At 44.6% G+C, this 60,948-nt stretch overlaps 1 long non-coding RNA gene across 1 annotated transcript; it reads left to right on the top strand.

Annotated features, from left to right (window-relative positions):
* Positions 1-1,149: 1,149 nt before the first annotated feature.
* On the top strand, positions 1,150-31,725 carry LOC308195204. Its single transcript, XR_013951324.1, has 3 exons — positions 1,150-8,784; positions 17,515-19,329; positions 27,070-31,725. It is a non-coding gene; the product is annotated as an uncharacterized lncRNA (long non-coding RNA).
* Positions 31,726-60,948: the final 29,223 nt, after the last annotated feature.

The raw sequence follows: 60,948 nt of genomic DNA, 5'->3' as shown, positions 1-60,948 counted from the left end.
GGTCCCACAAAGAGTTCTCTGTCGAGCCAGGAAGCGTTTGTGCTTCACGGTCTGTGTGCAGATGCCAAAGTTCTCAGCTGTGGAGCAGAATTCTCTACTCTGTCCTCCATTCCTTGGTTTCAAGTAAAAAAGGAAAAAAAAAATCCCCAAACAATACTATTTCTCCACATTCTTCTGGTTGCTGGAATCCCAGTACTCATCAAATGACTCCTCAGCCTTCACATTCCTTTGGATATCGTTCTCAGCAGCCATGCCCCACTCGATTCATCTGCTTTTCTCCACAGCCAGACAGTACAATCAGTTGTGTCTGCATTTCCTCCACTTTATCCCATTATCAGCTCCATTATATACTCTGTGCTTGCTCCCACATTGCTCTGAAGGTGTTTTTTTTTCCTCTGGAAATCCACTCCCAGGAGTCCTGGCACCAGTTTGCTTGGTTTCCCCATGGTTTGCCTGCTGACACACAGCTCTGGAGCGTCTCAGGCCCAGCCTCCGTCATCACGTTTCACAGATCACATGCTGATGTAACTTATGTTTTTTACACTGGAGGTTTTTATTTTGTTTTTCTTTAACCCAAAGAAAGAGTAAAAACTGTGGTAAGGACAAGGATTACAGCTGGGGTTATGTTTTGCCTTTCTGCATGTGTCGCAGGCCCAGCAGAACTCCTCCAAGTGGGGCTGCAGATCAGGCCTTGCACCAGGCCCTTCCCCACAGGTGGTGAACTCTCTGATGACAGAAAGGGAGCAATTTGGTCACCAGATGTGAACATCTTGTGCTGGTGAGACAACCTGTGGTGCCAGCAATGTCCTGAGCAACCTGCTCTGGCCTGGTTTGAGCAGGGGCCCTGGATGGGACATCTCCAGAAGTCCCTTACCACCACAGCCATGCTGTGACCCTGCCTTAAGCAGAGGTTAAGGCCTGTCCCTGGGTGTCTGCAGGTTAGGACTAAGCCTTGCCCAGGATTCAGGGGTCCAGCTGTGAGGAGATAGGGTCCTATGGCAGTGGGGAGATCTGGGCATGCACAGGGGGCTGTGGGGAGGACACTGGCAGAGCCCCCCCCTCCCCCCATCAGCTAATCACTACGCAAACCCATGTTATTGCAAATAGGGAATGTCTGTACTTACCTCTTTATTTCTGGGCAGACTCCACTTGGATTTTGCCTTAATTTTCTGTCTTAATCTACCTAAACTGACCCGATTTTGATTTTTTTTTGTCCTCTCTCTTTTTTTTTTTCTCTATACCTATTTTATTGACACTTCATCCTTTGGACTCTTCATGTCTTGGACTCTCTTCTTGACCTAACTCAAAACATAGGTCCATAATTGCCTGTCACCATTTCAATATCCTGCTAGCAACCCCTGAGTTCATTTTCTCCTCATTCTCTGCACTAGAAGCAATATTTTTACTCTGTTGGTGCAGCACCTGGTCTCATCAACTTCTCTTCCTCTATCTATCTACAACATTGTCATGGCAGAGAAGAACCTGTTGCCACACTGGTGACCCCTGATTTTGGTTTGTCTGCACTGCAGGGAGGGTACAGCTTTCAAGCCCTTGCATTGCGTGCCCCCAGCTCTCCTCCTTTCTTCCCTATCACTTGCTGGGTTTTGCTCTCAGCCTTCAAATATGTCATGTTTATGTGTGGATTTGGTCCCTTTCCCTGCCAGGTCTATGGCAGGACTCCTAGTCAGGCAATCCACAGGACCAGACTTTGTCAAAGCATGTTTTTGAGTTATTTATGGCACCTACTAAGCAGCCAAAAAGCATGGGGCCAGATCTTCACATGTTGTAACTATTGGGATTTCTTTGAAGAGGCAGAGATGTTTCCATTGCTGTAAGCCTATGTTGTGAATACAACTGGATGGTCTGGTCGAGGAAATTCACCAAGTGTCTGGGTACCAAGAGTACGAGAGGGCACAATGAGGACAAAGCAGGCAACATCCAGTGTCCACATGTGGAGTGACAACCACCAGCCAACAGAAGTACAGCTCCAGGACAGCCCATGATGCCTCTTGTCTATTTTACCTGGCCAGGTGTCCTGCTTTTAGCAGTGATAGAGTTAATTTTCTTCCTATGGCGCTGTGTTTTGGATTTTGGATGAGAACAATGCTGATAACACCCCGATGTTTTTGTTGTTGCAGAGCAGTGCTTACACTAAGTCAAGGATTTTTCAGTTTCTCATAGCATCCTGCCAGCAAGGAGGCTGGGAGGGGACAGAGTCAGGACAGCTGGCCCAGGCTGGCCCAAGGGATATTTTGTACTATAATTCTGAACAAAAACACTGGGGAGGGCACTGCTCAGGGCTGGGCTGGGCATTGGTCAGCAAGTGGTGAGCAATTGCATTGTGCATTTCTTGTTTTGTATATTCTTTTATCGTTATTATTATTTTCCATTCATTTTCTGTTCTATTACACTGTCTTTATGTCAACCCTCAAGTTTTATCTTTTTTTTTTTTTTTTTTCCAGTTCTCTCTCCCATCCCACGGTGGGGGAATGAGCGAACAGCTGTGTGGTGCTGAGCTGCCTGCTGGGTTAAACCACAACACCAGGACAGCAGAACCAGAGCTAACAGCTTATGGCTCAGCAGATTCCTTTTTTTTTGTTGTTTTGTTTTCTGTGCTTGAGCAGCAACTTCTTTTAAACCTTCACCTAGGGCTGAAACTCCATTTTCTGTTCCTCAGGGAATGCCATCATTTCCTCTCATCCTGTATTGCACCAAAATGTCGGGGCAGGTGATGAATGTGCCAGCAGCTACCAGGTGTTGGAGCTGCATGGAGCAGTGGTGGGGACAGACCAGCACAGAGGGGCAGCTCCCACGTTGTGGGAGGAGATAGCACTGATTCCTGGCTTCCCTTACAGCGTCAGGGGGATATCTGGGGAATGCACTTCATCCCAAGCACGTGGCATCTTGTTGGATCTTGATTTCTCTGTCCAGGAGTCTCTCAGTGTTGCAGAAAGCCCGAAGAAGCTACAATAAAATAATACTTATGATAAAAATAACAAAAACAATAACAACAACAACAACAATAAAAATAAGATAGTCCCCTCCAATGGACATGGGGAAGTTCCTGCGTATCAGGAGAGAAGGTTGTTTAGACAAGACAGGGCACAAGTGTCTGGCCAGCTTGGTGTCTCTGTGGTCAGTCTGGCTGGAGATCTGCCAGCTGAAGGGTGAAGGAGGCACCTGAGGTGAAAAATTTATGAAGAGATTGTAAATGCAAAATTCTTGTCAAGTCAGAGCACTGAAGTGAGGAGAGACGTTTGCTCTCATTGATTTTCTTTCTGGAAACCCACAGATTTTCTCTGGCTGCTCCTGAACCATTCTGTAGCACATTTGAAAGTAGAAAAAAACATTTCTTAGGGAATAACCAGTGTTGGGCAGCAAGGCCTTCAACTCTGAATGTATTTCCATTGACTTTCACATTTTTTCCCTCATATTTCTGTTGGCCCGTGCTATAATTTAGACACTTGCTTCTACACCTCTTTGGTTAAGGTTTAAACAAAACTAAAATCCCACGATGCTTTACTGTGCAGACTTGGGCCTGGCTTAACTTTCTAGGCTCTTTAGCTCTACTGACTATTTCTGTGTGCTGCATAGTAACGTTGGTTAAAAGCTCTTCTTTTGTAGTAAGTGAGAGCCTGCTTGTATTTATTGTGCTTCTTCTTGCAGAAATGCCAACAGAAGAGAGTTACCAGCACAGGTTTGCGTGGGTGGCATTTTTGTATATTGTCAATACTGCTTTCAGGAGAGGTAGGTAGGATGTGTATGCTCAAATAGCATAATTCCTGTGCCCCCTCCAATGCGTCACTGGTAAGTTGATAACAGTGTGGAAGTCTCAAAGGGAAGCCTTGATTTACACCACAGGTTGATCAGAGATCATAGTCACAGGGGACAGAGGTAGAATCGTAGACTCACAGAATCATTTAGGTTGGAAAAGACCTCAAAGATCCTCAAATCCAGCCGAAGCCTCGATTACTTTCAGATTTTATCCAAAGATCATCTAATTGGTAGATTTTGCTGATTTTGAGGACTCTGATGTGAATAGGTCACATTCAAAGCAGGGATTTTAGCCTCTTTGCTTCAATGAGAAATAAGTTCTCCAATGACACTGTATAAAGGTTCATTTCTGTGTTATCATGATTGAAAGTATCACCATCAATAAGCAAGGAATATGCTATAGTAACATAATCTGAGTACAAAATGTGGGTTACAAATCTACGTCAGTAATTCTCTGTGTGTTCTTTAACTAGTTAATATGATGTGATAGATAAACCAGAGAAAAACAATGCACTTTCTCCCTAATTCCTTATATATAAAAATGATGAGCTGGACATGAGTTCCCCCAAAACTATGAAAAGTTGGAGGTTGTGCCATTTGTCAGTGGAAAGGTCATTTCACTGACATTAATCCAAATTTGATTTAAAGAGCTATAATATCCTCAGACACCATTTCTGCTAAGCCCCCCTCCTGGTGCTAAAAGCCACTGTGGCCTTGCATCCTCACCCAGAACTTGGCACCACCTGTCCTTTGACACCTCTCTTGGAGAGAGGCTGTTTTTTGAAATCCTATGCACCAAGACAGGGTTGACTCCCATAATCATCTGAAACTTCTTTCCATGTGGCTCTTGGAGGAAGTTTGACTGCTGGTGGGGAATCCAGAGCCACCCAGCACTCCTCCTGAGGACTAGCCTTTCCCTTCTCATGTGTCACTGAGGATCACTGTTATACGGTCCTCGGGGACACTCCAGTCCCACCTGGATGCTTCCAACCAGCCATGAGGTTTCTACCAGAGAAGCAAAGCCAAACTCTGCACATACCTGTATATTATAAAACTGAAAGCAAGTTTTCCTATGCATGCATATCTAATGTACCAGAAAATACGTACTTCCATCCACTGCCATCAGCAGTGCTACAACCATTTACCCTGACTCACTACAGGGGAGAAGGCCTGGAGAGTTGTGGCTTGGCTGATTCAAGTGCACGAGCCTGTTCATACCCCTGTGTTATTATAGCTCCCCCTTAAAGGAGAAGATTAGCACTCCATTTAACAGCTCTTTATATGACAACACACCATAAATTAAGTTCAGCATAGAGGCAAGTGTGTGTGCACCTCCAGGCCTAGTCTCTGAGCCTTCCTATTAGGAGCAGAGCAATATCCCAAATCAAGATGCTGTCTTGTGGCTTTGCCACAGTTAAATCCTCTTCAGGTTTAAGCTGAGACTCAGGAAAGAATCCCCTGGAGCTTTCTACTCTCTCCTGAACAAAGCTCCAGAAAGAAGTGAGAGTAGGCTATAATGAGGAAACTTGCCAAAATGCTTATTTTCCAGGCAAATATTTCAAGCTGGATGAAGGTGTGAAGTGTCTGGGATGCATACAGGCAGGCATGAAGAACAGACCACATGTGGATGGGGGAAAGAGGGATTTAGAGAGGCGTTCTGGAGAGATCAGAGGGGGTGACTTTGGATGTTGCTGATGAGACCAGCTCCTGGCCTCAAGGCTGAGACTTCAGGCAGCCAAAGGCTGAAGTGGATGTGAGTGGGGTGCTTTGGGGACCTACACAGGATTTAATGGAAAGAAAGTAGAAACAGAGGGTTCTGTGAGATTAATTAAAACATTTTCCTAAGGGCTATCACAGCTTCTCTGTAATTGATTATATCCGAAACTCATGGAACACCAAGCCAATGCAAAATCTGAGATTCTGCATTGACTGATGAGAGTCGGGTGGTTTGACTGGTCTCCAGCTTGGTATGTACTCACTTTGGAGACTGGTGACCATAACCACCAAAAGGGGAAGCAAGCTACTGGCAGTGGGACAGATTGACAAGAGAATGGACAAGGAGGAGGGATTCTGCCCATCTTTACGCAGCTGCTGTCTTCAATGGTGGCTGGTGCAAGACAAGGCTCTGGGCCATGTATAACAGCAGCATGGGTGAGAGGGAATGTTTCAAGTCTTTTACATCTCTATTACAGTGTCATCTCCAAACTGAATCCCCTGTGATGGTGTCTGCAGTGGAGCTGGGAAAATAGGAATGGGAAAACTGCCAATCTCCCCCGATTCCTCTGTATGGGGTGAAGTATACCTTCCGCCTGCACCAAAACCATCAGCAAGAGGAGTGCGTGAGAATAGGAAGGCTTAAGCACTTGGGGCACTGTAATTATAATTTTGAGGCACTCAGTGACCTGGACCCAAGTGTGAGCACAGATGCATCTAGGCTCTGCTCTTTTGTGCATAAGAGACACGTCTCTGAGGCCCTTTTAGTTTTGGTCAAAGCAAAGATCAAAGAAAGGTCTTCCACAGACTGCACTCACTGCATCCAGCTTATCTCCTGAGTTGAAGCTACAGGTCCTCAGGTGCAGGGGCAGAGAGTGGAAGTCTCACCCCGGTGGTAACGAAGCAGCGCACGTATATGTATTCTGATACGTAGGGTTAGCAGTTTCACACACTTCATAGCTCTTTGCTCACTCAGGAATGTGGTCACTGCACACAGGCATTGAAACGCCAGTTATTTAACAGTGCAGTGTTGCTCAGCCAAGGAGAAATGGGAACAGAAGTGTATTTCTGCCTCTTATTAAAAGGGCACACTTTTGAATACAGGGCCTTATTCTGACCTCAGTCACTCAGAATGGCTCCATGTTAACAAAGGAGGTAGTGTCGATTATACTGTGATATAGAGATCAGGATCTGTCCTGTTAGTTGTCTTTATATTTTAATCAAAATTTCAAAAGCATTGAAAGGCTGGTTGATCTTTCAAATAACAGTTGCTCTCATTAAAAAAAAAAAAAAAAAAGTGTTTTAAATTGGGCTGTTAAAGGAATGTGTAAATTTTAGTCCATCCCAGATTCAGCTGCAATTAGCATCACCATTACTATGCTGATTTATTCCTGTATAGTCCCTTGTTACTCGGAGAGAGACAGAGTGAATGAGATCAAAGATGCGTGGTCCTGGCGCTTCAGCATCTCCTGGGAAATCTCTGCTCCCTCCTTCCAGGAGCACTGCTTTGGCTTTGCAGTTGTGGCTCCAGGACCTGGTGGTTGCTGCTCCTGGTACCTGAGACCACGGTGCATATAGCAGCTTCCTCCAAAGTGCTCAAACCATTTCCTCAGCAGTGGCAGGGGTTTTCATCCAAACTACCTATCGGGAGCACGGCTGCTGGTCCGGGTTGCCTTGTTGTGCCCCTGCATCATGTGGGTGGCCGTGGACAGCTATGGGATGGCACATGCACCATGTCTGGGTCTCTTGGTCCCGTCTAGGTTACTAATGTGGGTGTAACCACAAGGTACAATCTCTGTTCCAGAGAATTTCATCTAATGAGCACTGGTGGGGTCTAACTCAGCTGTCAGCAGCACAGCAGATCCTGCTTTCTGTGGAGGAGAGGAAGGAAGAGAAGACAAGGGGGAAATCTATGTGTTCCCCTGGGTTTACTGGTCCATGGCTCCTCTGACAACACAGCAAAACATAGATTTGTTGCAAAAAGAGGCAGGATAGGTTAGATTAGGACTAATCTGTGTGTGTGTCCAGCTCTTCCTCCTGCCATTCTGCGTACATCATGATGCAGATGTCCCCAGCTGCTGTCCTCAGTGGTGGCATGTAGCACTGGGGCCACACAGGGTTGTCCTCTTCTAAACACACCGCAGTGCTTTGGCCAACCCGTTTTTCAGGACTTAATTGTTTCCAGTTCGTTCTGGGAAAGACATTGCTCTAACCCATGCTCTCAGCACTGGCTCCTCTAAGCAGCTGAGTGCTGTCTCAAAGGCCAGCCTGGGGAGCTTAAAGTGCTGGGGCAGCAGGAAGGGTTTCCCCCTAGACCTGAAGACAGAGGGAAGTAGTTTTTTTTTTCTTTTTTTTTTCTTTTTTCTTTTTTTTTTCTCCTCTGTGATCATGGGGAATGCTCTGCTTGCTAGCAATGTCTCAGAGCTTTATTTTTCAGATTGCTTCCTATTGCAGAGAGCTGCAAGACGCTGTGCCCTGGGTTGCGCCTGCTCTCTTCCAGTGGCATGTTAGAGTGATTTCATATGGTTTTCTTCTATAGGATATAAACTTGCTCCTTAAATGCCCTTTGGAAGCCCTGCACAGCACCAGCTCTTGTCATGGTGTAACAGACTCTTGTTCTGCACTGGATGGATGTTTTTAGGGCACTGAACCCCACGACCCTCTTCATTTGCCTTTGGAGAAGTAGCAACGACCCTGCTGTTGGCCAGGAAATCAGAAGCAGCATCCACAGTGGTCCTGGCTCCGTCGCCATCTGTTCTTGTCACGCCGCCCAAGCTCCTTCCCCCCTTTTACATGATGGAAGCACCGTACACGGCTTGTACCCCTGCTGGCTGACAAGCTTCCTCCTCCAGATACATGCAGCACTACCTGGGAACAAGCTACCAGCAGATAACTTGTCTAGCTAGGACTATATCCTTTTTGCCTCTCACAGTACTACGCCTACCGTCCTGTTTTTATTACACTACACAAGCTGTATATGGCTGCATGTTACCTTTTCCAGCCCCAGAGGTGCTGTTCTGTCTGTCACCTTCTCTTTCTACCCTAACACGAGTAAATTATTTGTGACACTTTTTTTTTTTTTTTTTCCTCAGCTGCAGATGGAAGGAGGGGGTACATTTCCACGGGCAGAAGTGAACTGCACATGTGGGAGCGGGCTGTAGATGGTGCTGCTGGCCCAGGAAAGCGAAGCTGGGCTCTATTTGCCGATAATAAAAGCTCCAATAAAAGCGGTGCTACTTGAGCAAGTCAGCACTGAGAAAACCAAGGCAGCTCAGAGCTCTCGGAGCACCTTGACGGGTAAATCCTGAGCTCTGGTGCCAAAAGCTGATGTGCTGAAAATGGGATGCAGAGAGACAGCGCTGAGGGATCGAGGGCCACCGGGGTGTGCGGGGGGACAAAGTGATCTCCTTCGGCTGGCCTCTGCAGCCCCATCCCTGCCCGTGGTGGAGCAGGACAGAGCTGCACCCAGGCCAGGACTTTTTGGGCAAAGGGTAGATGCTCTGGCAAGAGATGTAAGAAGCCACAAGAGATTAGGAATAACTGAACATCAGAGGAATTTCTTCCTAATCCCCAGCCATTGGTTTAAGCCCTGAAGATTTTGATTTCCTCCAAACCTCTTGTTTTTTGTTTGTTTAATGCCGGCTATTATGACCAACTAATCTTGTTAGCCATAAATGCAAGCAATTCTCTTGTGGATTCCTACTAGATTTGTTGGCTAGAGGAAGAAAATCGCAGGCAATTGAATTATCATGGCTTAATGAATTACCACTTCTCCGCTGAGCCCTGGCCACTGGCGATTTACAAGCTCTTAGCCCTTTGCAGTTGCACACTGGAGCTCGGCAGCACTTTTAACTGAGATCTAATCTGCTTTTGCAGAGTGGTAGCATCTCCTACAACGCCAGGTACTGTTTCAACACCAGCCAACCTGCCAGGGAATAAGCCATGATCTGCTCATACCTGGAGTCATGCTGATGCCTTGCAGCAGTGAGTTTCACAGGTCAATTAGACAGTATTTACCAGCATTAGTACGTTAACAAATCTCCGCTGGCCAGGTGCCTCCAGCTTCCCTATAACTTTCTAGCCCAAGAAAGCAAAAGCCAAAGTGACAACACAAAGTGTTGGACTTGGCTGCTGTGACCTGCCAAGAGGTTTTCTGCCCCTAAATGCCTCCCTAATACACTCTCACCGCTTTTCTGTGATGCTTATGGAGCAGCTCTCTGAGCCCTTCGTCTGTCCTGTGCACGGTTCCAGTATTCATGCCACTACAGCAACAGTTTGGGGTGGTTCAGATTGGATATTTCTGTGTCACATGGCAGGAGGAGCACTAGGTAATGCTGAAACTTTGGGGCTGAGTCCTTATTTAAGGACTGGCAGGACTCCACAAGTCCTGAATAAACACCTTCATCGGTCCCTTCAAGTAAATCAAGAAAACCAGCCCTCCTTGACTCCATTTCAGGCTTGCAAAAACTTTTTCTTCCTTGCCTTCCCTCTCTTGGAGGAAGTTTATATCAGAATACTGCTGAAATTCAAGATCCCTCATCTGCCTCAAGCCCTAAAACAGAGGCACAAAAGAGGCATTAAAGACACCGAACATGCAAATAATCAAATGTTTTCATATGCAGAAGAACGGTTGCTTTTAGTAACTCATCCTAGAACACGACGGCATTAGAGGTTTTGGAATGAGGGCCTCCCAACAGCATCAATAAAGGGAAAAGGTCCAAAAAGTAAGCTAAACAGTGCTGCTGCCTGAATATAGCCTTTCATTCAGTCGTCCCCACAGTGTTTCAGGCTCATTTTAGAGCTTTTTTTTTGATAAATGATGGAATTTGTGTTTTTTGGCTCCCATTCAAGAGTTTATATTTTTGTTCTATAATTTCCTTAAACATTTAATTTCCTACATTAGTTGACGGTCTCTTGCATCTGCCGGAAAATTAGTTCTGGTGCTTCTGTGCCTGCACTGGGAATTTATTTTTATTTTTTTTTTTTTTAGTTTTTGAAGCTGCAGAGAGAGCGAACCCACCCGCAGCCAGATGCTGTGCTGGTATATAGCTTCAGCCTTGCAGATGATGTAGGAAGACACCACAGATAAAGAGATCAGAGTCAAAGGGCTCTGCTGTTAAAGTTGTCAGAGGCTCTTCTGTTGTCTTTAGCTGCAATACCATGGCCATCTCCAACATATTTGAATTCAGAGGTGATAACTGCATGGGAAACAGGTGTTTTTTTTCTTGATTTTTTTTTTTTTCCAAATGCTGCCGTTGACCTGTGGAACTCATTGCTGTGAGGTATTGGTGCTGTCCTGAATGGACGGAAGTATTTCTGTAAGATCTCTCCATTCCTCCTTCGCTTTGGTAATCTTGCTTCCCAGTGCTGCCTCTGCAAACAAGGTGTTCCTTGTTTCAGGCCAACCCTCCCTACAATGGTGTAGACAGCACATCTGCAGAGTGGCAATCCTGAAAATGAACACGTGAAAATATTTTTCCTAATGGCATTTAGGAAAAAATGGATTTAGCATGGAGCAAAAAAGGAGACACTCTTCATCACTGGGAGAGAAGCTATGGAAAGGTCTAGCACAGAAGTTGTGTTTGGACATTTCTTGTAGGAGTTGGTGAGGGGACATTGCATCTGTAAATCCTGATTCCCACAGCCCCGAGGAATGACACACGTTGAGAAGCATCCTTTGACTCTCTCGTGTCTTTGCTCATTCAGGTAAACTGGGACGAGAGACTTTTTTGGGAGCCAACCCCCCCTGAGCCCAATGCCACAAACATACACCCTTGTTCTCCTGTAGGAGAGGGCAGCATTTGGCCCTGTTGTCCCAGTGGCAGCAAATAACTCCTGACACGCAGCACCTCCTCATCTGTTCGTACTGTGCAGCTGCGGGATAAATCTGCATTGATGCAAAATGACGGGATCTGTCCCAAGTTAGATAAGTTGCACATTATTAAAAAGTTACTGGAAGGCAGAGAAATCATCATTTCCTTGATGCTTGGCTGGAAAGAGAGGCATGTGCTTCAGCCTTTTGCAGAGCAGAGGACTGAGCGTTCTTGGCACTCCGGCAAGGACAAAGAGGTGAAGTCCTGGCCTGACATGGGATTGGACATCCGAATGGGCAGACCTCATAGCAGTGGGACCAGTTGAACCCCCCTGTCAGCAGGTCAGGTGCTTTTTGGCCAGGTGACAGCATTTCTAGAGTTTAGGTCTGGTCAGGCGCATCGGCTCTTGCAAACAATTCTGATTCTAGCAACAATCTGAGCCTGCTGCCATGGTATCCGAGGAAATCTGCTCTGGTTTGAATTAGCATACCATTACAAGAGATAAAGGCGCTCTCCCAGTTGCTATCAGCTGAGGTTTGCTGAAGCAGATGTCTTTCCCTGTCTCTTCCTAAGTAAAAGCTTCCACTGACTGGACCTGAGAATGTGTCATGTCTCGGTGGGAATGATCTGATGGAAAGCTTAACAAATACTCTTTGTTTATTAAGCCCACAACATACACAGTGTGTTTGTGGCCACGGAGGATGTGTAGGAATATCTTCCTGCATCCTGGAAATACTGGGAAGAGCAAGACTTGTTTATAAGTGGAGAAAGTGCCTGTTGGAAGGGATGCACGGAGGGCTGTGGGCTCCAGGAAGGAGCTATGTCTGAAGGCAGCAACTTTTGCTGGGTGAAGGCCTGTCTTTGGAACAAAACAGTTGCATTTTGGAAGAACTAAGCCCAATGCACCATTTCTGTCCGTCAGCTAGATGCATCCTCGCAGCCTGTAACATGTTGACTCATGAGTTATGGTGGAAACCAAACCTTCCATTACACCAGAAAACAAGTCCACGGTAAACGAAAGGCTCTGATCCTAACTCCGCAGGGTGTGATTGCTCCACATGCCAGGAAACCCACAGGAATGCAACACTGATTTATTTCCAGCCAAGCCCCGGGGACAGCCCTCCACCCCACCAGGAGCTCTGCAAGGGGCTTGGACCAACCTTGGGGCTGAGCTGGCAGAGAGGAGCCCACCTTTGTAAGGTGGCTTTGGCATTAGATATCTTGCCCAAAAGACTTTGGCCTACAGAGAGACCTACAAGCAGCCTGAGAGGAAGCAATGGGCATGCCAGCCTGCATGCCCTGCCCAAAACAGGGCCCATGCCTACAGGAAAACCTCATGCACGTCTCTAGGATGCAGATCATGGGCCTCTGTCCTTCCCCTGTCAAAAGTTCCACTCATTTCCACAGGGTTTTTGATCTGAGCTTAGGCCTCATGGTCCTTTCCTGTCAAAAGCTGGATTTCATCTCCTTCCCTTCTGCACAACGTGCTGGTTGTCTCCTCCATCCCCCTCTTCTTCGTCAGGTTGGGATATTGGGAGAGCTGTGTGTGGTCCTGGCCAGCTCCTGGTCCACGCTTGCTCCAGGAGAAATTAAGGTTTCAAAGGTAAAAAGGGTGTGTATGTGAAGTGGGGCTTATTTTTCTTGATACCAAAAATGTCTGGAAGAATGATGTTTGGCTGGGAAATTTCTGCCCAACCCACAGGTCACCTGAATTCCCAGAAAGGCAATGGCTGGAGAGCACAAAACAGTATGTGAGAAAATATCAGACGTGGAAAATGTACAGTAGCAGTTCTTAGGCCAGACACGTTAGAAAAATTAAGATGCACAATCAGTTCTGCCATCCTTTTCTGCCAGGTGATGCAAGATCTGATACTGAGACTAACGCAAAAAAAAAAAAGTCACAAGGGCCCCTGTACCTCTAGGATTTTTTGTTATTGTCCTGAGTTGAGATTTTTCTCTTTTTCTCAAAAAGTGGATTGCTCTATCTTGTCCCCACTTGCTGCTCTGCTCCTTCATCTCAATATCTGGAAACCTCTGTGAGGCAGGGCTGGGACAAACAACCACAAAAGGAGGACAGATTTAGCAAGAAAAAGTGTTGGGGACATTAGGTGGGATGCACTTCTCCTCACATAACCCTCTAACCTGGATGTTGAGGGTGCCTCCATGGGGTGCCCCAAAGGATGAGAGGTACCTCGAGGTAGTGCATAGGAATGAACCTCCTCTGCTGGGGGTCATTGCTCCTCATGATGGAAAAGCACACGGATGAGTGTGGACTGGATGCCTCACTTTTAATCAGCAAGGCGAGATGAATCCTGCCATCCTCTCCGGGGTTTTGATCTATGCCCAGGAGCTCCAACAGAGCTACATCCATGGCACGGAGAGGCTACCTTTTCCAGAGCTTAAGTGACAAGATCAAGCTAGAAGCTTAGTCCCCTGAAGATGGTGATGGAGGGAAGAGATGGACAGACTGAGTTCTGCTGTGTAGGTTGAGGTACGGATGTCTTTGGAGTGCTGAAAAACTAAGACACTATTACAGCTGGCTGAGAATTGTCTACGTTTTATGACAAAATATAAACAAAACCAACAATATTGAAATGAAACATTTGGGCTCAGCTGTGCTCAACTTTTATGTATGCTCAGCTCACACAGGATGGAGACCTGGTAGCTAATTCTCTTACATAGACCAAGCCCTTAGCTGGACTACATATCCCATGATGAATTACTGCCTTTTGCCTTGTTGCATTTCTATGTTTTGCCATAGGACCCACTAATTTATTTTGGGGTGGGAAGTCACAAACGTGCTGAGGCTTGTCTACTAAGGAGGCTGGGACCATCAGGCATGTGCCTGGTGACCTCTCAGCAGCTCATCCAGGTGCAAGATCAAGTCTGAAACACGTCAAAATGACATATAAATTATTGCTTCCCAGAACAATTTATTCTATGAAAAACATTTTGATATTTCAACATTTTGTCCCAAGTCATAACGGAAACAAATACTGAAATATTGGAAATTCCTGTGGGATGAAATTCCTGTGAAGTTCATTTTTGCACTTAGTGAAAGTAAATACAAAAATGTCTTGTGGGTGATTTCTTGTTTTTGCTCCCTTAATTAAAGTTTCCTGATTTTTTTTTTCCATGGTGTCAGGGCCAGTTTAAAGTGCTTATTCCTTTCAAGAGCCATTGCACACAAATAGGCCTTGAGATGTCTCCATAGTGGGGAGGGAGATGTACATGGAAATCCAGATTTCTAGTGAGGGTAGTCCAAGGGTGGGGAGCAAAATCTCCTTCTTGCTCAGTTATGGGCACCTCTTTGCAGAGCACTGATTGTTGCTGTGGTTTGCTTGCTGCTTTGCATCAATGGGATACTGTCAGGAAGAAACAAAGATATGCATTTTTTATTCATTTTCTTCCTGGCATATATAAAATGTGCAGCTTTGTTGGAAACCTTTTCAGTTTATTTTAATAGCAGTGTGGGACGTCAGGAAACATTCAGATTTCAAGCCTTGCACAGTGGCAGAATTCACATTTCAATTAGGTTTGCAGGAAGGCTTCCTTTAGCCAGCAAGGTGCTCACCAGTGCTAGTGTTCCTCTGCAGGAACAGTGTTCCTCTTCCTTGTCCTCCCCTCATCCCTAGCTCAAGTTACCATGGCTAGAAAGTTTATTGCTACCTTGTTTGGCAAGGGTTTGATGCCAGTCTAGGGCTTTACAAAACAACTGGCATTTTTGGAAGACTTGGCCCATCTGCATCCTGAGTTTCTTAGCCTGAGGTCCAAAATATAATTTTTGCTCTTCTTCAGTGGTCTACACAAATATTACTGAGTTATGATGTCAGCTCTTTCTCCAGAATTTGCCTTTTCACAGAATCCCAGAACAGTTGAGGTTGAAAGGGATCTCTGGAAGTCATCTGGTTGAACCCCCTGCTTAAGCAGGGCCATGTAGAACTGCCAAGGGCACTTAACATCTTTGGTGTGTTTGGAGTTTGCAGGTGGCCTCTGAAGGGGGTAAAGTTTGGGGGGCCTGTGCAATCAGGGTGGATCACTGCTGTATGGGTCCCCTGCTTTTGCCACTCTTCCAGCATCAGAGTTTCCCAGCATCGATGAGCATTTCCCAGCCGGAGCAATTTAGGACGGTTGTCACTCAACACAAATGAACTGTTATCTTGAGCACAGACTATTCCCTAGCATTTCCAGCACATTAGGAACCTGCTTATTATGTTTGTCTTTGGAAAGGAAAATATCACATACAAGAACAAAGCCCCACGCTCATAACAACTGCAGGGTATCAGCACAATATTTACAATGTGGTGAGCATGGGGAGACACAGAGGGGAATGAACTCAAGGCTCTTTGTACATCCACTGGGGCCATGGCCCCACACCAGCACGGGTCCAGAGAGGTGATGTTCCCAAGCGACTTTGAATCCACTTGCAGAAACAGATTCTCTTGAAAATTGCTGTGCTTCCTGTGTATCTAATTTGGGATTAGCGGGCCAATACTGTGGTAATTTGAGCAAGTGGTTTTGGCTGTACGGCCCTCTGAGTGAATTGGGGTGGCTCCAGAAGGCACAGCTGCTTTCGAGTCCTTCTCTGCAGATTGATGTGGGTATGCTGCTCCTCAGGTGGCTGTGACCACCATCAAACTGGCCACTGCGGAGAAGCTATTTAGGGCAGCAGTGAAGAGAACAATGTGTCTGAGACACAGAAACAAGCCAGGGAGTCCTTTTTGCAGGGGCAATGCAGGGGCAATGCCTGCTGGCAGGGGGTGGATGGCTTACGGTGATGTCTGCAGCCATGGTTTGACAGCAACTGATAGGATGCCTCAGCACTTTTATTAGCCAAAGCAGCAAATTCAGTATAAATATCCCCATCCCACTGCCACTTTAGCTTCCTACAATAATCCTTCCCATCTACATCAGTGGTGAGTTTATACATGTCTGTTTTGAGGCCTTCGCATCTTAGGGGAAGTTAGCCATAGGAAATGTCAGGTAGTAAACAATGTTTAGTCATTTGGGATTATTGCCACTGCATGGCAAAATGACTTGAGGTAGAGACTTACCAAGTTATTGGACTTTTTTCACCCTTGGTCCCCATTCAAATGAAACGTGGGGAGTTATTTTAATACAACATGTACTACTAATCCACAGCAGCAGTGCTCTGTCAATGTAAGGGTATAAAAATACTGTATTTCTCAGCTGTTGCCCAATTTTCCACAAAATAATTAAACTTCTCTAAAATTTAATGTGCATGGAGAGATTTCAGACCCAGCTTAGGTGTGGTGGGACCAGGAGGGCAGATCTTATAAGTGAGTGATCACAAGCAAGGCTGCATGCCCTGATAGTACCCTCGCATGTACCTGAGCTCATTGCTGCCATGGTCCAGCCTGCACATCATGATTGAATTGAGGAGAAATAATGCTAGCAGTGCTAATATTGATGCTACATAACGTTTCAGAGAATGGACATATTGCAGAGGAGTTGACTGGATTAAAAGAGATCACATAGATATGCTCTTAGAGATGTTTGTTTCTATGACTTTCTGAAGACTACAAGAAATCAGGTTGCAATGTGCTCGCCGGGCACAAAAACAGTAAGCAGTCTGAGCATCAGAGCAACACACACAGTGCATGAGTATGAGGAATGGAGAGGTGACTTTTAAGTTGGATGGAAGTTTGAAATATTGTTATGTTGAGCACGAAAAACTCATCAGCAAATTCAGACTCCGGGATGGGGAATGGCTGATATGGCAAATAAAGCCTTGCGAGCACACTTTAAGAGGTGCGTGCACGGGAAGCTGCCAGGCAGGGTGGGAGAAAACAAGCATCAGGAGCTGTGGCTGTCTGCAGGGTTTTCCCAAGGGGACCAGACAGTCGGGAGGCTGACGGTGAAGTCCCCACAGCCCTGCTTGTGCAAGCCTGTCCCCGTGGGCAGATTTGGGTTCTGATCTGGAAATTGTAGGTTGCCCCTGTGTCTGTTCCCCCATGCTCACAGCTACGTGTGCATGGCCGGGTGTCATGATCAAATGCATGGAATTGCCCTGGAAAGGCGTTTTCCTCTGCTGTGTACAGACATGCCCAGTGCAACAGCGTTTGGGGCTATATATACTGATTGAAATAAAGAGTGAGGAAAGCAAAGCTGACATTGATGATTGTTAAAAAAACTTTTTTTTTTTTTTGGCAAGAAAAGAAAAAGTCTTCTAACATATCTACTTCTCCCTCAGGCATTGAGGAATTTGCTCCCTGCTTCATTTGCTTCCCTGCTGTGCTCTGGTGCATGATTCAGAGCAGACCTGTCCTGCCATGTATGCTTCACACCACTTCAACCCGACAGACTGAACAGTGATGGAACCAACTCCAGGAGAGACTGTCCTACCTGGGGAGATATTTCTGCAGGGCTGCAAAGCTCTGCATTATCCCCCAGGTTAGATTTGGCTTTGAAAAGCCACCCACTGCCTCATAAAGGCTGCGCCAACTATGCATGAGCATCCTCCAGCTGGAGACACTTCCTGGGTTCCTGGTTTTCACCATAAGAAACCTCCACGTGAATCTCCCCCAGGAGCAGGCTTGTCTTGCAGAGTCAGCCTGTGTCTGCTTCTTCCTTGACTTCTTCTGCTGGTGGGATTTATGGTGTTGGTACCCCACAGGAAGTGGAGAAAAGCTGTAATTTTTTCATGGTGCAAGGCACTGTACAAATGCAGAATGCAGGAAAACAAGAAGAGGCCAGCTGGTGCTGAGCTGGGTGAATCAGCAACCACTCACATTTTTCTTGTATTTATTTTTATCATAGAGAAGGTTTTTTTTGTTCCTGAGTCAGGGGGAGACTGTCTAAAGTACTGCTGGTATTCGCTTCACTACCTTCCTGTGAGTGTAAATCTTCCCTTCTCCTTTCTCTCTATGGGGGCAAAACATCCAGTAAATCCCCTTTTTCAAACCAGAGATCAGATATATCAGCAGGCACAAAATGAATTGTGAATTGATTTTAGATCTCCGCCTCTGCAGGGGGCTCTAGGTCTGCTAAACTTTCACACTTGATAGCTGAAATCTGCTTGTGATTAAAGGGGAAAATGAAAAGCAGACGGCCGAGGTGAAAGGTGCAGATTGCTCTGTTTTGCTGCCTGGGTTGGTACGTCAGGCTGCAGCGCCGTGGAAGGGCAGTGCCTGACATGCAAACCCAGGGCAACCAAGTCAGGTGGAGATGCCATGACTTCACTTCAATGATTGCCTCAAACTCTGGTTCCCATATGCTAAACTTTGGAGAATACTGCAGCAATTGCACAGACAGTGCCTTATATCTCCAAATTCACTGTATTTTGCAAATACCCAGTGCTAGCGGCCCTGGGACAAACCCTGTATGCCTAGGGAAGGACTTGGCTGGCAGCAGCCACCTTTTGTGGGGCCTGAGACATCTCAGCAAGAAGGAAACACCATCCCCAGCAGGTGGTTAGAAGTAGCATGACGGCAGGAAACCTGCAGGGAAGGAAGCAAGAAGGAGGGTGGCATTTGGTGATGAAGCAGCCACACATGCAAACCCCAACATGTCTGATATGGGCAGCATGAGTTTTGTTTGTCTGTTCAATGGAAAGAAGGGACCAAGTCAGGAAGAAAATGCCACTGTAGAGAAACTCAAAAATTTCTTTCATATTTCAGAGAATAAAGGGACCATGTCTTCAAGATAATGTTGATGAAGAGCCATATTCAAGTTGTCTAGCTACAGGGTGCAGCTTTAGAATCATAGTACCTTCTCTGTACAGGGAGCTATGGCAAGAAAGCTGAGTAATAAGTGTCCTGAATTGCTCATCGCTACCCGAATTTTAGCTAAGTTGATAAATACCTACTGGAAAATGTGGCCTGAAGCCTGATTTGTACACTGTTCAGACTGGTTTCACAGATGGAGAAGAATGAAGCAGAAGAAAGCAATGAACTGGAGAGTAATGCATACCCATGAACTGAAGCTACTTCAGGAGGAGGTACCTGAGACCCTGAGACTGCAGAGAGGTGCTCTTTTACCTGGTGAATCGGCTGAAGCACCAGCATTGGTAAACAGAGGTGGAGAGGTGGCTCCAACCTTCGCTTACTTCTTTCCAAACCCTTCCTCTTGGCTCCCTTCTCTCACTTTGGCCATGGGCTGAGATCACATCAGGACTTACGCTCCACATGGGCTCAGGCACTGCTTCTCAGCACTACAGACTTCAAAACAGGAGTTAAGGAGTCCCTCCTATCTGTCCCCATTTCAAGTCTTATCACATCTCTGAAGCAGCATCTCCAGCCTGGGGGAAGAGGGACAGGCCAAAACACAAGGGTGGGGGGGACATGCGAAGTTTGGATTGGACAGGCGAAGTGAACCTTTGCCTTGACTTTTGTGCTAGGCATCTATTGCCAAAAGGGATGAATAATGTTTATGCGTGAATTATCAACACAGCGAATCCCTGAAGCAACAAGTTGCTCCCCGCTGGCTGGTGAATGATTTCACAGTGGCTTGCAGCTGGGCGCAGCACCCCTGGAGCAGTGCTAAAGACAGGCAGAGCTTTAAGCTGGTTAGAAATCGTCACCAGTGGGCTCTTGTGGTGACACAGGACCTCTCTCTAGCTCTCTTTTTCAGCTGGGGGAGCATGCTAAGCATGTTGTGCTGCTGTTTTCACAGGCTCTCTGATGTGCACATCCTGAGAGATCCTACCACAGGGGTCAGACAGACACTTTGTTCAAGTCTGTAGATGAAGTGGTGAGAAATTATTAAGAGGATTAGCTGCTGGTCCAAATACATGTCTGCTGGAGCAGCCAAAATACCGCTAGACGCAGGGAGAAAAAAATGTGTTAGTTCATACTCTTCCTTTTGTATTGTCTATGGTTTCATAATTGAGGAACTCAGAGTTCATGGGGGAGCTAAACCAGTGCAGCAGCAATAAGGGTTGATTCCTGTATCAGACTCCTGAAAGGAAAGAAAGCCAGGCATGTTATCAAAACATGCTTTTAAAGCCATGCAAGTTATCAAAAAAAGCCAAATCCTGACAAGAACCCCAAAAGGTGAGGCCAGGCCCCGCCCCCACCAGGGGGCCCGGCAGCCATTTTAGGGAGGGCTGAACTGAACTCATCTGCCATTTTCTGAGGCCCTGAAAATACAAGCTGAAAGGATGTTTTGGCTGGACTGGGAGACGTCCCTGGCCTCCTAGAAGAGGCTTCAGCACTTCTTTTGCCCATCTTTCTGCCATCCTGGTGCAATCTCCCCCTTCAGGCCCTGGGATATATTTGCTCAGGACCTTGCCCCTTAGCCCAGCAATGTTCCTCTGAAGCCTTTTACTTCTGAGTCAGTCTGTATTTCTTCTTGTTTTACGTGATATACAGCCAAAGGTGTAATTTATTCAAGTTCCTGCAGTGGTTCTTGCCAGAATAAAGAGAAGTAAGAGCTGTCCAGTTGCTTGACTGCTCACTACAGGCCTGGGACCCCAGATGTGCATTCCCTTAAGGACAAGTGGAGATATTTAGATTCCATGTTTAGTTTAACCTGTGGCTACAAAAGAATAATAATTCAGATCTAGACTGGCTGACACTCCAGAATTCAGGACTATGAAAATCTAAAGTGTTTGTTTCGTAATTGTGCTTTGCCTACACATGAAGCTGAGCAGTGAACATAAATTACAGGAGAAAATTGATTTGGACATTAGAAACAGTAGAAAGGCAGGAAGCACTGATGGTGTTAGCTGTGGGATCTGCAATGGGGATCTGTGGGAATGGGCTTAGATCTCATCTTGAGGCAACAGAAGGTGCTATAGGTTCCTGGGATTGTTTTCAACCATTTTCTATGATTCTGTGCCAAATTTTCCCTGGGTGCAAATTTTTTCTCTACTTCTGGTCCTAGTGATTCTGTTATTCTCTCTTGACATAACATAGGCTGAGGCAGTTACTTTCTTAGGAAGGTGAAAATATCTCCATATGTTAATCTGTAGTCCTGAATTCTTTTGAGATGACCGTAATGATATAAGTACAGCTATGATTTACTATCCTCTGTGCTTAACACATAGATGTCCCACTGTACTCTTTGTTTGGAGTTCATTCACGCCATGCCCATGCATCACTTGCTGCTAACAAACTTGTTGATTCTGGATTTGGATTCACAATGTTCAAGGGATCTGCTGTCTTTGCAGCCTCGTACAGTTTTCTTCATCAGCCCTTTGACTCCCTCTGGATTTATTTTGTGGATATAAATAAAGCTTATTCTGCAGTTCTTTTCAGTGAGCTAAATATAAGTGGGGAGAAAAAGCAACAGACTTAGAAGCACAGAGAATGCAAGAAAAAACCTCTCGCTGAATTGTCAGGACTCCTCTGTTTTTATACCAAAGCTCTGCTTGTCTGAACTCATGACCATTACTCTGATCATGATGGGAACAGGCTACATGTTCCAAGTGTATCAGAATTAATGATCAGCTTCTGCAAAAAGATGGACACTATTTCTTAGTCTTAGCCCGGCTGGTGCAAAGTTGTTTTCCAGCATATGGGGTGTTTTTATGAATCTGTGAGTAATGTGATGTCTGTCAGAATTATTTGTATTATCACTATTAATTGTAGCTACCCAACTGCCATTTTAACTGTCTGATGGGATGCAGCAATATCTTTGTGACGTGAGATCATGACAGCTATGGAAAGGTGGAGGAGAAAAGTTTCCAGATCTCATGAAAAAAACACTGGGATTAATCCTCATCCTGCTGAAGTCAGATTTCAAATGATCTAATGTCCACACAGGCCTTCCTTCAAGTCCATAGGACTTTCCTGGATCTACAAATGTTCATTTTCCTGTACTGAGCTATATTCAATCCTTGGGTGTCCAGAGAGAGACTTTGCAAGACAATAATTGTTTAAAAATTTCCAAGTAATGGTATTTGGAATCTCCTCCTTATCCTGAAAAACAAAACAAAACAAAAACAAAACTGTTTAATCAAAAGGAAGAATGGAATTAAAATGATAATGATGAAGTGACTCTTCAGCAGCTCACGTAGGGTATAATTTGTTGCTTGGCTCAGCCTGGTTCAGTGAACTCTCCTGCATTCAATCGTTCAGTAAGTTCTGAGTATTTAGAGCAGCTTTGCAGCGTTTCCTAGCGAGAGCAGTGCAAAGGTTTAAACCGATAAGTAGAAGTACCTGAGGCTTTCTTTTCTGCTTTTCCTACTCACACTCAGAGAGAGGGTGTGAAGGATAGAAGGCAAACTTGGACGTTTGAATTTCTCTCCTGGAACGATGCTGTTTAAAAATTTGCTTAATCTTATCAGTCTGGCAGGACTGTTCTGTATGTGTGTGTATTCCCTTACACAATTAGAGGAAACAGCCAGAGTGGTGGAAACTCTGACGTGGTCACACCAGAAATGGTCAGTGGCTGAACAGCCATAAAAGACCACCCCACAATTCCCCTCTGTCTGGCTTCTTGCATTCATCACCAATTGCAGGCAGGGTTTAAAGGTGATCCTTACTCTCTGCCCAAAGCAGGGGAAAGTTATGGCTTTCTCTGACTTCATTGGGAAACTGCTGGGTCCATCTGCAGAAGCACCACCTGGATGCTCCCTTCACCTGAGTGTCCAGGACCCTGATACTATCCTCCAAAATGAAGGCCCTTATAAGCCTGAAATGTGATAATCCAGTGTAAAAAGATGAGACTAGTTTGTAGGGTAAAAAAAAATTATTAGATTATCTAGACTGAAAAATATTGGCGAGCTGTGGGACACACAGGTCCGTTTTCAGGGCAGATATGAAGAAAGACTTAAATTCCCTCAAAATGTCCTAGGTAAGCTGTAGAAGAAGGGCCTTGTGCCCTGCAAGCTGATGTCTATTTCCAGCTTTAGCAGTTAATGCCTCTCTGAAGTTTGCCCACCGCTGTCTGTGACAACCAATACATGGGGAAACTAACATGTTGTCTTGATAACTGGGGAGGTGCATGTGCGCACCCCCAGCAGACAGTGACAAATTTAAGCAAGCAGAGACCTCGATGAAAGCACACTGGGGGAAATGAAGAATAACAGTATTCATTGCTTCGAGGGAACCTGGCAGGATGGGCAGTTCCCCTCGTATTTTGGCACTCCTGTTTCTGATCTGGGGACCCTAAGAACTGAGGGGAAAAGAAAGAAGGGGAGAGGAAAGAAAAAAAAAAACCTCGTTATTCAGACTTTTTTAAACCCCCATCAAAGGGTTGGTTTGCGTTTTGGACATGTCTCAATGTAGGTTGTCATTAGTGACTGACTAGCTATATTTGAATAGATACAAGTGACAACTCAGAGCCTTTTCCCAGCCTTTTTTCTTTTAGTCTGGTATGTGGAAAAAAAAAAAAGGTTCATTGCATTCTAAACTACATCTGCAGATGGTGTGTGCTCCTTGGCTCTAGCTGGGGCTCGAAGTGAAACACCACAAAATGCCTATTGTTGCTACCGCATTCTGCCCTGCTCTGGTAAGAAGCTCTGTGTGCTCTCAGCAGATTTGGATCCTGGTTCCTGTCCCTGATGTTTTCATATGAACTTTTTGGGATGGCATGCCAAACTTTCTGAGGTTTGCCAGTTTCTGATTATAGGCTGGTTCTTGGGAACGGGAAAAAGGCCATGGTACCAATTCTCATCCTGCCCCAAATGTAGGCCGCATCCCAGGACCACTGAGGTCAGCAGATCAGTAACAGTGGTTGTCAGAGGGAGCCTGAAACCACAGTAACTCCACTGAAGCCCTTGGAAGGTGGATAGAGTTCACTGCTGTTACACTTCCAATAAGTAAGGAATTTTGATCCCCAGAGACATTTGAGTCCCTGATTCCCAGTGGTTTCTTAGCAGGTTAGGAGCTGTACAAATAATTTTTAACTGTGAGTCCAGAGCCTCAGGATGTTCGTATCTACCTAACATTATTTGTGTTATTGCTGTGTACTGAGGTCCTGGCTGGAACCTGGCTCTTTGAAATAGAGAGAGACATACAGGCTGGGATTTATCTGTCCATGTGCTGATACGTACAGTGTGGGTGCCTGCTTTGGAGCTATAGGCTATGGAAACAGTACAGTCAATAGAGTCAATAAGGAGTGGGATATCATGAAATAGTCACCTAAAACTGATCTCCTAAGAAGGTCTGTCTCTTTTTTCTTCATTAACTGACAGCTGTGTCATAGATGTCTAAATTTAGGTAGGAGGTGTGCCATCCAGAATGGGAGGCAATATCTCCTTCAGAGAAGATGTGCTGTTAGTCAAGACAGCTTGGGCTGGGAAGTGAAATGCAGATGCAGTGAATTTTAGTTACTTAGGTACTTTTAGACTGTTTTTACTATGTTGACTCTCAGGTTTGCCATCAGCTCCCCTGCTGCTTCTCCCAGTGGTGAATCTCTTATTCACACAAGGGCCTGGTCTGCTTTAAACTGAAGTCTTTAAAAATGAGGTATCCAGAGTCATTAGTCAGTCCTGAAGTCCTGGTCTACCTGGTTTTCCTCTCTGATCCTCTTCCCCTCTCTCTTCTCACTCTTTCAAGCTCAGTTGTTTTGGTTACAAGAAGTACATTTCTTTCTTGCAGCCTTTGTCCAAAATACTTTCATCCTAGCAGGACACTTTTTGCTATCTTCCATCATCTTTGGAGCAGATCAACATGTTTTGGAAACCTAATTCTCCAGTGGTAGGGAAGTGGTATTTCTCACCTGAGCTCAGTAGTGTTTTAGACCAGCTGAGGCTACAGCTTTTCATGTTCTGTGATGTGCTTCGATCAAAGGCGGGAAAGCATGAAAATGTTTGCTGAATTTTGTTTTATGGATCAGAGGAGGCTTTTCACTCCTTCATGAGTTGTTCGGGACTTAAAAAACAAGCCCCCAGTCCTTGCATATTCAGTTCAGATGCTGACAGAGCAGATGGTGAGAGAGTATTTTCTCTTCAGCCTCTCCATGTGCACTCACGCAGTTTAGCGCAAGAGGCCTTGATCCCGCCTGGGCCTGTGGCCATTCCTGCAGTACACATGCTAGATGATAGCACATTTTCTTTTCTCATGTCAAACGCTGGGTGTGTTTCCATCCCTTAGATAAACTTTATGGTGTTTCTATTTCCCTTTCCCCCATGGTACTGATTATCCCAGAAATAGATAGGAGCTGGAAAGCTCTGTTCTGGATCCTGTGTTGCATCTGGCATTGTGACTGGATCCATTTTTGGGGCTGTGATAATTTCGTGTTTGCCCTTGTGCCAAGACTCTTCTGTTTTTAAGTTTTATTATTTTTTCCCTCCGTGAATTGTATAGATTTTTCGTCAAGTGTTTCTTGTTTGAATCTTCTTGTTCTCTTCTTCTTTTTATCTTTCCACTTCTCCATCTCCTTGACTTTCTTATTCTTTGTCTTTTGCTGGGTCGCTCACCCTGGTCTCACAGCACTGAGCTGAGACCCCCGGAGGTGTAACACAGCAGCAGTGGGGCACGATGTTCTTCAGAGACTAAAAGAGGGCAAAAGTCTTTAAGCTTAGCCCTGCCTGAAGAGAAGCTTAAACCCTGGATGAGATACTCGTTTATCACGCGTGATCTTGTCACTCTGCCATTATTCTGGAAGGGTGTGAAACTTCGGCAGAAGGAGGATATATATTGACTTGATACAGAAAGCTTTGGTGTCCTTCTGGGAAGAACAACACTTCAGTGTTGGTTCTTCTACCCGAACGAGTATGAAACATATCTCCCAGGCTGTGGCCCAAGCTGTAGGTGGTAGCTGACTTTGGTCTGTCTGAATCCTGAGCAGAAAGACTTTGTGTGTGGCGCCTCCCTGAAGGGATGTCAGGGAGAAAAGAGCTTCTGCCTGAGGCAGGGACACTGACCATCCTGGGCAGCTAACAGCAACATAAATGCGTGGCCTGCCACCCTTGGAAATAGTGAGACCACTTCAGCTTTTCCTTTTGAGATGTTTGTAGGGCAAACTCCTCGGGAAGGTGGTGCAGGAATTTCTAGAGTGTCTCACCATTTAGGAGCAGATAATTACTTTTGTGTGAATGATTTAAGATGTTTGAGTTTTTCCAGATGCTCCTTAGGTATCTGGAGAGTTACATCTCTCCTTCTCCTGCCTGTTCCCATGGGGAGGTAACTTCAGTGTCCGAGGAGTATGCTACTTTGGAAACTCCATAAATATGAACCTGGGACATCTCTTGCCAGGGGAGGCAGGATCTTCTCCATCATTTGTAAAGCTCTTTCAGATCCTTGAGATGCAGTTATTGTTTTGACCTTATTGTGAAATCTCACGGGTCATGACTCAAGAAATAATTGTCCATATGGAAATAAGGACAGGACTATTGAGCATTATAGTCATAACACTTTAAAGACTAGATAAACAAGTGCTATGGGAAGGACATAAACTTTTGTTTCAGGGCAACGCTATTGTGGGTCAGGAAGTAATTCTCCTTTCAGACCATTTATTCTGTAACTGATGGCTGCAACAGAGGCTGGACACTGTCAGAATCAATATCCCACAGCAGAGGCACCTCTGTTTGTTTGTTACTTCCAAGTTTTGCAATGAATTCACTGGGATAAACAATCTTTTGTTTTGCTCTTGCAAATTTAACCACCTCCCCACTTCTTGTATTCCCATACTTTATTTCCTTCTTGGCACTAATTACTTGCTTTCAGTCAGCATGTTTCTGCTTTCCAAGCCTGTAAGCCATGATCTGGGGGGCACAGTCACATTTACATCCCTTCGCAGATGGCCCGTTTCTAGCACTGTCAGTCCTTGGGGTTTGTTTTTTGCTCTCTTTATACTCAGGGACAGACACTGCTCAGTAGGTCTTTGTGATTCTAATCTTTTTTTTTTTTTTATACAGTTTGAGGAGCAATGAACTTGAAAAACAAGATCCCTTTCTCTGGGGAGAGAAGGCACCTGAATTTTGGCCTGTCTTTACCACCCACTAAGGATGTGCGTGACAGTTTAGAGAGGGCTGAGAGCAGTGTATTCGTCGTCATTGTAATGCCCTTTGTTGTTTCCATATAGTTCCCATTTCTGCAGACACCATCTGTTTGTTGGGATGTTTTTTTTTTCTGCCTTGTCATTGCAGGCTTCAGGAAATGCCATCTTGCCAGGTGGCATCACTATTTGCTACTGCTACAGCAGCTCTAGAAGCAGGTGCAGTTTGTGGCATAATGTCGCTTTGTGCCAACCCATTACAAGCCATGGCCCTTTCAGGGACTTGGATGGGGTTATTGCTTTAGCTCAGTTCCATTCGAGACGTGGGCATTGCATCTGAAGTGCCACTGGCAGCTGACTTCTCACTTTGATTTATGCTAACCTTAGAGCTGCTGGTAATTGCATGCATGTTCTTGTATTCAGAAAGCTTACGCAGTAGCCAGGGAGCAGGGATGTCTTCATGCAGCACTGAGAGGATGAATTGCTCATTTTGATGAGCATCTCAGACACTTTGGGGCATGTGAAAAGGCCTGCCTGTGTGCTTCTTCTTGTGACAGCAGAAAGGCTGGTGGAAGAAGAATTGATAATGCTGCAGCTCTGCTCTCCAAGACTTTCTGAAATGATTTGTGGATATTTCATCAGCCAAAATAGTACGTGCAGAGCAATGGTTTTGTATAGTGTGATTCTGTGGCTCATTAAATGAGTTGGATGACCAGCTGAGGCTTGTTGTCTTCTTGGTATCTCTTACAAGTAGCGCAAGGGGGAAGTGGTCAATACACAGTTTATCTTGGCAGCTTCATCCACCTGCTTCAACTGAACACACGGGGCAACATCAGAGTGCACAAGAAATGGTCAGAAATTCTCCTCATACTGGTGCCTCCTCTGTGAGGGCCCAGAAGATGTTTTGTAGCTGTTTTACATGTGAATATGTGTTCTGGAATAGGCAGTGAAATTCTAAGCTACCAGGCATTTCATATTTTAGATAACACCTCTCCAAACAATTCCTTAGACTCTTGTTGGCTTATTCATTTTTATGCACTGCAAGGAGAAGATTGCATACAGCCAGGAGATTAAAGAAGATGGGAAAGGAGAAGCTGGTGCCAACGCAGGGTGATACTGTGTTACAAGTCCTTGCGTAGCAATATGCTCTTTTCTGCAGCTGCTAAAAGAACATTTATAAGGAAATATGAAGAACACAGGCAGTGTTCAGAAATGAAGTGGGAACAGTGCAAATGAGATTCCTTTTGAATCGCCTACAGATGCTCAGGTGAAGAGAATGGGGAGAGCTTTTCACTGGGTGAAAATCAAACACCAAGGAATCATAGGTAGAAAATCAGTGCTTTCTCTCTTATTCTGTTGTCTGCCTTTGCACATCCTTCCCACTATTTGCAAAGTACAGTTTAAGTCCAGTGCTGTGATGTAAGTGATAGGAGATCTTAATAAGATCAGTTATTCCTAATAATACATGGTCCGCTAAAGCTAGGAAATCTTATGACTGGACCAGAGAGCCTTTCCATCTCCATCCCAAAATGAAGTCAAGCAGAATTTGGTGTTGTATTTGCATCTCATCCTCAATTGCAAGGACAGTCAGGACAACTTACATCTGCTTTGCTCCTACTGCCCTGCTGCAGACATCACAAATGCCAAAGCTGGTGCTCTCCTCCCTCCCCACCTTGAAGCAAAGCTGAGGTCTTCTCTGACATTCCCTCAGCCCGTCGGCAGGAGCTCTCAGCTCTTAGCCTCATTTGTCACGCTCAGTGCAGCTTTTCCATAGGCAAATGAATACCAGATTGCTGGAGGAAGTTGCGCTCTTTTGCCCTGCCCCAAGTGACGAGGTGAGTGTGTAGCAAACTCCCAGAGGCTGCTTTTGTGTTCCACATATCAGATTGATCTCCTGCAATGAGCACCTGGGCTGGACTCCCTGAAGCCATTAAACTTGGAAGGCAATGCACTAATGTTCCCCAGAAACCGTCTCTTCTGTCACTGTCAAGAACATCCTTCCAGTCCCTTGCGGGTGCCAGGGAAGCTGTAAACATGGAATCTGTTACAGTCCTTCAACATTTTTGTTTACAGCTGCTCTAAATACATTCATGTGAGTAATCCCTACACCTCAACACGTTTCCCACATTGCCACCATGTACAACTATCCACTTCAATGCAATTCATCATGCTAATAGAGATAATCTGATGGATTCTTCTTTTATTTGCACAGAACAGGTGTACCCTAGAGACAAGGATGAGTCTGGAAGCACTGTGGAAAGCACTGCCTTTGGAGAAAATTTAAGTGGTTGTTCATCGTTTTGTTTCTTCAAAATAAATGTCAAATTAAAAGCATCACCCAAGTCTTGTTCCTCTTTCTGGGCCTGATCTAGAGTTCCTCAAGAGGTGCTGAAATCACTACTGTCAGTTCAAGAAGCTTTCATTTAGGCCTTTTATTCGTGTTCATTTCTCCTCAGCAGTTACGTAAATGTTAACATACAGACATGCTGTTAAATGTGCTGTGAGCAGAGTTGGCAATACCACTAATAAAGATCCAATAATGATTTCAGCCTAAGTGAAAAAGAGGACTATACGATCATTCCCTTTGCCCATCTATCTTTGCTTTTATTTATTTATTTATTTTTTTATTTTAAATCTCATGGCTAATTTCAAACCAGTATTGAAAGGAAGAGTATTGAAAGGAATACAATGAAGTTTCTGCAATTAGTTTGAAACTTGGCAGCTGGGTAGAGAATAGAGATGCGGCATAGTGATAAGTATCCCGAAAATGGGGAGAAGTGGTTGAACTTCTTCCGGTCTGTTTGTCAGTGCGTTATGCTGGCTGGCCAGACCATAAGCACATGTCTTGGGACAAAACATGGGGTATTTTGGTGCTTCTCTGGTGGGGCAGAGCAGAAGGCCTGGGGAGAACTAGAGGGATTGCAGAGAGTTGGTGTTGGCAGCCAAAGGGCTCGTGTTGAGGTGAAACCACATTTCCTCAGTCTCACTGCTCACACAACCGCTTGCTTAACGTGGGCAAAAGAATGTGTTTTTCCCTTGCATTGTGCATAAAATTTCCTGAAACGTTTTGTCTCAAATTGACTTGAAATATTTAGCTTGCAGCAGATATCCGTAGCATAACATTTCAGCCCACACAGTTGAAGTCTGGCAAAATAGGAATTGATTGAAAGTAGGGTTTGTTCCAGGACCATTCAAGAGGAGACTGAAGGGGACAAGCTCTGCTACTCGTTTTACCCCACTTCTGCAAAATATCATTGGAAATGCTGGCTACTACAGCCATCCTCCAGATATAACCGAGTTCAAGTAATAGAAGCTGTTTCCCAAAACAAAAGCTGCACTGAGGCTCTCCAGAAACCCAATGCTACTGCCCGAGGTGTTTCGCTGGCAGCAGAAGGCAAACCTGGGGTCAGGATATCATTTTGGCTGAACTGTGTGTGCAAAAGCAAATGTGCCAGAAGTACCGGAGAAGGAGAGAGGAGGTGGCAGCAGAAAGCCCAGAGTGGCCACAAGACAGCTCTGAGCATAACACCAGCTGACCGCTAAGAGGGTGTTTTGAGTATAGAGTTGACCAGAAAAAGAGACCAAGAAGACAGGGAAAAGTTCTTCCTTAGTTTTCGGTTCCCACTGTGCCCAGTGGAAAATGGGAACATGAACTTTCTCTACAGATAAACAGGACTGCATCAAAAATACTCAATTCAATTAACATCTTTTGTAATGGAAACATTCCCATGGTCCTAAGGATCAGCTCTGTACTGTGGCTAAATGATATTGGACTACATTTACATATACAATGAAAGATATGCATATATGCTTAAAATAAAAGAAAGCCACTCTGGACTAAGTACCACTTTATAGGTTTTTGAAAGAAGTCTACTTAAATTTGAGTTTATTCCCATCTGTCAAGTTGGGTGAGATACATATGATCAAAAGTAGATGCATGGAGCACAGACATTTCCATCTGAGCTGGACTCTGCAGCTGCCTTTTCTATTTTTTATATCTAGGGTATAATTCTGCATGTCTTAAAATAGGCCTCTAAAGTAGGTCAGACAAGGCTCTCCTTAAAACCACCTATTGAAGAGCACGAGGGTGGCCAGCTCTACCTTGTCGGCATCTGAAATTAGGTGAAATAAATCCCCCCCACTGCCGATCCCCAGGTACGTGGTGCCTAATGCCTGCCCTGGAGTGGGTGGTCTGATCTGTCAGGTCCTGGGCTGGATGACGGGACTGTTTGGAAGTGGTTTCCACGAGCTGTCTGTGCAGTTTCCTTTGCAGACAAATTTTAGCTTTTTATCCCTTAGACGGTGGTGGGACACTCCAGCCCTGACCGTATGTTGCCTTTCTGCAGGAGATGTGTGTGATGTGCCTCACTTCTGCTCCATTTTAGCAATCCAGCCGCTGACCCTGGGCACTGTTTTTGCTCTGTGTGGGATTTTTGGTGCCACTGGGTTTGAAGTGTTGTCCATTAACCCAGCTTTAGCAAGCTTACAAAGGAAGGAGAGTGGCGTGGTGAAAGCACCCCACTGGGTGGCAGGAGATCTGAGCTCGGCTCTTCACTCTGCCACAAAAAAAATATCACTGTTGATCTTGGGTGCGTTTCTTACGCTTTTTGCTCCACCACAGTTTCCCCATCTGTAAAATGTGAATGATTTTTACCTACCTGGCTGAAAACTGAGAACCTCATAACTGGAACTCGAGGAACCTAGAGGGAAGTTCTGGTCTGGATTTGCTCATGACAAAGCATCTACTAACATATTTTCAGCCGGTGCCTGGCAGAGCATAAATGTTCAAATTTCTGTTTAAATAAGCTCTTTCATCAGATGAAAGAACATACCAGGAACCGGTCAGCAGTCTGCTCTGCAGAGTGGCCCCTGGAAGGGGAGCTCAGACCAAGGAGTTAATAGCTTCCAGGTAATGAGGAGAGCTCAGAGCTGCACCAAAATGCAGTGGGTGCCCAAGGACTGACCCAGGGAGCTCCTTTTATTCTGAGCAATCCCATTTATCAACTGCTGGCACCTCTGCAGTGAGAGGGCAAGGAGAAGGAGGGGACTCCTTTGGTGGACATTGAACTGTAACCTGTGCCATAAAGGTTTTAACTTTGGCATGAATTAAAGGCTTTGGTCAGGTTGGCCTTGGAATTGTTTAGGATGAAACCGATTCCTTTTAGCCTTTGAGAGGGTCCAATTTAAGCTGTTTAGCTGAGCAGCATGGAAAATACTGCACTTTAGTTATTATGTGGTCGAACTGAAGAGCAGACGCCATTTACCGATATTGCTCGATCCATAACCTCACATCCTTTCGGAAACACCGTAGTCATTACACTTTCTATCATTGTTGTTATGGCCACCAGCGAAGAAAATCCAGCCTGTTTTATCCATTATGTTTCTTGGATTCCGTGTTGCGTAGATGTCTTACATGTCCCCCAGTATGTTCGCTGCAGGGCAACACATGTTCATCGCAGGGCTTGCACTTCATTCAGAAATGTGTGTGTTTTGAGACACAAGGGCAGGAAACGCTTCTGCTAGATGTCAATGGCCTTAGAGTTTATTAGGATAAATGTGGTCACAAAGGCTCTTATGAAAAGAAAACATTTCTAAGAGACTGATTACTTTTTTTTTTTTTTTTTTTTGGTTGGCTGCAGTGGCATCTTGCTTTACTTCTGCAGTTTGCTGCCGTAGACAGTCTAAGGAGATGGTTTCTGCTAGCGGCATTGAAAGAGGCTGCTCTGTGCCTCCACGACCGTCCAAAACCAGAGGCTGATTATTTTGCTCAGACCCATTTTACATCAGTGTGGCTCCTCTGAATGGATGTTGATCCCACTATCATCACAACTGAATTGTGCTGATCTCATGCATGCCGATACCTTATTCATTATTAACGTTTTGAGTGGAGGTTAACAGGGATTCTCACCTGCCTTGAAGTGATATGAATTTGAGAGCTTTGTACCAGCTGACTGTCTCACCTAAATTTTGGACAATAAGTCCAATAGTATAGACAAAGGAAAGTGTTAATTTTGACTGCTTTTTGGAATGAAAAGAGCGTTTTTTTCTTCACAGGTTCCCTGAGGAGCTGTGAATGTACATGGAGGAACAATGAGAAAAAATTAGGAGAGGAAAATTCAGGACAACTGCTAGTAAACTGAGGTGTTAATCTTCTGCCCTGCTCTCACCCCTCCACGTGTGATGACCATTTCTCAGCAACATGCAGTGGGAAGAGAGATGGAAATGGTGAAGGGATGGGAAAGACATCTTGGTTCAAAGGGCACTGTCTTCACTTGCATTTCAAATGAAGAAGAAAAAAGAAATAAAACACCGGTCTCCTTGAGAAGAAAATAACCCTGTGAGGGGACTCTGGGGCTGGACTGCCAGTGCTGATTGCTGTCCCAAAGGCATAAAACCCCCCACTTTGAGCAGCTGCCCTGCTTGACACGATGGGAACTTCTGGTGCCACACCAAAATGAGCGTGAAAGTTCCTCGGTAAAGAATTTTATACAAAGATTGGATGAAAAAGAGCAGAGGCATAATCCTGCCCCGGCAGGCAATAAGCCTGGATGATCTTGGAGGCATTTTCCATTCCTCTTGTCCCTGTTTTGCACCACAGTGATTAAGCCTCAAAGTGGTCGGTGTTTATCTAAACCCTTTTAGTCTGGAAAACAGGCAGGAATCCTCTGGAAGGAGAGACTTCTTGTGAGTTTTCCTGCCCTCCCTTGTGCTGGCGGTTGGAAACACTGTGGGGCCGGCATTGTTTGTGATCTTTCTTTGCTCCCACTTCTGGCCCAACTCTTTGGAAGTGCAGAACCACGCAAACAAACAAAAATAATTGAAAAAAAAAAAGCCCTAGGAACAAGACGCTTCAAAGTCAGTCTGAACGTCAGCAAAAAGGTCTGCTGGAAATGCTTTGTCCTTTGCGTGTGGAGCTAGATGCTGTCCCTGCTACGGATGCTGCATGCACAACTGTTTCCCCTGAAGCAAACCGTGCCTGTGGCTAAGTGGCACAAGGGGGAATTGTCTTCTCCATGCATTATACCCGTGCTCATGGAGGTGGGCTTTCCTCCAGACCCCTGTACACCATCCTGAAGGTCATGATGATGAGCAGAGCAATGATGCAGTGACAGCTCTGTCCTCCCACTGCGCTCTTTGTGAAGGGTCTCCCTGCTGCAGCTGGTCTGCGATCTTCCAACGAGCTCTTCTTTCACTGTGCTTGTTTACGTCTTTCTTTTCCTTAGGTCAGTAAAAGCTGGTTTGTTGAAGCTATGTTTCCTATTAGGAAAGTTTCTGTGGTCCAGGATGGCCTGTCATATCTTTTTCTTCCTGTGTGTGAAATAAATTTAGAAAGTTTGGTTTTCATTCGGCTGTAGAACAAAAACAAATTTCAAAAAACTCACAAAAGATGGGCTTGTTTACTGATATAATCACAGCATGGCCCCTGCGGCGGGGCCCAAACCAGTGTCTATTCCATTAATGTCAGCATGGCTATTGTGAAGGACAAGTTCAAGACCAACCGTGACAAGACACGTGAATATAGAAGTTCCTAAACAGTCACTTAATTTGGACATCCCGTTCTTTAATCTCCTGAAAATAAATACAAACTTTCCTATTTAGACTGCTGGAGAATCTGGAAAAAAAAGTCTGTTCATTAATTAACATGGATGGAGTTATAAATTAGCAGTCTCTCCTGTGATAAAAATCCCTTTATAATCAGCACGGAGTCTAAGCAAGCACTCCATCACTCATGTCTTTATTTAGTACAGGTTTGGGAGACGACAACTTTATCTCTGGCTCTGCCAAAGCTGGTCTCCACTAAAGACCAGTACTGCTACTATTTGCAGTGCTTTGAACAAGCTGGGTGTGCGTGTACCAGCATTGTCTCCATCCTGCCAAAGGGAACCTGTCTGTCCCAATCACAAATCACACTTTTTTCCAAGAACTACAGTTTGGTGTCATGGGAAATTGTCTGCCAGTTGCCTGAAATGATGGCTTGTGTGAGCAGCAGTCGCTTCTCCACTGCCAAGGACGTGCCGTACCTAAAAAGCTGACTTATGCATCAGCTCCGTTCCTTTATAGGAAGGCTTACTTTATAGAAATGTAAATTTAGGTGATGCTTAAACCAACCGAGCCTCCGTCTTGGTTGGGACCTTTGATCTGAGTGGAATATCATGATAATAGCAATGTTCTCAGAGGAACGAAGCTGCTAACAAGCAATGGCCACATTGGTTGGATAGGTGCCAGGGACTGGCTGACAGGGATGACGTGCCACAGGAAAAGAGCAGGGACAGGCAGAAAATGGTTATTTTATTTATTTATTTATTTAAATCGATGGAGGGAGAAAGTGGGTCTTAGTGATAAAGCATTGGCCTAAGACAAAGAGCTGGGTTAAATACCGTTGCTGGCACAGGCTTTGGTTGTGCATCCAAGAATAAGTCATGGGACCTTCGGCCCTGGTTCTCAGCCCGTAAAATGGAGACGTGAAGGAGGTAAATAACAGCCCCTTTCCTTTATCCTTGCTTTGTATGTGGCAGACCAAAAATCTTGGGGGAAGGGGCAGCATCAGAAACAATAGAGGCTTGTTCCCTTTTCAGGCCTCTGAGCATTGCTGTGCAACAGACGCAGGTTGTGCTATCTGAAGGCCTTTTTCAAGGTTATGTGGTTGGGACGAGCACTTAATTCTAGGCTTTAGAAATAGAAAATAAAAGGACCCAACTGTTTCAAAGGTCAAAGTGTCCACCTGTCCCGGGCAAGCTCCTAGACTGGTTTTGTAGTGTGTACAGTAACGTTTTACTTTGCTTGGAGTATGAGATGTGAGTTCAATGGCAATTTGCAGACCAAAGTGGTAACTTAATTGGCAAATCTTTGAAGGAGAAAGTTTGGGCTCAGCAAAATCTAACCTTCCTTCTGGGACCACATTCCACTTTAAGACTGTCGGTTTGTCCAGGACTTAGCTTTCACCAGAAATGCTCTCACTGCTGGGGATATAACCTATTCCTTGTGACATAATGAAAATGGAGAGGATGGTTCCTGATTCTAGACTCTGTATTTCATTTTGATTTTGTGTATTTTTGGTGTTGCTGTTGGAATGGGAGCATTAAGGTAGAGAGAGAAATGAGTCCACTCTTTTGTTTCTCTGCTTTTTCAGCAGGAAAAAATATTTATTTTCTTTAGTCCCCAAACTGAAGCATTTCACATATTGAAAAAGGTTCTTATATTTAAATTTTGAAATGGAAGGTTTCTCAAAAGAGGGTTTTGTTATTACTATTTTCTTTAAGTATATGACATTTTTGACATAAGTTCATTCTTGGGTAGAAAATTTTGAAGGAAAATATTTTTAGCTTGTTGAAATATATCTGTTTTTCAGCATTTGTGGGCTGGTAGATTGCATGGACTACAAAACCATAAAGAGTATGAGCTATTCTAAAGCACTTCTGTGGGATGTCTGTGCTGCTGTTTTGAAAAAACAAAATCCTGAAAATATGAAGTATTTCACTGATAGCTATTTTAGAAATATTGATAATGGTCATGGAATGTGTTACTGCTTACACTTTATCTTCAGTCTTTTCATAGCCTGAAGCCTGTTGAAAACTTTTACGAGGATAATAAAGAAGAGGATTGTGCAGAAGAGAAAAAAGGATAAACACATGTAAGAAAATTTGAGAAAACTCCTGAAATACTTATTCTCACTTACCCATGATCAATCTCCAAAGACTAAAAAAGCTACTGAATTTGGCTGATAAAGCTTAATGTCATTTTTTTTCCATTTTAAATTATTATGGAGTTGTGCTAAGCAGAATTCCTGAGGCTAAGGAAAACTCAGGTACTCCAAACAAATACCGTTTGAAGTGAATGTTTTTTGGCAAGGTGTTTCATGGTATGTATTGCATAATTCCATCCAAGATATTTTGATACCTTGTTTTAGGAAAAGAAATTGCTGAGGATTCAAAGTAAAATAATACTGCGGGGGAAAGAAAACTAATCTGTTTTCTTGGAACATCCCTCAGAACATTGCAAATCTTGCAGAAGTTTATGGGTAGCCAGAAGCATCAACTGAAGCCCTCTCCAATCTCCAGTCTGTTACCGAAAATGAACATTAGAGAATATTTCCATTTTACGTTGGTTTATATCATAATTTTATGATTTAGAGAGGTCATGTTCAGACTAGCTCCTTAGGAATGTCACTCTCCAAGCTCTCCGGAAAATCCTCGGCATTAGGCGGCACTTTGTGTTTTGAAAGATCCACTCATCAATCACCACTTTACAATATTAACTAATCCTGGCAACACCCTTGTCAGATGTGGAAATTTAGGGCAAAAAGAAGTTGAATTCCAAATTGTGAAAGGATCCCTAGTTTTGACATCGGGATAACAACATAAGCATTTCTAAACAATAGGTGAATCTTGAATTCTAGAGATATTCGGACACATACCTCCCACTGAAACCAAGAGGTGATGAGGAGATGTTTTTACTTCTGCTATAGTCAAAATTTCAAGTCTTTTCTCTCTTCTATACCACAGAGATGATTTATATTTTTGTGGGAGATATTATAGAGCTATAGGAAATACTGAAACCCATTAAACATTTGGAATGAGTGCACCGAAAGTTGTCATGCATTATCTGGGATTAAAGTTGAGTACTTCTACCCAGAACCTCCACTACTGAAAGTTAATTGGTGAAACTTGACTTTATTGGCTGGCAAAATGCCCATGTACCTCAGCTGAAGGTCAGGCATACTGCTTGCTTGCTAGGCAGAGGCAGGAGCATATGAGAATTTCAAGGCAGCTTTCATCCCTCATTTTGGATTTCAGTCTCTTTTTGGTGTTTAGAGGTTGTCAAAAAGTTGAGAAAAATCACATTATTTCTTCCAGTTACCTGATTCAGAGGTGTTTGCGGAAAGGGCTATAGAAGGGACTGGCTGGCCAGGGGAACCTCCTCTCCTCCTCTAGGCTTGAGTCATGGGATAGAAAGAGGAGTTTGGCTATGGACACAAGAGGTACACAGTCATGTCCATCTGCTTCTAGCATGTGCTAAAACTTATCCCATACAACCTCAGGTTAATTCACATGAATTGTACCCAAAGGTGCCTGTTTTGTTCCACTGGCTGGGGCACTCCAAAAGTGGACATCCCAAGTTCAGTGGAATGAAACCCAGCCCAGCCTTTTTTGTGTCTACGTGAGTTACTGAACCCTTAAGCAGCTTTGATGGTCTAGCCCTAGGGTGACTTTGAATCACTGGCAAAAGCAGAAGTCATTGACACTCCAAGGTTTATTTGTAAGCTGTAGGCAACTTCTGTGACTTGTCTGCAAATAGGATGTGACGGGTTGTAAGGTTCCTATTTGGGTCTTGTGAGACTCCCAGATGTTTGGGACTGCCACCAGCATCATTCCACCCCATGCCTGCAGGGATGGGATCCAACCCAACGGGGCTGCGGCTGCAGCAGAGGCGCCTCCTGCCCGGGCACCAGGTCTGCACAAAGCCTCCCATATCCGCGTCCTGCCAGGATGGGGAGAGGGCCTTGAAAAATGATGCTGCCGGCATGAAGGCAGCAGGGGGAGGCTTCCGAAGACCTTTCTGGAAAGCTGAAAACAGGAAATGTTTAATCAATCTCCGAGAAAAAAAAAAAGAAAAAAAAAGAAAAAAAAAGAGAGTCTCTTTCTGATCAGCCAGGATGTTTGTGAAATCCCTTCTCCGTTTATTATGATGCTGAGTTTCAGCTGGCTGTTTTATTAAAGACAGCTGGGACACATTACTTGCGCATTAACACTGAGCCAGCTTTCATTTTAAAACTTACCCATTGCTGGGAGCTTTCCTTAATGCGTTCCTGCTGCTGCCAGCTCCATAATCCACACCAGCAGCCGCGGGGGAAGATCACCTCGCTTTACCATACTTCTTATTTCCGGAGGAAGGCCTCGTAAAAGTCAGCCTGGCTAAGCAGGAGCAGGACGGCCCCTCTCCTTGCTGTGACTCCAAGGTGGAGCAAGGCTTGCTGAAGCGAGGGGTCGGAGGCGCATCCGCCAAGAGGACATCTGCTCACGAAGCAAAACTCTTAACGCTCATATGCAACTCTCTCTTAATTGCTTTCCAGGGACATATTAGAGCTTTTTGCAATGTAAACTGTGTTTCAGTACATCACAAATCACTGTGCGTAGATCGTTGTGGAGGTTGGCAAGCCCTGTTGTGAAAGCTAGTGGGGATGAGCATGCCTTGGTGGCTGTGAAGGATTGTCAGTGGGGTGCACCAGGAGGGTTTGTATGGGGACAGCCAGCATCCGTCTGGGGCTGGAGGCTCGGTGGCTGTGGTCCTTGTCCTCCAGCACGTGTCCCCCAAGAATTTGTTCTTCTAAGGGATCTGGGAGGTGACTACAATCCCTAACCCATAATATCCTGTCTATGAGTAAACACCAAAGTACGGATGGAGGGAGGTGAGCGTGTCCCTTGTGCTCCCAGCCCTATGGCCTGGGATGTCAGAGGACATTTGGTCCCTGCTTTCTGTCCTCATCCCAGCCCTGAACGTGGCTGTGGATGCCCTCTGGGAACATAGGTGTAAAATGCTGCTGTGAATTCAGGTCTGGATTTTGGGAAGGGGTAAAAGAAGTAATGTTCCTGTGCCCACACTGCTTTTTAAACCCCGTCTCTTAACAGAATAAGACTTTTGCCATTGCGCAGTATGTTGTGTATGTGCATGTACGTGTTTATGTAGCAGGTGTGTTTCCTAACTAGTTTTGAACTCATGTGCCAATTTCAACTAAATGTAACAGAAGGGTAGAGATTTCAAATGTACTGAATTCTTACAAGTGTAAATAACCCTTTAGATGGAGAAGAGAGGCTCTGTAACACCCTCACTGATAGGCTGCACTGGGACTGTGCTTATTAGACACATGAGAATCCACTCAGACATGCTCCATTAAGCGTTTTAATTGTAAAGGACATTTTCATTCCTGTTTATGCCTTATTAAATACCAGAGTGATCACCCTTCTCCCAAGTCCAGGAAGAGGCATTCATAACATTTTGCTTTTACATGACACTAGACAGCTGCCCAGGGAACAAACTGCCCTGAGGGTGAATTTCTTCCTGATTTATCTTAGCTGATGCTTAGTTAATATCATCTTATTTCTCAGCAGCACTGTGGATCCTTCCCTGCTCTGTAAAAATACCAGAATAATTTTTTTTCCTTAATTCTGTTAGTGTCTTAACGCAGCGAAATCACACAACAATGAGATTCTCAGGTAAATAACGCCCATATATAAAAAAATATTTTTTCCTCCTTTAGCTGTTTCTTTTCCTTTGTATTATTCTCCTGTATTTGCACTGTGAGAAAGGGTAAGTGTGCCTTAATTACTTGCCACCTCTGCACTATTTATTATTTTGTCTCCGCACAAAAAGGAAACCATTATCAGTTCTGACAGTATTGTCTATGCTGCAAAGCTGCTGTCCTGCTGGTGAGGAGGTGGCTATGGCGCCCAGCCTGTTACAGCTCTCTGAAATCCCCCCTAAAAACTCACCTGTGCTGTGATTCTTTCAAAGAATTTGATAACTGCTGAGCACTAGCATGCTGATATTGATTTCTAGTGCGCTACTCCATAATGTCTCATTGTTTCTTTGTATTTCCACCTCAGTCTGCATCTCCCTGTTGCCTCTTTAGACTTAAAGCACACTTGGAATAGAAACTGTCTGCATTAAGTGTTGTCATATTTTATTTTATTTTTCTACACCATCTAGCACAATATCCCCGTCCAAGTTTAGGGTTCATCTGTAGTAATACCACGGATGGTTCATACATTTGGAAGAACTCTTCTCCCTTGGCTACTCTTGCCATCAGCAAATCTGGTGCAAATCAGTATCTGAAGGTCCTGTGTTGGTTTTGATGTGGTCAGCACGGTTAGTGTGGCTCACAGTGAATGGCTATTTAAACTGTTACAGACAAAGCAGGTGCCCACGTGATCTGTTTTGCTAGAGCTGCTCTTGATGTCATCTTCATCAAAAGAGTGATGGAAAACAGCTGTAGAGTAGCATCTTAAACAGGCTCCACTCCCCCATCAGCAAACAAGCATCACCACCTTAAAGCATCTTTAAACCAGTTTAATTGCTCCCGAACTGGGTCTTGTGCTGGTGAATCAATAAATTGCAACCTAAATCTTTTCACTTTTTTATTTTATTTTATTTTATATTTTTTTTAAGAAAGTTGCTCTGTTGTTCTAGTAATTTATGTAGGTCTGAAGCCCTCTTGTTCTTGTGTATCCATCCTTAACTCTCATCCCCAGTAAGCACTTCTCAGTAAGCAAGGGCTTCATAGAGATCTCCAGGTAGGAGGCATAAGAAGGGACATGAACTCAAGGGAAGACTTTACCTTGAAGTGCTGCACAAAACCTATTATAAAAAGGGAATAATCCACAATTAAGAGCAAGTGTCCAGTCTGCCAAGTGGCCATTGAAATGATTGGCATGATTTTGGAAACTCATTCTACACTAAAGGTGTCCCAAGTCCTTGATGGCACCTGTAGACTCCTCAAACTCATCTCCCCTGACAGAAATTGGTGTGAAGCCAGTGCTGTGACCCGTTGTTAGGGTGGCTACCTGAAGTGTGCCTCAGCCCAAGGGAGTCGGGCTGAAATCATGGCAAAGAAAGGAGACTGTTCCCCAGAATCGAATTTGGCAGTGCTGTGGTTGCATAAAACTGTTTAAGTTTGATGTACCAGCACTCTCCAGAGGGGCTAGATGCCTGGGGAAGCCAGAGGGACGTATCAGAGCCCTCCACAAATTATGCTTGGAAGAGAAACCACTGAACTCTTGGAAAGTATTTATCAGGTTCATGAAATATTAGGCCTAATACTGTAGGGTCATAAGCCAGAATGGGGCTGATAGGTGTATGGAGATCCAGAAGTGTGTGTGTGTATCTGCCTAATATTTCCAAACCCTTTTTCCACCCCAGGTCAAATAGCACAGATTGGAAATGCTCATGAGTAATTTTGGTTTCACTGGATTGGCACTTGTCAAAGGAAACGGAGTTCTCTGGAAAATTCCTGAGGGTCTCCAAAGACCATTACACAAAGTGAGGGAGAGGAGGGGGGAGGCAGCTCAGGCGTACACTTTCTCTGTCAGAGGCCATTGGGGAGGTGCCCATGAAATGTCACCAGCTCTTGGTGGTGCATAGTGGCACCAAGGTGAATGAGCTATCCTGCCCTGTTTGGTTTTGGGTAAAATTTTCCTTTCTTTCTGCATCCTGCTCAAGCAAATGACTAGGTTCTGCCTTTACCAGCCTTTATATAGAGTGATCTTTTGCAACACTCCTTCATTTCCACTGCCTTGAGCCACCTTTCTTTATCTCCTCCATTTTATGCCAAAATATTCACCTGAATACAAGTGAGCATGCTATTTTATACCACATACCTTGCCTTAGCAAGGAATTAATTACTGGAGTTATGTATAGGAAGGAGCTCTGCAGTTCATTCATTGCAGTTTGCTTTAATAAATTCAAGGACCACTGGGTCAGGGCCTGGGCTCGAGTAAATCTACATAGCTGCACTAAAGCAGGTGATGATCTGCCCCATTATTTTTCTTACAGTGCTGCAGTTTGCCTGGGACACTTGGTTTAACATTCACATCCTGAGTCTTGCAAAAAGTGCCAGGGGAAATTTATAACCAGAAGTTAATTAACCATGAATCAGTTAATATTTGGGCATGTGAAGTGCTATATACATGCAAGGGATTAAGCTGTCAGAAGGAACTTCAGTTTTAAATCTCCCAGGAAAGCTGTCACTTCTGGCAGCCTGCTGGTCTCCAAGTTGACGCTGTGCAGGGTGGCTGCAGGAGCCCTGGTTTGGGGGAAAGGTTCCTTTTGCTATTTTCTACAGGTTCTGGGGTTTTTCTATGGATTCCTATCCAAATACTCCCCTTCTTGCCTTGGAATCCTACCCAAGAAAGTAGATTACCCTTTGTGTTTCTGGGGTAATTGACGCACAGGGTGAGATGCGTACACCTGCACAGTACAGATCACAGTGACTGCAGTGTATCCTGCTGGCTCTGGAAGAAGGACACCTGTACGGTCTCTGCAGACCCTGCTGTCCACAGAGACACTGGCAGCATCTGTGAGATGAGCTCTGCATAGCAGGAAGGATTCGGAGATGAATGTAAGGACCCATCTGCTATTGCAGCTCTTCCTGGCTGGTTCTGCTAGAGGATTTATGCTCTAATCAATCCCACATTGCCTTTTTCCTTGACCTGTGCTATAAGAAGTTATTACACTGGCCATCTGCTTCTGGCTAACATGTTCTGCTGTAGCCCAGACCATACCCCATAAATGCAGGCAGAGGTGGGCATCTGTGTATTAAAGCCAATTTCTCTCACTGCCCTGCTGCTTGGACATTTGTGCCTCCACCAGAGCTTTAAAACAGCTGCTGAACTGATAGATCACCTTGATATGCCCAGTCACCAGCACAAGGAAACCTAAATTTAGGAATAAACTAGGTGTTTTGTTTAATGTTTTTTTTTCCTGGTGATGGGGGTTTAGTCCAACAGTGCTATTTGCAGAGCTCTGACTGTTGACTGGCAGGAGAAAGAGCGACACATCAGGGTCAGGCCAGCTATCCCGCAGACTGCAGGTGACCCGCTGGGGCCAGGAAGGGATTAGGAGCTGCAAAGGGTGATGCTGGTGACCATGCACCCCTGCGGACCCAGAGGAGCTGACACAACCCCGCCGCGGCCAGGAGCACCGGCTGAACTGCGAGACCTCGGTGAGCTGCTGAGCTTTAGGATGTCGATGTGGCTGCTCGCAGCTCCCCGAGGTGGCAACAGCCTCATTTCACAGAGCTTCAAAGAGCCAGGTTTGATATAACCCTTTTTTTTTTTTTTCCTTCTGTCCACTTGAACCTAATGAATGCACATCTGCAGTAGCTGCTGAGTAATAGTGACAGCTTGTACGAAGAAAATGAGCATGAATGGAGCATTAATAAAGCTCTGCTAGGCCCATTTAAAGCAGGCACTTTCCCAGAACTAGGAGCTGACATTAAGTCGCTGGGGTTGTGTAACTGAAGGAAGGGATGGAGCTGAACTTCCCGTCATAACATAGCCCTCTCTAAAGTATTTGGAGAACTAATGTCTTCATAATGATCCAGGCCATTATTTAGGGACCCTTGCTATCAGTTTTGTCTGCAACACTGGTAAGGCTCACAAACTTTATAGCATTTTTATGTCCAGAGAAGCACAATAATATTAAAAATGATTTTTTTACTTGCTAGGCATCAGTTTTGAAGTTGCATATAGGTAGGCAAATACCTCAGATACCATGGTGACATGCACTGCATCCTTACACTGGAACAACAACAACGACATCTCCAGCATTACGCAGTCTGTTATTGCTGTAGGAGTCTGATTTCCCATTATTTGGGCTGCTTGCAAACCTGGGCAAAGCGAAAAAATAACTTGTAAAATGCAAGGCCAGATGTTGTCCTCTTCCTCTGTATGAATAGCACCGCTGAAACCTGGGGACTGCTCCTAGAGCTCCTAGATTAAGATGCTGCTCTAAGCTGAAAGGCCCAGGTGGCAGCTCTCACCTCTTCTTTACAGAGTTGCTTTCCAGAATGAGTCTGCAAATTTAGACAGAAAGCCTTGTGGGGAGAACACACTGCCATTTACTTTAGTCCTCAAAATATTTACTCTACTGTAACACCTACCAGACCATCTCGTCGTGCACTAGACAGCACTAGATGGGAATGTGTGCGCTGGGCTCTTGACATGACCGTGGTGTGAAAGTTTTCATGTTAGCAGGAGAGCAGCGCACAGCGAGGGAGATGGATATCCACTTGGTTTCCCACAAAACAAAATAGTTATTAATGGTTCTGCGAGTTCCCCTCAACACTAATTTCCTGTTTAATTTAATAGGTGGAGAATGTCAGTGCTTTGTGGACTTAAGGGCTCATTTTTTGTCCCTGATTCCAAGTCCCTCATGAGCCAGACCCCTACAACAAGCCTATATGATCGGATACAACCCAGGATGTTTATTTCTTGTTCCAACACGTGGTTTCTAACTTTTTGCCTCCCTTGATTATAAATCTCTCAGCTGCCAAGAACCTGGAATGTCACCCAACACACGCCGGAGTTGGTTCTGCATTCATTTACCCTGCATCCGTCAGGAGCAGTGTTACTGCAACAAAGAAAGTTACACCAGCATGGGATTAGAGGCAGATCAGATCAAGACCATTTCCCTGAAACAGGACCAAACAAAACCCAAACAAACCAAAACAAAAGCGAGCAACAACAAAAGTTACTGAGTTAGCTCTAGGATGAACGTAACACTTGATTGCCAGAAGTTGGCGTCTACATGAGGGGCTGATATGACGTCTGGGAGATGATGCCTTCATCAGAGTGATGGATGAAGTTGCAGAGAATCCCCATATAGATCCACGAGGCACAGATAGGTTGTTAACATGACTCCATTGCATACTTCTGAAACCCATTAACCTGCACCATTCCGGGAACCTAATTTTGCTCTGACTTGTGCATTCATTCCGCAGGCAGTGATTTCGCAGGAGCACCTTCTGATTTAGATCAGTATAACCCCAAATCAGACTGAGACCTCCTGAAAGAATGCTTCAACTTCTGTTATGATCTGTCCTCTAGCACTCGGTCTGTTGGCAGCTCAGAGCATGCATATGTATGCTTGTTACGAGATCTCTGATGACTACAGGGAAAAAGCCCTGGGGAGATGCTGGAAATGCATGTGCTGTGTGGAAACTATAACTTACCCAGGTGCACAGCTCTTGAGGAGTCTGAGCCTCTGAGGGAACAGAAAACCCAATTTCCTGTGTGGGAGGAGAAAGTTTTGTGAGGGTTTTCAAATGGGAATAGAGATGCTTGAAACATAGACAAGAAATAGGTGTAATTTTCCTGGTATTCCTTTGTATGCTATGTTTTACAGGGATGTTCATATAAAAATCAAAAAAGGGGGGCAATTAAAAAAAAAAACAACAACCAACCAACCAACAACAATGCACATACACACACAACCACAAAGAATGAAATATATTAGAAAGTTTGTTTAATTTTTGTAACAGTGCTTAGTCGTGCCAGATGAATTAGCCCCTGTTGTGCTGGGCACTCCATAGACATACAGCAACTGTGAATACCTACCGCAAGAAACATGCGACCATAAGGGTCAAGACAACACATGACATGTTCTCAGACCCATTTTCTCAGATGGAAATTGTGGCCTCTAAATATTAAGCAACTGAGTGACACAGAACCAAAAAGCAATGCTAATACCAGGAATTAAGCACTGCTGTGCTGAATCCTGGTCCAGCGTCCCCTACACAGCCAATTTACACCAGCAAGGGTGTTGAGCCACCCAAGCACATCACAGTGACCAGCAGGGCTGCCAACCAGCTAGAAACTCTGGTATCTCCTATAGGTTTGTCTCCAAAAACCTACACCCCTGCACAGAAACATCCTCGCTTCCCCCTTTTGTGGTGCAACCACCATGAAACCACAAGTACATCACTTATTTTTTTTTTTTACAGTATCTTTACATTACCCAGGAACTGCTAAATACCTGTATCTGCCAGTAGCAGTATAATAATCCCAGGATGAAGAGAGTGAGCTGGGTGATCCCTGCGTGTAGGTGTATGTTGAGGAGGCACTGAGTGGCTCCTGCTTTAAAAAAGGTTCAGTTTTTGGCAGAGAGGGTCAGAGAGAATATGGGGAAGAGCATATGAAGATGGCAAACCTTGTTTATGACCTTGTTACAACCATGTAATGTTGCTTCTCAAGAATATTTTCCTTCCTGTCAGTGACCTGCAGCTAAACTAGTGGTGTATCTCTCGTATCTAATAGCTCTCTGCGGCTTCCTCTTCTATGGATTTGCCTAGTGGCTCTTTGAACCCAAGCACATTTTTGGAAATCCGGAGCATCCCGTGTCAAGGAACCCCACAGCTTAACAGAGAAGTCTCTTCCTGTGTTTGAAGCTGCTGCTTTGGTGTTTTGTTTTCAACTTCGTTTTGCTTTATCAGGCGGGAAACTCCCTGTGCCAGCCCTGAGTTCAGAGCTTCCAGCACCCCCTGACTTGTCTCTTGTAACTTGGTCTCTGCAGTCACCAGCAGCTGATGAATTCAGCTGCGGGAGGTCAAAGTCATTACTATTTATTTTCTTGCTTTTTCCACCTAAAATTATTCTTTTTTTTTTTTTTTTTATGATTAACACAGCTAATGCTCAATTAAACGCTTAAAAATACAGATAAGCCACCGCACTCTGGTTCTCCTAATCCTTTGCTATCCTTTTTCCTCCCTTTTCCAGCTTTCCTAGGGTCTTGCCCTGTAGTTCAAGAAACTGCCTTACTACGAAGCAATGAAGACAGTAGGAAGTATCCTTAAATTGCCTTTTATGCGACTGAAACATTTATTTATGATCAGTCTGTTTGCGGTTTGAAATGGGACTTTACATCTCCTCAGCAGCTCTTTCACAGCTCATAGAGCAGCATATCGACATCAATGGGCTTAAGTTTACGAAGTCTTATAAGATCAGCGAGTATTAGACATGCTTCATGTGTTGCCATCACACTGAAATGATGAAGTTTCAGCTTTGGAAAGAGGGAGGGAAAACTCTGCGAAATCTTTCCCCCTTCTTCCGATTGCGATCCAATACTTACCCTGGTTGTAGAGATTCAGAGACTGAGGTACAGAGACTTGGGTTGAGCCAAAGGACAAACCCTGGGCTGAAATGGGGCTGGGTAATGCTTTCCCTCTCTTTATGCTTTAAAAATCCTAAGAATCTTAACTTAAATGTTAATGAAAGTGGAGGAATATTGCAACGCATTAGCATTTCTGTTATAGTTCGTGGCTTGGAATTTCTTTTTTCAGATGCAATGACATGCTTAATACACAGCCGAAGAAATTATGGTCAGGCAATAAATATGGTTGAGGCAGGACAAACAGCAAGTACAGTGTCAGATGCTTTGAACAGAAGAACACTTATACCAAGAAATGCCAAAGAAAACACTCTTCTTCCGCAGGTCTTTTCACCGCTATTTATTCAGCATAGGCTGTGAATAAATAATAAACAGTAGAAAGCTACATGGGATTAAACTTTGGTAATGACAGACATTACAGATAGGATGAACAGGCTGGAATTCCTGCTTTGTCACATAAAGCAGAAGTAATTAAACCAGGCTGGACAAATGCCAGCAGAGCATTTTCACTAGGAAACACAAGCAGGCTGAAATGCAAGTACTTTCCTAAGTCACGCAGGTATCTTAAAATCCCTTGTTCTTAGAGTTTCAAAATGAACTTGAATGAAAGAGAATAAAACATATATATATATATATTTCTTCATAAATCATGTTTTGTTTTGAAATTTTAAAATCATATAATTGCAAATAATAAATAAAATAAATCAACTGGCACTGTGTAATCAATCCTAAATTTATTCCTTCAGAGAAAATTTCTCCATTTACTACATGGTGGAAAGGGAAGGAATTATATTTTAATGTAGCGTGAAGACAGATGCCAACCCCTCAAAGAAGATTAATCTCTACTGTCAGTGGTACCTTGGCCAGGGAGCGACCTCTGGCTCCTGCAAAATTCAATGTAGGCTGTCTTGCATATAAAATATTCACTGCAGCCTCTGGAGCAAAACGTCTGAATCCTCACCGTGTGTGTCCAGGCACAGAGATCTCTGTCCTTGTCTACAGCGTGCCAGGAGCAGACGTGTGCCTGAACTCACCTCCCACCTCTGCCTGTGTAATGGGACAAGGAGCTGCATGACCCAGCCCGAGGGGATGTCCAAGGAATGAGCTGACACCTGCTATGGGATTTCCAGGTGAAGAAGTAGTGAAGTACTAGAAAGATGATGACTTTTTGCTCAGAAAATGCTGTCTGTTTGCGGTTGTGTTGAAGGAAGCATGGGTAGGACTCCATCCACCTTACAGCACTGGACGTAACCAGATCGACGTAACCTGCGTCGATCCCTGATTAACTACTTTGGTTCAAGATTCACAGAAAGCTTTATTTCTCTCTTTAGCTGGCAAACTGTGTTGCATAGGATACATTCCCTGGAAGCTTTCTGCTCAAACTTGATCTCATTGCATCTGAGCTAGCTGTTTAGAGTTGCGCTGAGTACGAAAAGACATTTAACTGTTCAAAATCCTGCTAGCCCCTCTTATCTATTTTCCTGCTGAACAGAGGTGTCTGGAAAGGACAACCAGATGTCATGCTTATTTATTACCAGAAATGGAGTTCATAGTCTGTTAACATGAAAGCCATTTTACCTGGAAATCCCTATTACACGGAGGGTAGGACACGGCCACTAGCCGTGAAAAGAGAGGGGCTGCATGGCAAAATGATTTTTCTGTTGTGCACGCAAGCCAAAATATTGAGATTTTATTCAATTGGCTTGAACAAATTTTTAATTTTTCTTTCAAAAGAGATTGTGACAAAACACTGTCTTTATCTTGGACAGAGTATTTTGGTTTAGGTTTTAAAATATCTTTAGAATTACAGAAATGTAGGTACAGAGTGAGAATCATCTAATCTAGCTTTGTTTAAAGCTAGACAAACTCTCTTTGCAGTCCATGTAGAGAAAAGCACCTCCAAAGGACCAATCACCCCATCTGTTGTAAAGCATTGAAAACAAATACCATATAAATGTCTCTTTTGAAACCATCAAAATGAAGTATTTTCATGTCTAAGCCAGGTTTACAATAGCTTTGTGAATGCAGCACATAAAAAAAAAAGAATTCCCAAATGAATCAGTTTATTGGAATCAGCATTTTCAATGAAAAGCATTGCAATGGGAAACCCCTCCTTGGCTGCAGCTGAGAGCTGTTTTCAGCAGCTGGGAAGGCAGAAGAGGTGGGCACTGCAACTGCAGGAGCAGTGTGGATGGTATGGATGTGCTCACATGTAATTGTAGCATGTAGACTACAAGAATGGGGCATTTTCCTGTGACCATACGTGTGTGTGCACCAAAGCTGCCCACCTTGGCATGCAGATCCCATGAACCGTGTCCCCTGCTTCAATGCAATGGGTGTAGAAAATATGTGACTTGGAAAAAAAAACAACTCTTTTTTTTTTTTTGCTTCTGTTCATTGGCTTGAGCCTTAAAGAGGCTTGTTCAGGTCATATTTACAAGCTTTGATCTGCAAGACTCAAGACCAGAGATGTCTGTCCTTTGTGAAAGCCGAGATCCTCTCTTAATTGGCGGAGTCAAAGAGCTGATGTTTAGGAAAAGTGCCAGTTGTGACAAAACATAATGAAATGATGAGAATTGGCACCGCTACAGTGTAGTGTGCTGCTTGTTCCTGACAGCAATCCTGAAAGTCATTTATACATGGAAAGTACACAAAAAGCCATAATTAGACCATATGGTTAAGCAGTTCCTCTGGTGTCGCTCAGCAGAGCAGCACCAACTTCTCATTTTCAGCAGTAGAGTGCGTGGAAGGGTTGGATGCAACCTGGAGGATTTCCACTTTTTTATTTTTTCGCAGGATTATCTTTTCCATCGCTATGGAAACCTCCCATTATTGGCTTTCTGGGGGAAAATATGTCCATATCTTTGATCTCAACCACAGCCCACATGGTCTATAAAACTTGGAAAGCTGGAGTACTGGCACAGCCGCTCTTCTCTCATCTCAGAACAGAGCAGCCATTCTTAATATATACGTATTTTTAACATTCTTGTCTTGGGAAAGATACAAGGCACCAATGACCCAAATACAACTATTGGTGCAGGGGAAAATATTGTTTATCCATATATGTTTGCTTAATGCACTCTGAACAAAAATATAAACAAGTCAGGGAGCTAAATGGGGTGGAAAGCTCATGTGTGAAGGGAAGGTCTGGGAGTCACCCCTCACAACAGGCACTGTGTTACTGCTCAGAGGAGGGCAAGAGTTATAAGGAGAAACAATCACAGCTGTTTGTTTCTGCTAAAATGAGGGCTGGTTTCAGTACTCTTTGCTCCGGTTGCAATTCTGAGCAACTTCTCAGAAGTCAGCAGGGTTAAAAGAGCAGAAACATGGTGGAGATGAAAAGTGACTCTTTGAATTCATGTCTATCAGATCTGTTTGTAGACCATTAAAATATGGGATTAAAAGACAATGGGAGAATCCAACATCCCAGTCCTTTGTATTAAATTAATTTTAATTAAATTAAGGCAAAAATAAAAAGTACATTGTCTCCCATGAAAAAAAAAAAACACATTGATTTTGTGCCTGTTCTGTTGTCACAGCCCTGTTGATTGTGTCAACATCAGCATCCAGTCACAGGAAATATTTGTAAGGATATTGATTTTGCAAGGTCTAATCATTTTAGCATCAATAATAGTTTTTATTCCCACAGTACTCCAGTAAGGGAAGGGAGCACAAAATTCATTCCTAAATGCTTCAAAGGATGGAGTCCCTGATAAATGGAGGATAGTGTCCCTGATTTACTCAGTAAATCTTTAATGTAGTTGGGCATCAAATCACCAATCTCTTGGTGCCCATTTCAATGCCTGAATGACTATAGAATGACCTTTATTTACCCACCTTTTATTTCCTTTTATTTACCTGCCTTCATTTTATTTACTCTTTATTTACCTGCCCTTCTCACCTGTATGCACAGCAAAAATATTTCATTTTCAGGCAGAGAAAAGTGTGGGCGTAACACTTGGTTGACATTTTTCAGATTTCCAAGCATTGATAATACTTGTCTCTGGAATTTTGAATTTCCTTCCAAGAAGCCCCAGGAAACTGGGAAATTTTACATTGAGCTTCTCACCATTTCTCACTAGTCTTGTATGGGATGTGGTTGGGGTGGAAGACTGAGACAAATCAGAACCATTTGAAGAGGAATCTGTGACATTAGGCAACAAAATCTATCAGACACATGGTGCCTAATATTTGTGCAATGACAGAGCTTTAAATTTATTGTACCTTATTTTTTCCTGTAGTGTACATGAAGTCTAAAAAGTTCTATGATAAACACCGGCCACCTCATGCCTTCAACCCTTCGGACTATCCAGAGCCAGCCTGGCTCAGAAGCCCTGGTAGGAGTGTCTTGTTGACATATTTCATTCCTTTGCAGAATAGGCCATTGATTTTCAAGCAGCAAGCAAGCATGGCTTGTCTCCTTGAGCATCAGAAAAAAAAAAAAAAAGAGAGTCAGTCTAGGAGGGTTACAGAGACGCCAGAAGGCCCCAGTGTTTATTAGTGTGGCTGGTGTCTTTATTTCTTTTGATACCTCATATGTTTTTGTGGTGGTGGTGGGTGGGAAGGGCGCCTCTCCTGTCTTGTGGGAAGTTTACCCAAGGAGAGGGAGAATGAGGAAAGCCCTCTGCGAGCCAAAAAGCTCTCGCGGGGTGCTGAGACAGCCCTTGCTCCATTCGCGAGCAGTAGAAGCAGCGCCGGGTTTATCAAATTATAGCTGGGGACGGCTCTTCAAAGGGACCCTTGCGGCACGTCGCAGCAACACCATGCTCAGTCGTGATTTATGAACGTCTTGCAGCTTCTTCTGCCAGATGTGCCTGCCCTTTGTTTTCTGCGGGGGCTGGCACCCTTCCATGCCGGAGCCGTCCCACGCGGAGGGAGCGTGCGGAAGAGACAGGCTCTTGGAAAGGGAAACCGGGTGCGTTGGGAATGGCAGAGCCCCTGGGCGCAGCTCGGATGCCTCAGCTGCCTTTGTGGAGCTGCATCTGCTCTTTACGAGCTGTAGGTTTCACTGATACGGAGACGGAAATTGCGAAAGGCGGTTGTGGCTCGGATCTGCAGGGGCTTGCAGGTAGTAGCGAGATTTTGGAGAGCTGACAGCAAGCGCTGTCCTACTTCAAAATCATTGAGAAATAACTGTGATGGTTATGGGCATATAAAATACTCAAGGCTTGTTGAAGCTGATGGAAAGAGTCCTGTTGACATCCTGGGGACAGAAGTTTTAAGTGGGAACTTGGGATTCCTGATAGCATTTCTGGACTGGGAGGATCCACATGTAATTAGTTCGTATTTCATTTGAAATGCTGATGGAGGAATCCAGTCCACCTGCTTAATCCTCCTAAAATGGGTGAAAAGTTCTCTGCGCAGTCAATGAGGACAGGTACCTCTCTTAGCTGGGCAGGCCCTCACATTGCAGGCATCAATGGTGTCTTCCTCACTCCCCGTTAAGTGACATATAGGTACTCCTTTTAAGAAGTTTGGTCCACTTAGCACCTAAAATTTAGATTTGCCAAGGTAAGCAGAATCTACTTCCACCAGATTTACCCAATTCCTCCTGGTTTGTGTGGAGAGAATAAAGCCATGGCTAAAATTTCTTAGGAAGCAATCTGACCCTGAAAGGAGAATTATATACATGCCTTCTGGATCTCTTGTTTCTGTGAATCACAACAGTTTGCTGAAAAGGGAGTATAAATAGAACAAAAATGTAAATGGGAGTGTCCTGGAAAAGGTGCAGCCTGAGGAGTATGTAGTGCAGGTGAGGACGTGCTTTTTCCACGGGTACTTAATACTCTTCAGTGGAAATCAACAACGAGGGGAGAAGACCCTCCCCTCCCCTGTGTGTTCCCAAGGCAGTACATGTATGAGGTCCTGTCATCACAGATCACACCTTTGTCAAGGCCAATGCCAGCTCCAGGCACAAGCCCAAAAGGTCCAGGGCCTCTGCGGGAAAGGCAGTGCAGGTCTGACAGCACGTGCATTTGGGTCATTTAAGAAGGCTCAGTCAAAAGGCAGGAAAAATAACTGGTTAGTTGACAGTGAATGCTACCACACAGTGTGATGAAATAATTGGAAATAAATGAGTTTGGAGGCAGCCCAGTTCCTATCAGCTGCTGGCTGTTGATTTCTTTCTAAATACAATTTTTTTGGACAGCTAGGCCACAGGAGTCTCACCTGGGACTTTCCACCTACATGTGCCTGGCTTTCCTTTATAGAGAGGAAAAATATCTGGAGAGAAAATTGGAAATGTAATACTCCAGAAATAACTAGTTTTACCTGATTCACACGCAATTTTCTTGGATGCAGTCAGTGGCAATATGACCTGCATCTAGAAATTTGTCATCAGCAAGTAGAAAGGTTACAAAATCCATAAAGCCATCAGGATTTATCACTGCAAAGAGAATTTGCAGGATGTGCAGGGAGAAGGGCTGTTAGTTGGTTGCTGCTTACTTGGGTCCCTTTCATTGGCCAAACAGAACTCAGCTAGCAAGGGTATATATTTTTTATTACATTTAATGTACTTTAGGTATGGTATAATCAGTAGGTTAAAGAGCTTAAAGAGCTTTTGGCACGTCTAGCTCTACAGTCCTGCGTCTCATGACTATTCAATGTGGGATTTTTATTGTGGGGGCTCATAGCACTACCTAAAGCAAAGAAATGACCCCCTTTCCTTTGAGCATTTGAGGAACACAGAAGGCCAAATTCTGACATATGCTTCCCATGACATGTGGGAAATTTTGGGCACCAAACTGTCGCTTAGCAGTTCCCAGGCCTTGGCTCCACGGAAATGGATGTGGTAGCCCCCAAATAGCAGGCCCTGCCTGACCTCTGGCTGCCCTAAGGGGTGGGATGGCCTGATGGTAGTGTTACGCCGTGCCCTCCACCACGTGAGCATGGAGCTTGGTGGAAGTGTTAGCCAGGGACTGTGGTAGTGAGGATCTGGGGGCTCAGGTTAGGACTCTGGGATGAAAAATAGAGAAATCAGAAAATTGGAAATATTTGTGGAAAGTCTTAGAAGCCTTAGAAACAAAGTGACAGAGGTCAAAGACTTGTGAAGTACTTTTAACATGGTTCTTTTTCTTGCTTTCTGAAATACTATTATTGGATATCAAGAGGCCAGGCTGGTGTCACTTGTTAGGATGGATCTGTCCCTACATCCCCAGACACCTGAGATCTCAAGCAAAGGAAATGTGGTTCTGGAGAGATACAAGGAAGGGGAAATTCACCCTTGAATCATGGAATAATGTGGAAGAATGGGCTAGGGCTGGGCTGATGGTGGCTCCCCCAGCCAAAATAGTCACAATGTAGGAGAAGATAATGCATGATGATGAGGGGCCCAGGTGACCCATTGGCTTTAGGAGAGAAGTTTCTTCTTCCATCCCATCTGAGGCTGCAAGTGTTTGCTCAGTATCTGCACGTGTACGTGCATGCCTACAGGTGGTGTTTGGCCCCATTGAGAACAAGTACAGCTAATGCTGAAATACAAACGCACACACACGTGCACAGAGGGAACGGCGCTGATCTGAGCACTGTCTCCGCATTCGCTCTGGTGTCTGAATCCCCGTCAGCGATGGCAGGGGTTTGAAACAGAGCCAGGAGCCCTTCTCTGCAAGAAGTGACATGCTCTGCTGGCTGTGGTGGTGGCAGCAGGACAGGTCCTCGGCAGTGCCAGCAGCACGCTGTGCTCTGCTCTTCCCACCGAGCAGGAGGGCAAACACCTTGCAGCCCCTGCAGATTTCATGCCAAATTTGTTCCGTGGTCCATGAACTGCCAGGAGAGTTTTGGATTTGTTGGGTGAAAGTCTCTGTGGTCCTCCTATCTGCTCGATACGAAGCCCCTTACCAGGGCCAGGAGGTGGGGAAGGGGCAGAACTACTGTACAAACAGTCGTGCAAGATTAATTGCTTTTCATCCCTTGAGCAGGAATTGGCCTTTCAGCCCCGGGGTACAATGAGGGTCTGTTCTGACTGTATCTTTTCATGGGCTGTGTACAGCCAAGGAGCATTTGTCAGGGGCAGGCTGAGGTTTTTGGGAGAAATGAATCAGGCTCCAATGTGCTCCATCCTCCCTAGGCTGGAAACTGTTACGATGTTAATGGTGGTGATTACTGTGTGTTTACAACTACAGGCGGGGTGTTTGTTCGTATCATTTGTCTTCTCCTTGGGTTTTGTGCTGTGACTCCATTTTGGCTCCTGCTTGTCATGGTCTGTTGCTGCTTGTTGTGCACTGATCTGGCTGATAAATCCCAAATTTTTGATAGGGCGATTCACATGTCTGAAGTTCTGCTCTTGACAGCTCTAGTGCCATTTTTATGAATCATGCAACATTCAGTGTCTCCTTTAAATCTTTTGCAATGGAGACAAACAATTACATGTAAATACTTATGTTCATTGAAATAAATGCCTAAGCTGCCTGGTAAAGATCTCGAAAAACTGACCAAAAAGGGTCAGAAGACTTTAGAAAGCTGATATTCAGAAAGAAACCCAACTTTTATATTATTTAACTACTGTCAAGGGCTTTTGAGCTTGACTCAGTACTATGGAGCACATGCTGGTAACCATCCTGAGAGCTCCTTCTGATCCAGATGGTACTGTAAGATCAGTAAAACACAAATCAGGGACTGCATGGTAGCAATGCTGGCTCTGGGCTGCAGGACTAGGAGGAGGTCTACGTGGGTCAGCCAGTCTAGAGCTCTGTCCTTGCAGACAGCTGTACCAAGGCCTTTGGAGTCACCATGAATCCTCTTCCCACCAGCCAGAAAATTTAACACCTTTGTTCAACGGCTGCCTCGCTCAGTGTAACCTGATGTCCTTCCCCTGGGATGGGGCTGTGTTTTCCCAGTGTTGATGCAAAAGTGCCAGCCACGGAGCAGAGCCAGGTCCCTACCCAAACCTATGCCCATCTTCTATGCAGAGGAAAGGGGCAGCCCTGAACCCTGACCCTTCACATGATGCCAGTAGCTGATGTCAAGAAATAGGGAATGTCTTCCTTTACTGGGCTGAACTCTGATTTCATGCTCCCAAAAGCAGAATGACTTCCTTCTAAGTCCATTAATGGATAAGTCCAGCTGCCTGCAAAAGAGTCAGGAGGTAGTAAAGCAGTCTCAGGTTGTTTCTGACTTGAAGGATTTTTTTTTGTTTTTAAAGTGATTTCAGGCTCAAACTGCATTGTTCTGATTTACCCACACTTCCCCCCAGATTTGCACTGCTGGGGAAAAAAATGCTTCAGTAACTTAATTCAAAGCATATCACAGTGAGTTGCCAGCATAAACCCATACTGACTTGTGGTTGAGGTCAGTGCTCATCCATATTGACCCAGGAGGCAAATACAGACCAAGGAAAAAACCAAGATAAATATTCTCCTTCTGGGACAATACATCTTTATATTGGCTAGAAATCTCAATTTGATTCTTCTTATGCCCTCGGTAGGAAAAAAATGAAAAACAATAAAGAGAAACAAGCACATTTTAAAAGAAAGGAAGGATATGCTTTTTCAGGCAACACAGTAATTTTTCTGATTTCAAAACCACTTGCCTCATTGATTTTTGATCCAAACCGCATAAACTCCACATAAAAATACAGCCTGTCCCTACAGGGCATTTAAAAATACACACTCCTTAGGTCTTTTCCTTTGTCAATATAGCGTGTGTCAGTGAGGAAGAAAAAACCAAGAAACAATAAAAATGATAAAAGAGGATTATCTATATTGGTCTAGGAGGTGATCTAAGGATGAGCTGTGGTGTCAGGCCATGGCAAGGAAGTCAATGGGATCTTTGTCCCTGGTGTCGGTGAGGCTTTCATTTGCTCTACTGAATCAAGAGGTGGGGAAGACCATTACACGAAGTGTGATGCTAAAATTATGCTAATATACAAACGTTTTTTGGCTTGTAGGCCACAGCATGTTGGTGAGACCAGAGACAACAAAGTTCAGGAATGGCAAGATATGGCATGCTGCAACTAACACTTTTTGTCACACTGATCTCAGTCTCCTGCAGCTGGACTTCACCTCCTAAACTAAGCTCAGAACACTTTGTGAGGCCTTCACCCAAATCCAGCTGAGACCAACAGCAGAATTCCTTGTCCGCAGCACAGAGTTTTAAATAGAGCCTATCACAAATTTTGCACAAATTAACTGATGTTTTTGTGTCACTGTGAAATCCTAAATAATTCCACTAGCAACGCCTCAGTGTCTTTTGGTATCTGTCATCTCCTCCTTTATCTCACCTGATTTTTCCACTCTGACCTGAGTTCATTGGTGGTGTTCCCCTCTGCCTCCTGTGTTGCTGGATATCAAACTAAATGTAAATGCACTAGATGATCAAATGGGAACGTGGCAGCCTCCTCCCTTCACAAAGCTCCATTTTTGCACATGCAACCAGGAATCCTTTGGGGTATGGAGTACGGTATTCCGTTAAAACAATCTCATCAGAGGAAAAAAAGAGCTCTTTGTGACTGAACACTAGCAAAGCTTTTCAAGGGGTTTCTTCACTGAAGTCATTGCGGAGTGGTGCAGGGGACTCAGACCCAGTCCTGGAGAAGACAGATGGACCAGATGACCCCTTCAGCTCCCTTGGAGCACTGTTGTGTGTGGATGCTAGAGTCCATCAGCCTCAGGGTCATCTTTGATCTGCAGCTCGCTTTTGTTTTCAATTTTCTTTACATCGTAAAACCTTGCAGCATCCAACAGGATGCTGACCTCGCTGTTTTGGGAGCACACCAAGTCATTTGTTTAGCACATACATTATACCAGATGGCTATATTTGAAATTAATTTATCACAAGCGTTTTGGGCGGACTGAAATTACAAGTATGTGGCAGCTTCTTGGGAAGCATGACGTTTTTTCAGTATTCCCATCCTTGATACTCCTATGTTGAAATTTCTTTGAGTTAACTTCCAGAGAACCAAGTAATTTTCATTGTTATGTCTGTGCTGTAAACGTGTTCTCATGCATATTATGGGATAACAGCGTTACTCTCCCTTGCTGGCTCCGTACAGAGGTGCACAGGGTGTGTAGGTATTCCTCTTGCACTGGCTAAAGGAATTCACGTGCCTGGCTTCACTCTGCCTTTGAAAATCTGCCTTTGAATTGCTAGGATCTCCTAACATGCCGCATCTCATAACTTTCCTGCCTGTTCCTAAAATACAAATCCAAAATGGGTTTTGAATTAAACATTTTCCCTTGGGCACTCTTAAATCATGTAGAAAAATGAAGCCAGGGGGAGGAGAACGTTTTAGAACCGAGATTATTTATTTTCTTTTCCTTGTGATAAAAGCTTGATCCAAAACACATTAGAGACAATAAGAAAACACTCCTACTCGTTTGGTGGGTGACAGCCCAACAAATCACGTCCAGAGGCCCTGTGCGGAGCCGTACCTTACTGCTGACTCACTTGGGTTTTCTCCTCACTCTTTGGGGAAAGGCCCAGAGATCCTTATCCATAAAACCCTGCTGGGTGTAGCAGGGCTGTTGATCACGGGGGTGACTGCCGGGTGCATCCCGCGGAAGTGTTCACGGGGGGAGCACACCTGGCACCAGGTAGGTGTGTTTGTTCAAGCAGTGCCGGGAAGGCTTCTCCTGAACCGAAGCCAAACGCCTCCCAGCTCAACGTGCTGACTTGCTGCGGCACCCAGGCCTTTGCTTTTGGCTCAGCTCCTGCCCCAGGCCGGCTGTACCATGCCAAGGTACATGGCTTGCCTTAAGAGGGCAACGCAACTGGCAAGAAGGGATGTGCTTATTTCTCTTTTTCTTCAAGGCTGAGCTTCCTTGGCATTTGTGAACAGGAGATGCCTCCTCAAGAAGAGAGAGGAGGAGAAAGGTGGGCACGAGGGAGGAAGCGATGACAAAAATTCCTGGCTTGGATTGTCATGCTGGCAACTCCCTGCCCGACGGAAGGTTTCCCCACCTTTCTCCTCCACCATGACCTTATTGATCTGGGACAACGTCTTTGAAATAAACTGAGAGATGAAGACAGTGGGACAACCATAGGTCTCCCGATGTTCTTCTCAGAAATTGGTTTTGCCCCGGGGGAGTATTTGTAATGACTAAGTCAACAAAATCTTCTGATTCATGACATTGTACCTTCAGGATCTCTGCTCCACCCAAACACTCCTCTGCAACGGATGGAGCGGAAGAGTAGGCCTTACAGTAGCCCTGAAGGGACTTCAAAGAAGCCGTAGCTTTATTTTTTGTGCAAAGTGCTTTAATCTGCCACTTTAGAGGCCTCAGCTGGGGTGTATATGACCAAGCACATGTAGGTGCAAGCTTCCACAGAGAGCAAGAGTGGCTCAGCAGCCCTCCAGGTGGGGCAAGATATCAAAAGCGCTCCAGACTCACTCTCAAAACATTGTGTGGTGTCTTAATTAGGCTGTGGGACTTCTCCTTCTGGTAACATAGCAGAGCTGGTGACCTGAACTGCTCAGATCATCAGAGCTTGTTCTTGAGCTCACTGATGACAGTTGCTGAAAGATGGGGGCTGACAACACATTACCCAACCACAGCAGAAGGTGACTTCAGGGGCACGCATCTCATTTGGGGCCTGAGATTGTATATGAACTGTAGGAAATTATTTCCCAATGAGTTCTGGGTTTCTCTCTTTGTGGGATATTAGGTCACTGCAAACACCACACTTAAGATTGCTTAAATTTTCATGGAACTGTTTACTTTGGGAAGGGAACTGCCAAACAAACAATAGAAAGAATTCAAAGGAGGGAAATATTTGGGGCTATAAGCTGTTCTTGATCTGCCTGTGCAGGTTGTAGGCAGAGGTGGGAACCAAGTGCGTTAAATCTTCCTTAGGTATGGGGAAAAAGACAAGTGTGAAGTAGTCATTATTGTTAAGTACTTTGTGCAGAATCAGGGCTGGAGGTCTGGGGATCTCCAGGTTTTAGGTGGTTGTAAACTGGCTCACAGATTTATGTGAAATCAGTGAAACTGGTATTGTTTGCAGCAGTAAGACATTTAAGTGTTGTTAGTGAACAAACCATTGGAATAGCTTAATTGTAAACATCTCCAGAAAAAAATTAGTAAGGATCCTGAAAGAAAGATGCAGTGTTTTAATCCCCAACTGGAGAAGTATAAGCGTCATATCACAGGATTGACACTGCAAATGGCTTAGAAAACAGCAGTCACTCAGGTCAAGGAGAACAAAT

The sequence above is a fragment of the Anser brachyrhynchus genome (genome assembly GCF_964034855.1).
Source record: "Anser brachyrhynchus genome assembly, chromosome: 4".
NCBI lineage: Eukaryota > Metazoa > Chordata > Aves > Anseriformes > Anatidae > Anser > Anser brachyrhynchus.
This window is presented reverse-complemented; position numbering and strand designations above follow the sequence as displayed.